The sequence below is a fragment of the Pongo pygmaeus genome, chromosome 22 (genome assembly GCF_028885625.2).
Source record: "Pongo pygmaeus isolate AG05252 chromosome 22, NHGRI_mPonPyg2-v2.0_pri, whole genome shotgun sequence".
Taxonomy (NCBI): Eukaryota; Metazoa; Chordata; class Mammalia; order Primates; family Hominidae; genus Pongo; species Pongo pygmaeus.
In genome coordinates, this window is record NC_072395.2 from 31,623,611 (window position 1) to 31,695,699 (window position 72,089).

Consider the following 72,089-nt stretch of genomic DNA (forward strand, 5'->3'; position numbering starts at 1 on the left):
TGTCCTAGAGTTTTCTTTAATCAACTTCTCTTTATCTTTTCTGTATCATATCTAGTACCACTTCACAATCCACATTTCAGGTTCTCTCTCTAATAACATCCCAAGAATTTCTCTAACACTGAGCTTTGTTTCATAATAGTTATCTATGTGACTATAATTCTTGAAGAAAGAGACTGCCTCATCTCTGATTCTACATTGCTTTATGCAGTTTGTGTTAATGGTATAAAGATAACAAATATTTATTAACTAAATGAGTACACTGTAAGCTGTATTTTGAAAAAAAATCATTTTTTTCAAAATAGAGTTAAATTACTGAGAAACAAAGTTGCTGATAATCTTTATGATCCTTATTTTCTTTTAATTATTTTGTCAAGTTTTGTCTCTTAATGCAGAGCTAATGAATACATGGAAATTCAACTCAAATCAAATTCAGATTTGAGATAATCAACAGTATGTTCTATTGCCAATTTTGCCCAAATAGTATATTATTCAGTTTCTCATAAATTGGCACCAAACTTACTTGTTACTTCACTTCCAAAAAATAATCTTAAACATCATATCAGGTAACTGTGGTTTGCTTATCCTTCATATTCATTAATTGGTCATGATTTCTTTTACCTCCTAAGAGATTAAACAGCTAAATCTTCTCTGCAATATTGTATATTTCTATAGTTCATTTCCAAATAATCAAATATCATCCTATTTCTTCAGTATCTATCAAAATGTCATCCCTGCTTTTAGATTTACTAACTCAAATTCATCATCCACATGATTTTTATTCTTATCTCTTTAAAGGAAATTTAATGCTGTATGATGTTTCCTTTATTGAGTTTGGTGTCCGGAGATCTATAGGACTCTGGTGAGAGAGTGTTGGAAGTGAAGATCGAAGGTTGACTTTTTCAGAAGGGCCTCAATGAGTCGGGATTCAAAACAAGAAGTGAGCTACTTCTTCATTGATAGGATGGTTGGAAGTAAAACAATATCTGAGAGCAGAAAGCCCTCTTCTATTTCTCTAGCTCAGTAGCGGTGAGAGCCTTTCATCTGTAGCCTCCCAGCGAAGGAGTCCCATGTACCTCTAAGATCCTGAGGGTTCTGGCTATGAAACATATGTAAACATTAAAATCGAAGTCTAGATTCACTGACATAATGAAATTGCAGCTTTTCTGATAGGCCTCAGGAAGAAGAGAGAGAAAAATAAGATGGAAAATTTGAAACACATGGCAAGGGAAAAAAGCTGCTGAAAGAGACAGATGGACACTTGATTTGTTTTAAGCATTTAGGAAGATGCATTCAGAAATTAGATTAAATGAGAGAAAATTCAGACCAACGTTAATGACTTAACAGGTTTAGGAAAATTTGGAGGAAAAGAATAGGAGCTTCAAAGGGAGCAAAGGGGACAGATGGAGGATCAGAAATAACAAAACAATTGATTGAAGAAAATTTGAACTAAATGAAGAACTGTGTTTTCATATTGAGAATACTCACTGGGTCAGTCCTAGGCTGCACTAATGAGAAAGAATTTCTAACTGGGCAAAGCCTGATAAAATTAATGATAATGATAAAGAAAAAAATTTTAACTGTATATGTAAGGATAAGTCATCAGTAAATAAATATATTTGCATTACCAGTAGTTATAAAATATCAGTTACTCAAGATATTATTTGCATCTCAGATGCAGAAAGGTATTTGAAGATATGCAATAATTCAAAAGTGTATTATATAAGTATCCCATCTATGTAATATCTATTATCTATCTATCTATCTATCTATCTATCTATCTATCTCTGCCCCCAGTTCCTGGCACAGATGGCACAGAACTTCAAAAACTCTTGTAGTTTCCTCAGTGTTATGTGTTTTAATGTTTGGTTTTAATATTTGTTCTCTGTACCAGTTCCTGACACAGAGCTCCTAAATCCCTTGGAATTTCCTGGGTGATAAGGGCATCTTTTGCTCAAATGAGATGACCCTTGGTGGGCTCCTGAATGGAGACCAGTCAACAAAAGACCAACCCATAATAATAAGCTCAGAGCTTTCAGCCACACTTCCCATTGTTTAGAGCGGGGAGATGGACCAGAAACGGAGTTAACAATCAGTCCTGCCTTCATGACAAAGCCTCTACAGAAATCCCTGAACTATGGGGGTTAGGAGAGCTTTGGGGTGAACGACCACATTCATGTGCCAGAAAAGTGGCATGCTCCAACTCCATAGAAACAGAAGCTCCTCCACTTGGAACCCTTTCAGACTTCACCCTATGTATTCCTTCATCTGGCTGTTCATCCATATCTTTTTTTATCTCCTTTATTAATAAACCAGTAAACATAAAGAAGTGTTTTCCTGAGTTCTGGGAGATGCTCTAGCAAATTATCCCCCAAAGGGGATTATGGGAACCCTGATTTATAGCCAATTAGGTAGAAGCACAAGTCACAACCTATGACTTGTGATTAACATCTGTAGTAGGGGCACTCTTGTGGGACTGAGCCCTTAGCCTATGAGATCTGTCGATATCTCTGGATTGATAGTGTCAGAATGGAATTTAATTAAAGGACATCCAGCTGGTGCTGGAGAATTACTAGGTCAGAGTTGGGGAACAACTCACCACATCTTGGTGACTAGAGGTGAATGAAATATTTTGTGTTGATTGCGTAAGAGTAGAGAAAATACTTTGGTTTTTCCTATCTCTATTATTACCTAAGTAAATAAAAAGGAATAGCACAAACCAAAACTGAAACCTCAAAATGTGGCAATGAAGAGAAGATGGAAGAATAGTATAAATATTGATATAAATAAATCGATAGATAGATAGATGTAGACAAATAAATTTTGTGTCTGTATTATATACATATTGTAGAATAAATTATTAGTGGTTAAGTGCATACTTTCTGGTCTGATTTGAGTATTATATAAGATTCACAGAAAGCACACATTGTTAGGATAATGCTAATAAAAACTACACTATTTCAGCCAAGATTCAAGGTAGGCAAAATTCAAGAAAATTTTGTATATTGATACCTGAATAACTTAAAGAAGGTAGATTGTTTGTAACTCAAAGGATAAATGCTTGAGGGAATCAATACTCCATTCTCCATGTGTTTATTTCACATTGCATCCCTGTATCAAAACATGTCATCTATCCCATAAATATCTACACCTACTATGTACCCACATTTTAAAAAGTGTATTAAACTTTTAGATGAAACAGCTGAATTTATAGTTTGATATGCTCCATTTATGGCAATTTTAGCATCCTCTTCAGTAAATGAATGTATTTCAGTTAAAGAAAGAATTTATTCTACATTAAAGCAGATAGGAAGTAGAGATTCAAGTAAGTTATTTCAGATACTGAGTAAATAAAAAACAGATACATACTATAAAATATGTGAACCTAGGAAAGTCAGATGAACAAAAACTTGAGAGTTATAGGAATACAATAGCTTATTTTAATAAATTATAACACACAATGATAAGATCACCCACTTTATAGTTACAAAGTCAGAAACTAGTACACCTGTATAGAAATAGAATACAGAAATGTTGATCTTAATAGGTGGCTTAAAAAATACATCAGCATAGGAATTATTATTCCTATTCTATTAGCACAAGAATTAGTATTTGAGTTATCAAAAATATGTTGGAGGCACTTATTGGCATTGTTGAATCCAATATGATTCCGCTCTGGAATACTGGGTGGAAAATTCATACATTTTTGAAAAAGATATATAATTAAAGATTTGTAGCATAAAATGTCATTAAAATTTTTAAGCTAAAAAATACAGGAAGGAAAAAATAAGGAAGGTAAAAAAAAGGAAGGAAAGAAAAAGAATAAGAAAGCAAGGACGCAACTGACCGATCAACAGAAAAAGACTCTCTTGTTATAAAGTCTAACACCCTATAATGTAATATTTGAAAAACAAGTTTTTTTTCAATTAAAAAGAAAGAAATCAATAACAAGCACCTTCAAAACAATGACATAGGGAGTAGGAAAAAATAATAAAAAGCAACATTGAAGATTATAAATCAACAAAAAGGGTAAAGAGAAACATCATATATTAATAAAATGTAGCAGTCATAAAAATTTTGTGATCATAATTATATTTGTGTGAAATATGATAACAGATAAATACATTGAAAAAAGTAGAAATAGAGAAAGATTTCAATATGACTTAACACTTAGATCTTACAAGAAAAACAATGGCAAATATTTATTGAGTAAAGCAATCAATACACATGATTTAAGAAATAATAGTTTCATAGAACAATAAATCTATATGCACCAGTTGTAAGCATATTTATGTTTTCATATGTCCATATAACATTTGTATTCTTCAGCTGTCATTCCTCCACTCAAAGCAACATTTTTAAAATAGATTGAAGATGGATTACTAGTTTATAAGATTACATTAGACAAAAAGTGTTTTATGTTTAAATTAGCTTCAAGAGTATTTGTACACATTTTATATCCTCTCCTGGAATTGCCCTATATGTATGTGTGTGTGCAAATACATAAAATATTATTTTATACATTCAATATATATTTAATGTATATTTTGTGCATATATATTGAATGTGTATATATAGCGTGTGTATATATATATAAATTACTTTCTTTTCTATTTTCATAATGGTTAAGACATCTAATTTCTTATCTCAGGCTATTTAGTCTCTCTCCTTATACTCATCCTCTTTCCCAGAATTTTTTAGCTCTTCTAACTACTACTCATGAGTTTTGAGATTTAAAAGCTAGTGAGTATGGATCAATGAAAATCTGTCATCTATTCCAGAAAATCAATTATAAATCATGCCAATAAAAACAGATTAACAATGCAAATTTTCTCTACTGTACAGAAAACATTCCTGTAACTTTACATTTAAATGCATATATAGTAAATTTTAGCATACTTCTAAGAAAATACACCATTACAACCAACTGAGGTATCCAGCACCATATTCAACAGATATTTTTCTTTTCTTTATTTTTCTTTGAAACAGAGCCTCCCTCTGGTGCCCAGGCTGTAGTGCAATAGCATGATCTTGGCTCACTACAACCTCCAACTCCTGGGTTCAAGCAATTCTCATGTCTCAGCCTCCCAAGTAGCTGAGATTACAGGCGTGCACCACCATGCCAGGCTAATTTTTTAAAAATATTTTTAGTAGAGATGGAGTTTCATCATGTAGGTCAGGCTGGTCTGGAAATCCTGACTTCAAATGGTCCGCCCACCTTGGCCTCTCAAATGCTAGGATTACAGGTGTGAGCCACCACACCTGACCTATTTTTCTTGAATTTCAGTTCCACAAATGATGGCATTACTCCTCAGGTACTGATTTACCTTGTGGTTATTCTGAACTGCATAATTCATGGTATTTTCTAGTTTATGTCAGAGACTAAAGAATATAGAGATAAGCTAGTGGATAGTAATATAGTTGAAGCTCTCATACTGCTTTTTCTTTATCTTCTTCTTCTTCCGAAGTGCCAGTGTCCTCAATTTATCCAAACCTGCCTGCAAAGTCTATATCCATTTGAAATTTTTTTCTTTCTGGAATTAGCTGGTATGAAAATAAAAACATAAATATTCAAATTAACCAATGTTTTATAAAGGAAAGTCCCGTGAGAGGTACAGATTAATGAGCAGAAGGCATTTCATTTATCGTCATTGATGAGGTCAGTCACATTCTCCTATGTCCAAATCTACTTTTTCTTCTTTCTTATAAAATTATTCTAAGAAAATTTATTTATTTTACTTTACCTGTCTTCATTAAAACCTCCATAATAGTGAGTGTCACATTGTCTTCTTCTCTTCCAGTTATTGCATTACTTATTACTTAGTAAAAAAAAAAAAAAAAAAAAAAAAAATTGAATCACCTAGCTTCTTTTTTTTTTTTTGAGACCGTCTCACCCTGTCACCCAGGCTGGAGTGTAGTGGTGTGATCTCAGCTAGCTGCAACCTCCACCTCCCAGGTTCAAGCGACTCTCCTGCCTCAGCTTCCCAAGTAGCTGGGACTACAGGCATCCACCATAACAGCTGGCTAATTTTTGTATTTTTAGTAAAGATGGGGTTTCACCATGTTGCCAGGCTGGTCTCGAACTCCTGACCTCAGATGGTCCACCTGCCTTGGCCTCCCAAAGTGCTGGGATTACAGGCGTGAGCCACTGCGTCCAGCCCTAACTTCTTTCATCTCAGGGCTGTAAGGAATGAAAATATCTGCCCATAGGTTGGAGGTTGCGTTTTGGTTAGCTACACCTCTCAGGGGACCCACAGAATCACCACCTGCTTTAGTGAATACTTGATATTTATCCCCCACAATGACCATCCTGACCTTTAGACTATGATACTGACCAACTCAATGATTCATGCCTTGCCCCCAAAATGTGAAGATCTACAATTTAAATAGTGATCTCTAGATTTTCTATTTAGGGCTTCTACCCACAATATTCTACCTCTAATAGGAAACTATTCACATCCTGAATACTGCCATTTGATGACACAAGAAATGGCTTGGTAAAAAAATCACACAGAGATGCAGAGACTTTTGAAAGGAAATCTTAGAATTCCCCTAAAATTTCCAACTCATGAAACAACAGATTTGTAATTATTTTTACCATTGCTTCTACCATAAAATGGAAACTCTTTTGGGTATAAAGAACCAGCCCAAAATGCAGACTTTTGAAATATGTTAAAATTTCCCAATCAACCAGAAGATTTTAGAATAGTGAATAATGCTATATTTTCAGTGCTTACTGAAACTGTACTTAAATTTGCATAAAATACATCTGAGTCAAACATTCACACATACTATTTTTTATTCATTGACTATATATGAAATCCAATATCACTAGTATAACCATCTCAAAAACGATACGTGTGGCATCTAAGTTTATCAAATACGACAAAATTTAGTCTCTTCTCTTTCTGGAATGAAAAAAAATTCATCTTATCATTTACCAGACTCAGCTTCTGAAGTGTTCATATATAAGGTCCCATTTTCTATAATATCTTGATTTTCCTAAATAATACAAATTTCTATATAACGGTTACTGCCAATAGGCTGTTTCCTAAAATGTTATTTCTCTACATATTTGGGAGAAATGTCAAATATTAATAACACAATATATAATTAATTGTATTTATAAGGCAATAAATTCCTTTTGATGTTCCAATTCTTCACAATTTTAGCTTTCAAATCTTTCATCCTGACCCTAAGACAATCATTAGGTAACTAATGTCAAGCTGAGTTTCATTCAGGTCTGTTTTCCATACTCAATGAAGAAATAAATGATGTTACAATAAGCTCAAATTCATTTATTCCTTCTATAATAATAACCTAGTGTGTATTCTACACTTTGTAAAACAAAATTATATAAAAATGAATGAATAGATAAATAGGTAAATACTATGAGCTCTGCCAGTGATAATTTTAAACAAGTTTAGAGGTAGTACATTTACATCACTAAAACATATTTTAAGAACTTAATCCAACATCTATTTAGACATCGAAAGTGAATATTTTATTAAGACTTTTTTCTCCTAAAAACAAAAGAGAGATTTCTTAGGATAGCCATCACAGGTCATACATCTTAATTAGAAGTTCCTGGATGAGCTGTGACTGTGTGTATATGTTTGTGCACTAAGGCAGGTCATGAAGCCATGTGTGTATGCCAGTATCCCCTTCTCTAGGGAGAGAGTTCTAGTTTATTTGGGACAGGGCCTTTTTATCACCTAATACCTTAGCACAACTATTTTCAGCACCCTCTTCACTTTCGTAAGAGTTGTGAGTTGGAAGATAAATTATAGAATCATCCTTCAAGGAGGGAACAAAATAAAGGTTAAGAGCATTGATGAAGTGAGCAGGGTAGACTTTCTAGAGAAATCAGTGGTGCAACAACTGTCATATAATAAAGCCAAGGAGCCATCAGACGAAATACCATTATATTCCACACTATTAAGAATGACAAAATGCTGTCAATCAATTTCTGATACATTATCCATTTTAATAAAGCAACCTAGTTTCAGAGACATTCAGTAGTGAAAAGAATGTCGGTCTTATAGTCAAATATAATGTAAAAATTTAGCTTAGAATGAATTACAATTTAAGTAATTAGAGTGAATATATTCTTGAAATGATTGAAAATGTGTATCTTAAGAGAAGTATATATCAAATTAACTCTTCAATAAGTATTCGTGTCCTCCTTTTACAGCTGGAATATGAGATTACATATAAAAGTGGCCGCAAATGTACAATTTGTGAATTTATAAATAAAACCTATTTGTTATGTTTAAATCTCAATGCATTGAGACATTACACAAATATTTGTGTTTTATGTTTTTTGTTCTACCTCTGAATCACTGTCTGTTTTCTGGACTGTATCAATTTAAAGTTAACAGTGGGATATCTTTGGATAATTAAAGGGGAATATCTCTGTCAAGCTAGCCCATACGTCTCACAGAGTGGTGCCCTCTGAATGCAACATTTTCTTCTGTCTCTCCTTTACTCATCATGAGGTCAAAGGATTGTTTTTCAGTGCACTAAGTGCAGTCAAATAGCCTTACAAGTAAACATCCTTTACAAGTCGAGCCTCTAGACAGACCATAACTTTTCTACTTCGTTGAACTCACCTGACAGGGCAAGAAAAATTGCTCTGAAGAGCTGTAGCCAGCAGCACTTTACATTCACGGCCAGACTTCCACTTCACTTCCCAGAAGCAATCAGACTTCTTCAATCAGATACCTTCTCCTTCTAGGGTCTTTTTTATTCTGAACTGTAAGAACAGAGTGAAATAGATATTTTGTGAACAGACATGCGTTGATAAGAAATAGATTACGGATGACATTAAGAATTATTGCAAAGTAAATAATAGTAACCAAAATGATACTTTAACTTATCTGAAAGATAATATAGGCTTAAATAAAATCAACTGAAAACAATGAGACTGCCTTTTTGTCTACATCAGTTTTTATATTCTAAGGTATAAAATAATTTTTATTTTCAATTTGCGAAATCACCCTTCTTTTAAACTTTATTCTGTCTATAATTTTCCAATTATAAAAACATGATCCTCATACAATATAGAATAAATACATGTCAAAGATTTATTGAACTCATTAACTAATGAGAGGACCAGTTAAATGAGAAGACTGATTCCAAGAACATTTGAGGAACAAGTGTTTTCATAGTCTATTAGGAAAGGCATTTAAGTGGAATATTAGAATAAGATCACTAGATTAAATGTAACACAGGTTCATATTCCAACTGGTATTAAAACCATAATCTTTGGGGATACCTTTCCTACTGGGCAGATATCTACAAGTAGACATGTAACTTCCCAGTGACTAGGCACCAATCAATTGGTACGCAAAGTAAAAAAAAAAAAAAATCCATTCTTCTAGAAAATTAAATAATCCTTGGATTATTACTGTAATAGGGCCTGTTGATAGTGCAGTGGCACTGAAAGGACTTAAATATATCCTCTTGCATTATTTCCTATATTTTGATCATATTTTTTCTTACAGTTCCTACTACTTGTAGGTGATCACCTGAATGCCATTCAAAAATCATACTTTGCCTTAATGGTGGAGGTGTTAAGATGTTTGAAGATGGTTTGTAAAGGAAAAGCATTCCTTTAATAAAATTTTAATATGTTTGCCAAAATCTTAAAAAAATTATGGGTTGCATCTGCCAATTATTTTCAAATTTCTAGAACACTGAGTTTTATTTCAGATGATATAATTTATATCTCAAAAGGAATAAAATGCCTCTCAAGTAATTATGAGATTATTTTGTCTAATCTTGAAAATGTCTTAATACACTGGAAAAGGGGACTGAATACTTCACTGACTAGGACTGATTGGCCATGTTAATGGATTATGAAATACATGAGAATTTATAATTTGAACTTCATGTTTTAAACTTCAACAGTGTACTAATCAATAAAACATATTCTAATGAGATGAAAAGTGTTTTTTATACATTATGTTTCTCTTGTAGTAGTTATATCTTTATAAAATTTACTTTTTTATAATATGTTATATTATAATTATAATAATATATAATATATAACATCATGAAAATATATACGGGCAATAAAATCCTAGTAATTGCTTTCTTTGTATTCCTACAAAAATTGTATTCTAATTAATGGATTTTTTTCTAGTAAAGTATTATGACAACAACTTTGTATTAAATAATAATGCTGCCACATTTATTTACAAAGTAGAGAGGTACTGTCTAAGTTTTAAAAAGTATGTAAGCATAATATATTATTAACTTATTAAAATTATATCCCCACATAAAAATATTTTTTGATATAGTATGTTTTCCAGTATCATTTTTAAACATTATTATTAGCCATGATTACTTCCATGGAAGTTATTTTGTTTTGCAAATCCTATGATAGTGCACTAATTTATGTGTGTGTGCATTCAGTATTTGATAATTCTAGAAGAAACAACTGAAAATAAGATTTAAAAATGTTATACTAATAAATAGAGTGATTCTATATAATCTCTTAATCTCTTTTTTACTTTTTTACTATTTTTTTTTTTTTTTTGAGACAGAGCTTTGCTCTGTTGCCCTGGCTGGAGTGCAGTGGTGCAATCTTGGCTCACTGTAACCTCCGTCTCCCGAGTTCAAGTGATTTTCCTGTCTCAGCCTCCCAAGTAGCTGGGACTACAGGTGCGTGCCACCATGCCTGGCTAATTTTTGTAATTTTGGTAGAGACAGGGTTTCACCATGTTGGCCAGGCTGGTCTCAAACTGCTGACCTCAACTGATCTGCCCACCTCGGCCTCCTAAAGTGCTGGGATTACAGGTATGAGCCACCATGCCAGGCTCTTTTCTCTTATTTATTTATCTTTTTACTTTTTTTAATGTTTGCTTCCATATACTTTCACATAGAGAATAAAAGAAATAAGTAATTAACTTAAGGCATCTCACAAAGAGGGAAATGTTAAAGTCAACATCTGATTTTGTTTTACTCAAGCTGGCAAGTAGAATCAAACAAATGCCACATTTAAGTCTTCAACATATATTGAGGTATATTTTCTATTTTCACTGCTTTTGAGAATTAGTGATTTGCATTAACTAAAATTGCTAGGATACAGTTTAATAAACAATAGTAACAATTTACTTAAGTGGGCAAAAGTCATTTCAGCTTAGAATATCAAAACAATATCATTTTGTTTTACACAATTGTTGCTTTGAAGGCCAACATAAGTTACATACATTTTGGAGTATGTAACAAGTTGCTAGAAAAAATAATCTATCTTTTCTTCCAAAGGCTATCCTTGATTTTCTTTAAATCAAATGAGGTTATAAAATATTTCTCTGTAACTTTATTTTTTATGTAAGAATTACACATTAAAATAATATTTCATGTTAAAATATCCCTTTGAGCTGTTTTTCCAACAATAATATCAATAAGTTAATAACCATAATAATGCTAATGACAAGAGTACATATTCTATGACAGTGATGGAGCTCCATGTGTTTTATAGATTGTTCTTTGGCTCACAATAATCTCTTAAGGCAGGTACCAGTGGCCACATTTTCAGAGAACAGAACAGAATATTGGGGGGGCGGGGAGTTAAATCATTTGCCAAAGTACCCAGTTGGGTAAGCAGTTTATCCAAAAACAAAACCTATGTTTGTCTAACTCTAAAACCTATGTTCCTTTTACTTAATCATAAGTACAAATTATAAGTCTAGACTCCTAATGTACTTTTTTATGATTCTAGTATATGCTATATCCGGGTAACCTAACCTCTTTAACGGACAATTCAGTCTCGTATGAGTGATATTTCCATTTATAGTTGGACTGAAGGTGAACTATCTTATAATTTGCCCTTGGTAGGAACTTTCAAAAATATTGTTTAATCAAGTTTATATCACTCTCCGGGAAACTCTTTAACTCATGACAAGCATAAGAATTTGGGAGTTGAGGCAGAGTTATCACAGTTTGTCCTTTACATGAGTTTTGAGTACTCTTTCATTGTTTTCCTCTAAAAGTAGCCTCAGATTGAAGTTTCCTGGTTTAATAAGAAAAATGATAGAACTAATAACAACTAACTTGACTTGTCTTAGTATCAGATCTTTCCAAATTATATTACATGTATGCAAATTAAGAGAGTATGATCCTAGGGCCGGGCACGGTGGCTCACGCCTGTAATCCCAGCACTTTGGGAGGCCGAGGCAGGTGGATCACAAGGTCAGGAGATCGAGACAATCCTGGTTAACATGGTGAAACCCCGTCTCTACTAAAAATACAAAAAATTAGCCGAGTGTGGTGGCAGGCGCCTGTAGTCCCAGTGTGAACCCGGGAGGTGGAGCTTGCAGTGAGCCGAGATTGTGCCACTGCACTCCAGCCTGGGCAACAGAGCGAGACTCCATCTCAAAATAAATAAATAAATAAATAAATAAATAAAAAATAAAAATAAAAAAAGAGTATGATCCTTTCTTCTTTTCATTCTCAGGAAAGCAGAACATAAACAGAAGTGATTTTTAAATAAAATATTATGCAGGGCAGAGAGAGATTTTTCCACATTAAAAAAAAAAAAAACAAAACAACGCTCGCATGTAGGCCAAAATGCACTTGCAGGTTTGTACATTTCCAATATGCACAACTTCTTACAAGCCAAATGATAAATTGCCCCAAAGATAAGGGAATTATTTGAACCCTCCTTGTCAAAATATGGCTGAGTTAGTGTTTTGAATCATGATTTACGCTGAAGATGTGAGGTGACCCTGTGGTATATATTTCATGCTCTAATTACTCCTGCCTCTGCCTTGTCAGTTAATATGATTGTTGAACTTAAAAGGGCCTCTTCACAATAAACCTATAATGAAGCCTGGACTGATGGAAGTGAGATTTGTAATATAACTTTGAAAAGTTTGACAGTAAAATGAATGTGATGTTCTCTCTAAAAAAGAGAAGTCAACTGAAAGTGAATTCAAAAGAAAAGTGGAGAAGAAAAATATGCAGAAGAAAATGGATTTAAATTTAAGTTTATAGTGCCTTGTAGAATGACTGGTACAATCAGATTTTAATAAATGTTTGAGTAATGGACAAATAAAGTCAGCACAATAATTAATAGGACTGATCCTTTCTCTGAGGGAAACTTCTACAACTTAGTAAGAGGGATAAGCATGCAAACTTACAATTGCCAAGCTCTGGATTTCTTCTCCAATACGATTCCCACTCTACTCATCACTTTTTCAATACTTTCGAAGACATTCTTGACCAAAGGTACAGGATAAGCTGAGGAGGTTACAAAAGTTTCAAACACCAAAGCACATCTGCTCTGTGATCATCCATAAAAATATAAGCTGACTCGTAACCTGCTACTTGTGACTTGCCTTCTCCAATTGAGTGTGTTAGTAGTGATGGATTCACTTCTAAGACTTTAGGAGGTTGTTTGCACGTCTTTCCCTTGCTTCTCTATGAGCTGCTGAAACCACGTCTAGGTTAGCCTGTTGAAGAGAGGTGAGAGACCAACTGTAGAGAAGCTGAGCCATCCAAAAGCAGCTGACAGCCAGTCTGTCTACATCACGTGACAGAGCAGGGCCACTTCCTTAGCCCAGAGATTACTGCAAATATAACACTGTCAGCCAGGACCCAAAGAACCATCCAACTGAACTGCAGACTTGTGAATTGTAATCAGTAGTATTGCTTCTCTTAGTTTGGGCTTCCAAGAAGCAAAGCCTAAGACTTGTTTTCCTGATCAAGTAAGTATTGAGGGAATTCTGTCACATAAAGAGAAGTAAAGGAAGCTGAATGGGGCTAACGAATAAAACTAAGCAGAGGTGTCCCTCAGCTGGGGACTACAGGCATTGTGATCCAAAGGGGAAGCTGAAACGCAAATGGCACCACAAAATGAATCCTGCAGTGAGGAAAGGGAGTGGCTATTTCCTGCCCTAGTGTAAGTCAGTTATTGGCAGACAGCTTTCCTCCAAGGGAAATGAGATTGGGAAAAGGGTACGGGGAGTAGTAGCCTTTAGGGCTGTTATAGAAGGCCCACCCCCTTTTGGCTAATCACCATAGAAAAGGCAGCTGTGAATGATCAGCTAAAATGCACAGCAGCTGGAGATTGGACACATCTACCACCAAAGGAAATTATGTTGAGGCACCAGCAGTATTCACTACATTGTTTTAAGCAACTAAGTTAAGCAGGGATAACTAATATAATAACCGTAATAGTTTCATCATTGTCTAGTCACTGCTGAAGTGAAAAATGTACATGTTTAACCATTTTATGATCGCTTAATATTAGAGGAAGGAGTTTAGATTGTTTTTACTATAGATATCAGGAAACTAACAGAAATCCATTTTGCAGAGGAATATGGTAAGACCAATTTATTTTCTGCAGGGACCCCTTTAGTGACTGACGTTTTAATAGATCCATTGGACTAGAAAGATTTAGATAACAGAGAGATCAATGAGAAGGATATAGCGATAGTTGAATTAGTGATTCAGAGACCTTGAATTAGTCTGCATTAAGTAGATCTCTAAGAAAAAATAATAAAGACACGGTGTCCTACTATTCTCAGATTGCTATAACAAAAAATCATGGCTGGTGGCTTAAACAAACTTATTTCTCATCGTTCTAGGGGCTGGGAAGTCCAATATCAAGGTGCTGGCTGATTTGGCTCCTGGTGAGGGCTCCCTTCCTAGCTAGCAGATGGCCTCCTTCTCACTGTGCTTTCACATGGTGGAGAGACAGCAATGTGTTGCTTTTCTTCTTATAAGGACCCTAATTCCATTATGAGAGTCCCACCCTCATTACCTCACGTATGCTAAATTCCCTCCTAAAATTATCTCCAAATATAGTCACATAGGGGGTTACAGCTTCAACATATGATTTTTTTTAAGGAAAGCACAATTCAGTCCATAGACCATGGTAACCAATTTGATACAAAAGGCTTGGAAGCAGAAAGTAGTGAAAAGAAATCAGAGTTTACATTTTCTGATTCCTTCTAGATATCAATATATTAATAATTAGGACGACTAAAGAAAAAGTTAATTTGAGGGAGAAAAATATGAAGACAGATTTGGAATTGCTGAATTTGGATGCTTTAGAATATTCAGGCAGCACTAAATTACAGGCATTTGAAATATGGTTGTTAAGCTTGGATGATTTAGAAATAATTAATATCTTAGAGCTTTAAAATGGAAACTTTTCACTTTAGGGTGATCATTTTGAAGTGGCAGGTACCAAGGATAGAGTTCTGAAATCTTAGGATGATGCAGTACAGGGAAAGGCAATAAATAATACTCTTCATTAGTGAAAAGTATTTTATACATGCTAAATTCTATGTAAATATTTCAAGTTGACTTTTTTTAAAAAACCTATTAGGCAAGTTCTAATATTTCCAAATTAAATGTGAAAAAATGATTGTAATCATTATTTATTAGACCAAATTTTCAGAGTTATTAATTGAATAAGCCATGATTTGAACACAAGCCATTTGACCCCAAAGCCTACCTTATTAATCTAGAAAAAATCCTTAAGGTATTTTTCTTTTGTTAACAGATGTGTTATCTACAATGTTATTCTTAATATCTGCTCACTGTCTCACCAAATGCGTGAATTCATAAATACTCACCCTGATGTTTGATCTTTTTACAATCTGGCAAATGGGCAATTGTTTTCTTTGTAAACTATCTTTGCAATAAATAATTTATTAGGATGTTTTTACTTACTGTACTTGTAAGAATTACTAAATTGAAAATTAATAAGATATGTACAACTTAAACAGTACATTAGATATTAATTTTAAGGCATTAATTTATGGGCTTATATTAAATAGCTTATAGACTGATACAACCTCTTTAAGTACTCATACATTTAGCCTTAAGACTAATTAAATAAATTAGAATTTTTCAAGTTAAAGAATTTTTATTTCTTTCAGAGTAAATAGACTAACAAAAACTCCCATGAGGATCTTTTTTGAATTATCAAAAGAGAATAAGGCTCACTGGTAAAAGAAATATAAAAGTATATATTTCATATTTTAAACCAAAATATAAAAGCTTAATCCTCTACATTTATTTCTAAATATAAACTATCACATTTCAAACTATTATCTTCATTTCAAACTATTATCTTTATTATACATAATTTAATAGATTATAATTACATAAATTCCTATTACTAATGAATATAATTATTATGCATTTTTCATTCTATTTGACTATTTAGTTTGTTCATATATATTTTATTTCACTAATATATTTTTTCATTTTTTCGTTATCATCTACAGAGGGCAATATATAGCTTTGCTATTCAAAAAGTATATTAAATCTAGATGTAAGCTTCCATGCTTCCTATAAGCATGGCTTAACATGTATCTCATTAACTGTACAATATCAAAAGGTGTCAAAAGACAAGACCTTTTTGTTGGACTTTTGCTTATCTTTTCAGTTACAAATATTTCTGAATGTGCTTTTTCTCATTCTCATGTATATAAGACAACCTGAATTGCTTTAGCTACGCCATGTGTAGTTAAACATTTTTTAAAGAAAAATACAGATATCTCCTGAAAGAATAATAATGTATCATAAGCTATAAACATAATGTGGATGGTGTGTGTGAATAGTTTTTAAAGTAGTAATTCTGACTGTGGAAGTTACTTTACTTGTGCCAGAGAAGAAATAGTCAGTTCTGCATTTTAATTGACTATTGCTTGTATGAGTTAAAAAACAAAATAAGACAAACAAAAGTTTGCAACAGCCTTAACAGAGAAGACCATTTCCTACCTGAGGTAAGATATCAGGGAACTTCCTGACATGAAAGAATAATACTTAACTGAGTCTCAAGTTAAAAAGAAGCTGACAGCGATAATGCAATATTGACTTCTACTTACCTAAATTGATTCCCACATTCATCTTAAAGGAAATGAAAGATAAATCCTCATTTGGAAGTAATGACATACTTGAAAAAAAGTAAATGCTTCAATTCAATATCTCCAGATATATATTTTACTTTCACTTCTGTAATATTTCACTCCATGAATTTCTGCAATGTTCTTCACTGGAGATTCTTTTAATCTCCAAAACTTCATATCCAATAAGATTCATTCTCCTGCTTCTCATTTCCTTCCAACTCATGGATTGACATCCTTGAGTAAAAACTTCCATTATTTAAGCTAATGTCATATGTCTATATCACCTTCCATTTAAAAAAATTGTTTAGGCACTTGTAATCCCAGCACTTTGGGAGGCCGAGGTGGGCAGATCACTACTAAAAATACATAATTAGCCGGGTGTGGTGGCGCGTGCCTGTAATTCCAGCTACTTGGGAGGCTGAGGCAGGAGAATTGCTTGAACCTGGGAGGTGGAGGTTGCAGTGAGCAGGGATCGCGCCATTGAACTCCAGCCTGGGCAACAAGAGAGAAACTCCATCACAAACAAACAAACAAACAAACAAAAAATTGTTTAACCCCTATTTACAGGTCACTTTTTTATCTTACCAAGAACTTTAGAACCTTCTCCATCCTAGCACCAACTATAATAATCAGAGATTTAAATGGCTGTTTTGTCTTTCATTAATATCCCACAATACTTCAAATATTTTATTTGTTATATGTGTATTAATATTTACTTTAAGTCTATTTATGTGTGAAATATGAAAAGAAAAGAGTTAAACAATATTTTGAACCTCTGTTTTAGGAAAATATGTGAAGAAATGAAAAAAACACTCATTAAGTAGACATGAGTACAAATTAGAGGGCATGAATGAGGGCATGGCTAAGCTTAAGATCTCTGGGAAAAGACCCACAGATAAGATAGTTTGCACTATTTACTTTTAATGTGATTATTGTTGGGGAAACCAGCCCTACACCACCTGGCGGGTACCCCAAGTTCAGCGGAGACAAAGGAATTAGAAAGAGAAAGAATAAGTGTTTAAAAGGTGGGTCCAGGGGACTGGAGCATTGGAGGCTCCCTCATGGCTGAGAGCTCTTCAGCTCCACCTAGTTTATTGGTTTACAAGCTCTTTGTTCTTAGGGCCGATGGGAGGGGTAGGAAAGGATGAGGAAAAGGAGTAATCAAGGAAGGAGAACTCATGATTCATTTAATAAGATGTATAGCAGTGGCGGTTTCTGTGAATTTCCTTGAGCAAAGGCGTGTGTCTAAACTCTTGTTCCCACAATTATTGATATGATTACATTTAAGTTTATTATCTTAATATTTATTTTATATTTGCCCAATCTGGCATTTTTTATGTTTTCTTTTCCATTTTTGTGCCTTCTCTTGTATTAATTATTTTATATAATTTTATCTCTTTTGTTGGCTTCTTAGCTATTATGCTTATTTTGATGATTGTTTTAGTATTTATAGGAAACATCTGTGATGTTTAATTCTGAATGTCAACTCGACTGGATTAAGAGATACCTAGATAGTGGTAATGCATTCTTTCTGTGTGTGTCTGTGAATTGGTGGGTTGAGTGGAGAATATCTGCCTTCAATATGGGCAGATGCCATACTGTTGGCTGGGGCTCAGAGAGAACAAAAAGGCAGAGGAAAAACAAACTTCCCCTCTCATTTCTGGAGCTGGGACACTTTTCTTCTGCTTTTGGACATCAGAAATCCAAGTTCTCTGGCCTTTGGACTTTGGGACTTGTACCAGCACCCTCCTGGGTTCCCTGGCCTTTGGCCTCAAACTGAAGGTTACACCATCAGCTTCCGTTGTTCAAAGGGCTTCAGACTTGGACAGCCACACTGCCAGCTTCCCCGATTCTTCAGCTTGTAGATGGCCTGTCATGGGACTTTTCTCAGTCTCCATAAATATGTGAGCCAATTCCCCAAGTGAATTGCCTGCTATCTATCTATCTGTCTGTCTATCTATCTATCTATCTATCTATCCAGTCTATCTACCTCCTATTAGTCTGTCTCTGGAGAACATTGACTAATGCAACATCTTTAATATATCGCAGTTTAATTTCAATTTATATCATACCACTTCATACATTACGTAAAACCTTACAGTGTTTCTTCCTTCTCAGTGTTTATGGCTAGTAATTTTTTACTGGGTGCCGGACACTAATTTTTATTTTGCTAAGTGGTGAATATTTTTTATATCCTTAAAAATATTTTTGAGTGTTGATCTGGGTAAAGTTAAGTTCAATATTGGAAAAATATTGATTCATTTGAGGATAGTTATCTTCTAATTAGTCTACCTGTTGCCCCATAAATGGCGTGATTTTCCACTCTGTGTGAGTTCTTGACACAGCTCTCTAATTCTTTCTGATAGTTACTTTTCTGGACTTGGGTAGATTACTCAGAAGTACTCCCTAACAACCACTCAGATGAAAACCTGTGAGGCCTCTCTGCAGATCTGTACAGCTGTCCTTTGAGTGAGCTGTCTCCTCTCCAGAACCCTGCTTTGTAAATTATAGCTTTCTTGTCCCTCCAAGATTCCCAGCTCCACTTCTTCAATTCAGGGAATCCACCAGGTTCCACATAAATTACCCTGCCTGGTGCTGTAGCCTAGAAACTCTCTCAGACATGAAGTTGGGCAAATTGCAAGTCTCACTTCATTTGTTTCTTTTCTCTTAGAGATCATTAAACTGTATTGCTTGATGTCCAACATCTTGAAACAATTATTTTGTATATCTTGTCTGATTTTATATTTGTTTAGGTGGAAGGATGAATCCAATTCCTGTTATATCATTTTGGCCACTAAAGAAAACTAACACAAGAACAGAAAACCAAACATCGCATGTTCTCACTCATAAGTGGGAGTTGAACAATGAGAACACTTGGCCCCCGGGAGGGTGGACATCACACACTGGGGCCTGTCGGGGGGTGGGGGGCTAGGGGAGGGATAGCATTAGGAGAAATACCTAATGTATATGACGGGTTGATGGGTGCAGCAAACCACCATGGCACGTGTATACCTATGTAACAAACTTGCACGTTCTGCACATGTACCCCAGAACTTAAAGTATAATAAAAGAAGGTACAACTTTTTTTTTTTAGCATTTCTTTTGTAAGCATGTGTTTTATATACTTTATGCTATGCAGACATTAGTCAATGTTTTTATCAACTTCCAGAAAATACATGAGGAGCGTGTACTTTTGAAGCTAAAATACATGGCTTCAATTATGTTTTGAAATGAAAGACTTTTGTTGTAAAATTGTTGAATTCTTTACCAAATGACTCGGGTTTTAAGACAGCTGTGATAATAACTAACATTACTAATGTGGTTATGATCTTCCTGTGTATTACAAACTATATTTCATGCTGGGTGATGAGACTTAGGGCTTACTGTGAGATGATTCTAGCTTCATAGCCCACATTGCTGGTTATTAGACTCCAGCTCATATGGCATCACTCTTTCTTATTCCTAGCAAGAACATGGACAAGTTTTCATTTTCAGTGTACCTTCCTCACCCTACAGAATGGTTGAGAGGTTATATCTTAGGCCTGTTAAAATCATGGTTGCTTTCGGCCAGGCCAGTGGCTCATGCCTGTAACCCCACCACCTTGGAAGGCTGAAGGGGGCGGATCACGAGGTCAGGAGATCGAGACCATCCTGGCTAACATGGTGAAACCCCATCTCTACTAAAAATGCAAAAAATTAGCCAGGCGTGGTGGCGGGCGCCTGTGGTCCCAGCTACTCGGGAGGATGAGGCAGGAGCGTGGCGTGAACCTGTGAGGCAGAGCTTGCAGTGAGCCAAGATCGCGCCACTGCACTCCAGCCTGGGTGACAGAGTGAAACTCCGTCTCAAAAAATAAAAACAAAACAAAAAAAGAAAAGAAATCATGGTTGCTTCAGAAAATGTCAACATTAAGATTACATCTACATAAAAACTTGGTTACAGCAGGACATACCTCCTCCAAATGGAAGTATGTTGTGATACCTCTTTCTTTGTGTAGCCATATCTGTGCAGATATATTTCTGTATATTTTTATATTAAAAAAGTAACAGATCTTAAATATGTCTCCTTGTATTTTCTTTACTTTACCATATTTTATGACACTTAAACATTTTACACTTAAGAATAACACAGATATAAAATTTGTAAAGAAATTAAAATATATCATTTTTAGTATCAATAGTTCAAATGCGAAAGTTAAAATGAAAAATTATCTTCCAGAATCTCCCTGAACTGTGAAAGAGATTTTCTAGAAAATAAATCTACTAGAGTTCTTGAAAAAAGCAAGTATGCAAACTACATGAGTCAAATTTGGAAAAATTTGATATTAAGTGAATGCAAATTAGCCTTGATGGACAAAAACCAATGAAAGATTATCCCGGATTGCTCTTCCCTTTACTAAAGCAGATGTTGACAGAAATATTGCAATCCCCACTATGTTGACAAGGTACAACCCACAAATGACATTACTATTTTCAACAGAGAAGAAGTTCACAGCTTAAAGCTTTTCACCAATAGTAATATTGTGCTCAATTTTAAAATATTTATATTTTATAGATAATGATTGAAAATTTTATGAATGAAATAATAATGAAATCTTCTACCAACACTCAAAAAGCAAACACAGTTTTGGCTGTGCTAACAAATTCAATGATAATATTAAAAACAGCTAACTCTTGATCATATTTCAGGCCATGTTCAAATTTCTTATGCATATAAACTTTATGCACATAATGCATTTAAGATACAACATATCAACCATTCTCTAGGGTGAGGAAGGTTTGCTGAATATGAATACTTGCCCATGTGCTTCTTAGAAATGAACAACAAAAATAAAACAATGAAGCTGCATGAGCTGGAGGTTAATATCCAGCAATTCAGAATATTAAGCTAAAGCCATCTCACAGTAAGCCCTAAGTTCCATCACCCAGCATGAAATATAGTTTGTAATACACAGGAAGATTATAATCACATTGGTAATGTTAGTTATTATTACAGCTATATTAAAACCTGAGTCATTCAATAAAGAACTCAACAATTTTACAACAAAGTTCTTTGTTTCAAAACATAATTGAAGCCATGTATCTTAGCTTCAAAGCACACTCTCCTCATGTATTTTCTGAAAGTAAAAAAAAAAAAAACCATTGACTAGTGTCTGCATAGTGTAAGTCTATAAAACACATGCTTACAAAAGAAATATCTAAAAATATTATCAAATAACCCTATGGAACAGGTATCATTATTATTATTGGAGTCAGACTCAATCAGAAATTTGATTTCCAAGCATCTCGTCAGATATTGGGCCTTTCTTTTTCATGGGAATCTATGTGAATGACCCCAGTGGTTCAGTCAGAAATTAATCTATTTGAATAGCTGATGGCTTTTAAGAGGAGTGATTTTTAATTTAACCGTGTGTAGTTTTCCATGTGACAAACCAAACATACAGATTACTTGCAAAAGGAGAAGAGTCATAGTTCTACCTTCTGAACAGAGTGACCTCATCTACTTCTGGTTCTGCAGAGCTGGAACTGAGGTTGAATGGTTCCAGCATCCTAATAGACATCTGGTTGTAGCTTCATCCAACCATCAGTGATCCAGGCCCAGGTATTTAGGGGAACCTCTGCTTCCTAATCATGTGCCCCTTTGAGTGGACAGCTTTGCTTCAGTATGTGGAGTGGGGCATAAACTCCCCATACAACCCCAGTGGATAGCATCCAATTATTCATGTAAAGCCAAAATGCCACTGGGGCAAAGCAGGTGTGGTCTTCAATACACTAATTCCATTTTGGAAGCTTTTACATCTTGTTAATCATGGAATACTAGTAGACTTAACACAAAATGGAAATTCAGGCTGGGAAGTCACATGGCCTTGCTGAGTCAGGCCTTCATTTTCAACAAGAGATTAGTGGCAAGCAAATAGCAGCTTCTAAAAGAAGGTGTACTTGGTAGCTGTGTTAGGGAAACCTCTAAGTCAAAAACTCCAAGGATCATCCTGGGGTGGAGGTTGCCTCCCTTTGCCAAAGGTTCTAGTCAACAAAATTATCAGTCACCAAGACTTGTTCTGTCTCCATATACAAAATGATGAACAAAGTGCTAGGCCTTCGTTTTGATGGAAGGGGTCTGAAAAGAGCAGTTTTTCTTAAACTGCTGGATGGATAACATGAATCTGCCCATGTAGTCCTCCAAAATTTATTTGGCCCATGAATTTTGTTGGGTTTTCTGTCATCACTGCCGATATAGGTATGTTACCATTACAGGCAGGACAGCTGATACTGCTGCTTCTAACTTACCAAATCCCATGGATGTCATCTATATAATAAAAGAATTAGTTATGAGATGGTGGAGGTCCTCATGCTGAATCCTGCCCCACCAACTGGTGGTAAATGAGAAGTAAGTCTGTTGCACTATTCTCTCTCTCTCTCTCTCTCTCTCGCACTTCTTCCTCAATCAGGTTGGCTCTATGATATTTATGGGATGAAGAAGTTCACACATACAACCCATCAATTCCTGTTATGTATTCAAGTGTAAAAGCAACAAAAAAGAGTGCATTGAATTGGCCCAAAGAGCCCCACGTACAAGGTCATGTTTGCTTTGTTCCCTTCCATTGTGAACCTTGCTTGAACTTAAGAGTAAAATCCAAGTGTCCTTTCGTTTTTCAAGTCTTGGGAATCTGTATCCACAGAGCCATAAAAATGTAATTACCTCTGTATTAGTCAGGATTCTCCAGAGGGACAGAACTAAGAGGATACACACACACACACACACACACACACACACACACACACACATATATGAGTTTATTAAGGAGTATTAACACACATGATCATGAGGTGAGGTCTCACAATAGGCCATCTGCAAGCTGAAGAACAAAGAAGCCAGTCTGAGTCCTAAAGCTGGAGAACTCGGAGTCTGATAAACATCAGGAGGGCAGGAAGCATCCAGCATTGGAGAAAGATGTAGATGTAGGCTGGAAGGCTAAGCCAGTCTAATCTTTCCATGTTCTTCTGCCTGTTTTTTCTGGCCATACTGGCAGCTGATTAGATAGATTGTGCACACCCAGATTGGGAGTGAGTCTGCCTTTCCCAGTCCACTGACTCAAATGTTAATCTTCTTTGGCAACACCCTCATAGACACACCCAGGAACAATATTTTGCATCCTTCAATCCAATCGAGTCAAAATTCAGTATTAAGCATCACACCCTCCATTCCCCAAAGTTCCCCAGAATATTTAGCCTTTTTCTTATTTTTCTTTTTTGTGTATCTATAGTTGGAATTTTATCCACCTATAAAAGTGAATGAAGTACTAATACATGCTACAATTTAGACACAAAAAATATGAACCTAGGTGAAAAAAAACAGACACAAAGGTCATGCATTGTGTGATCACATTTATATGGAACATTCAGAAGCTGGAAATGCAGAGACAGAAAGCAGGTTGATGTTTGTCAGGGGCTTGAGTGAGGAAGGAGTGGAGAGTGATTGCTCCATGGAACCTAGTTTCTTGTTGGCATGATGAGAGTCCTTTGGTCTAGATAGAGGTGGTTGTCGCAACACTGAAAATGTACTAAATGCCACTGAATTATGTATTTTAAAACAGGGATTTCCTAAGTCCCAGGCCATGGACCAGTACTAGTCTGTGGCCTGCTAGGAACTGGGTCACTCAGTAGGAGGTGAGGAAGGGGCCAGCAAGCATTACCACCTGAGCTCTGCCTGCTGTCATATCAGTGGCGGCATTAGATTCTCACAGAAGTGGAAACCCTATTGTGAACTGCACATGAGAGGGATCTAGGTTGCAAGCTCCTTATGAGAATCTAATGCCTGATGTTCTGTCACTGTCTCTCATCACCCCCAGATGGGACTGTCTAGTTGCAGGAAAACAAACTCAGGGTTCCCACTGATTCTACATGATGGTGAGTTGTATAATTATTTCATTATATTTTACAATGTAACAATAATATAAAGTGTATAATAAATGTAGTGTGATTGAATCATCTATCCCAAAACCACCCCCAATCGTGTCCATGGGAAAACTGTCTTCCATGAAACCAGTCTCTAGTGCCAAAAAGGTTGGGGATTGCTGCTTTAAAATGCTCAACTTTATGTTATCAGGATTTTACCTTAATAAAAGAAATTCAAGGAACAGAGACATGGTTCTATGCAGATTTCTTTTACCTTAAGAAGTTGCACCACAATCCAGTGCTTTTGATGTGAGGTGGAATTTCTAGTAGGTGAGAGATGTCCTAAGTACCATAGTTTTCAGACATTAAACTACACCTCTTACTTTTATCTTTTTAAAAAGAGTTCAACTTTTATTATAGAGTAAAGGTTACACATGTCTTTTTCTTAAAGCAGTTGAGTTGTGGGCAAATGGGGAACAAGAGATCAGGGAGCATGGAGCGGGGAGCACCTCCTCACCAATATGCCTGCCACATTTGTTTTTCACTTGTTGCAGAGAGATGACTCAAGCTTCTTTTATTTTCAGTTTAGCCCTCTACCAGCTTTTGATGCCTTTACTATCTATTATACCTCCTTCCTAGAAAAGTAAATAATAAGAAAAAGGCTCATTTATGTGACTTGGTACAATCATCCTACTCCTCAACATTACTAAAACTCAAGGTAGTGGGGGTGGACCTTACCTATACCCCACTACCTTTGGCCGCAACTGGGGCTCCAGGGAGTATTCTTATGTCTCATAACTTGGCCCACATAGGGCCCTTGTTCTTTCCTCTTTCAGAAAACTCTATCTCTGTCATAATTCCATCCTCTGATCATCTCAAAAATTGCCAAGGTTTGTCAACGGTCTAAGATTTTACTCTATTGGCAAGCTAACACATTTGGCTGTCACAATTTCATGGAAACTGGCAGAAGGCATGAGACTCCTGGGTCAGAGACAAAGAACTTTATTAATTATGGCACAGCAGCAGTATGAGCTCCAGATTTGCTTCAGTCCCTTTGTCCCACAAATCCCACGGGGAAGGTGCAGAGGTGGGTCCAGGCGAATACTGAAATCTATGGGTTTGTGTCATAGCTAAGGAACTCTGATCTTAGAAAACCCCCAATTTGATAAAAAAGACTGCAAGCAAAATTACTAAATCTTTGCCCAGTAGCAGACTTATCTTTGATGCCCTACTCAGAAATAATTCTACCTTTTTTTCTATCTTCTAAGGGATTTTTTCTTTAGAAACAAGATTTTGTCTTCCTAGACTTTTTGTTACAAAAACATCCTTGAAAAAATAGTCTTGAACAAAATCAGTCATAAGATGTAGAGAAACACCATGAAGAATTGTCCTCCAGAAAAATATTTTTCATTCCCTTTTCGTAATATATGCCTTCAAGAATGAGAAAGCAATATAGTAAAAATAACACTATACAATTATTGATTGCAGTAAAAAAGAAAATATTTTTTGTTAAGTCCATAAAACATGGGTCTTTGCTAAAATCTGTATTTTGATGTTATGCATTTATTTATACTTTAGGCATTTGTGTTCCCTATAGTTCTAATGTCATCTGTATCTTACTCTGTACTGATAAAAATAATAAGGAAATTTAAAGACACAAAAAGATTTATTGCATATCTGATAATGATAGTATTGTAGGTAAATATAAAAATACCAGTGTGAAAATGAAATATAAATATCTGATTATTTCATGAACATTATAATATATTATATGGGGGATATGTGGGAGATAAAAGAAAGATTTAGCATGAAAAAAGGAAGAAAAAATATCCGATATTTACTATATCTGTAAATCTCCAGAAGTTGGATAATTAGCAAAGATGAAAAAGTCTGATAAGTATATATGGAGAAAATGTTTTTTCTTTTTTTTTGTGTGTGTTTTTTTTTTTGAGATGGAGTCTTGCTCTGTCATCCAGGCTGGAGTGCAGTGGTGCGATCTTGGCTCACTGCAACATTTGCCTCCCAGGTTCAAGCAATCATTGTGCCTCAGCCTCCTAAGTAGCAGGGATTACAGGCATGCACCACCACACCTGGCTAATTTTTTGTAGAAAATATATTTTTCAAACAAGTCATGCCTTCTCCTTGCTCACTGCATAAAATAAGTAATGCTACTTGTGGAAATTATACTAAGAATGTGAACAGAATGCAGCCAGACAGAAAAAAGAAAGAAAAGGAAAGAGAGAAAGAAAGAGAGAGAGAGAGAGAAAGAAAGAAGAAAGAAAGAAAGAGAGACAAAGAAAAAAGAAAGAAAGAAAACAATATTGAAGAATCACATGGGGCATTGAAAAATTAAATGAAACATTTAAAATACGAACTGGCCTCTTTCTCCTCACTGTAAGAACCTATGGCATTCACTGGTGTTTTTGCTTTCAAAGCTACAAGAGACTCAAGCACCAAGGAAAACTCTATCACCTTTGATGTTCAAGATGTGAATATAGAGGTCTTTTAAATTTTGGCAACTTTGGTGCCTGCTTTATAATAAAATCTCAAAGGCTGATAAAGGAAACAAAAGTATATTTGGACTTTGTGCTTGACAAACTCCTGACTGAGAAAATATATTTTGTACTCTGCCTAAGATTGCTTGATATACTTATATGCTGAAGTCAGCCCCTTCCCCAATTCATCCTCAGAATCAAGCAATACTGTCAGCAAATTTTACCTCAGTGCCAAAAACATATCATGAAATGGAGGATTTATCATCTCTTCTTTTTTCCATCAAATAATGATCTTGACTTTGTTTTTGTACCCTTTTCTCTTTCTATATTCTAATAGAATGTGAAAGATTAAAGTGCCAGAAACAAAGATACTAGTAACTTTTCTTTTCCTGGAGTGGAGAGTGGGGATTAGCATGCCGGTGGGTTTTACTCATCTCATGTAACTCTGAATATAACTGTTAATCCTTGCCACTGATCTTTCTAAAACAGTATAAAGCATTTCAAACATTGTTTAATTATAGTGAGAATTCTACGTCTCAGCAGTAGTTCTTGAAGATAATTAAGCTAATTCAAAATGTAACTTAAAATAAACTTTAAATATCTTGGAAATATTAAAGAAAACATAATAATTCCTCCAGCTGCTCTAGGAAGGTAAAATAGTCAGTAGACAGTTAATATTTATTTAGAGCTTATTTTGTAACAGATAATGTTCTAATAGATACTGTTTGGCAATATAACAATGCACAAAGGCCAGGTTCTGCCTTAAGGAGTTAACATTTGGATAAATTAAGATAATATTTACAATAACATGTGACACTAAGTAGGTGTCAAACACCTGCTTTATAATTTTCCTGATATGTGGCAAATAATGAAAATTTAGTAACTAAATGTTACATTGTAAAATTAAATAAAGTCTTAGTATTATTGCACACAATCAATCTTAATTTTAAATAATGCAAAAGAATTTTAGGACACTGATTTACTTATGTTCTAAGAACAACTGGAGGTTTAGAAAAAGAAATTACATGTTTGACAGTATTATATACTGCAAAATTCATTTTCACCAACAGTGGCATCAAGTTAATGTATAAAGAAACAATAAACCACACAATAGCAATTATTTTTCACATTAATTGAAACATAAATGTGTGCTAATTGTAATCAGAAATTTCAACCTTGAGTCACTCTCCTTAAAACATCTTTATTGAGATATAATTTACATACCATAAGGCTTACTCATTTATAGCATATAATTCAATGATTATCAGCCTATTTACAGAATTGTGCAACTATCACCACAATCTAATTTTAGAATATTTTCATCACCCCAAAGAAAAACCCATACTCGTTAGCAGTGGTAAAAGAAAAACTTCAGCCAAACTGAATTTAAAGGCGTTTAATTGAACAACGAACAACTCATGAATTGGGCAGCCTTCTGAGCCAGGACAGGCTCAGAGACTCCAGCGCAGCCACGTGGTGGAAGATTTATGGACAGAAAAAGGAAAGTAATCTACAGAAAACAGAAGTGAGGTACAGAAACAGCTGAATTGGTTACAGCTTGGTGTTTGCCTTTTTGAACACAGTTTGAACAGTTGGATACATTTGATTGGCCAAAACTTGGTGATTGGCACAAGTGTAGGCTATGGTCTGTTTCTACCTCCACTTGTTATAGTTCACAATGTACAGAAAAATCTTTAGGCTAAACTTAAAATATGTAAGCAGGAAGCTTTAGGTTAAACTTGATTTAACAGCAGTCATCCCCATCCCCCCCATTTCCCCTAACTATGTAGGCAACCATTATGTCTCAATAGATTTACCTAATTAATATTTCACAGAAATTGAGTAAATACTATATATAGTCTTTTGTCACTGGTTTCTTTCACTTGTAAGTAATTCTTAAAACATCTAGGAGGTGCAAAGGTAACTAAAAGTGATGGCATGATTTAAATTTGAAAAAAAAAAAAGCCAATGAGTATTCAAAACTCATTCTGTAGTTAAGAGTAAAGATACGAGAATATGTCTTCAAGGTGCTGAAATTCAGGAATTGTCTAAATTTCTATAGACACCAGGAATGTGTTTTGTGTATCATGTCAAAAACACTGCCAAGATGAATTTTAGGTTTCTGCAATTCATATGCATGCAAGCAAAGTTCCTATGTAAGCAGAGTTGCTTGAGCTACTCAGCCCTCTCTCTCTCTCTCTCTCTCTCTCTCTGTTTTCTTGAGACAGAGTCTTGTTCTGTCGCCCAGGCTGGCATACAGTGGTGTGATCTCAGCTCACTACAACGTCCGCCTCCAAGGTTGAAGTGATTCTCATATCTCAGCCACCAGAGTAGTTGGGATTACAGGTGTGCACTGCCATGCCCAGCTAATTTTTGTATTTTTAGTAGAGATGGGGTTTCTACCCATTGGCCAGGCTGTTCTCCTGGCCTCATGTGATCCGTCAGCTTCAGCCTACCAAAGTACTGAGATTACAGGGGTGAGCCACCGTGCACAGCCCTCAGTTCTTTAATGATAGCTTCTTCTTGAGGTCCCACTTTCCAAAAAACACAGTTGAGCACAGCATCTATTACAATGCAGAAAACAAAATATAAATGCCATACAAATGTCTTAATTTTTCTAAAGCGCCTGTAGATTAACTTATTTAATTCCTCTTTACCATAAAAACTCAGCAAATCTAAGTTGAAGTAGCATAACATTATTAACTAATTTAATTTTTCAGTTAAAAATTGAGCATAGACTTAACTCTTCCAATCATACTTTTAATTCAGTATAAATTAAAAAAATGATTCAATAAGCTAAATTAATCACTAAAGGGATGGAAGAGACACAGGCTATTTATTCAACAGAAAATCAAATTATATACTATGTGCCAGGTGTTTGCTTGAAACTAAGATTATATTGGTGGACAAGATAAGAGTATTATTGTCTTAGAAATTTATAATCAAGAAGAACATAAGACTGAACAAGGGCTAGCAGTAGTTTCAGTTGTTTATCATAATAAGATAAGTAAGAAGTCCTATGTGAGTAAGTTAGTTTGGTAGGAGTGTTGAAAAGTTTCCAAAATCTACATACAGAACTATGCAGAACTGATCCTTGAACAATATGGATTTGAACTGCAAGAGTCCACTTTTACACAGATTTTCTTCAGCTCTGCCACTTCTGAAACAGAAAAACCCACCCCTTTTTCCTCCTCCTCAGCCTACTCAACGTAAAGACAATGAGGAAGAAAAGCTTTATGATAATCCACTTCCACTGAATGAATAGGAAATATATTTTACCCTCCTTAGGATTGTCTTGATAACATTTTCTTTTCTCTAGCTTACTTTATTGTAAGAATATAGTTTCTGGGAAGTCTGTAAGAAGTTCGTGGAAAACGCATATTATGACAAAAGTATGCATGGATTTCAAAACTGTATTTCATCAAAATAAACTCATATTAACTTGTTATAACATGTCTGAACAGGATCTAGTTTGAGACCACTAAAGATAAAACATCAATTGGAAAAAAGCCCCTAGCAGAGCAACATGTATTCTGCTAAGTTAAAGCAAGAACAATTATCCAATTTATGGAGAAATTGGGGTGGAAAATTGGAAAAATCATTCATGCTTTTTGAAAAGTTTATAGGAATAATGTGTCAAGAAATCAGCCATTTGCGAATGGATAACTCGCTTTAAGAAGGGATGAGATGATGTTGGAAATGAAGCTTATAGAAGCAGATTGTCTACATCAACTTACAATAAAAAAAAATCTTGTTCATGCCCTCATTGAAAAGGATGAATAATTAACAGCACAAACAATAGCCAACACCATAGACATCTCAATTGGCTCAGTTGACACAATTTTAGTGGAAAAATTAAAGGTAAGCAAAGTTTCCACTTGACTAGTGCCGAAACGGTTGCACCGAGATCAGCTGCAGACAAGAATAGAGTTTTCAATGAAAATTTTAAACAAATGGGATCAAGATCTTGAAGCGTCTCTTCAAAGAATTATAACAGAAGATGAAATGAGGCTTTTCCAGTCTGATCCTGGAGACAAAGCACTATCAAAGTAATGGTGGAAGTGGTCTAATCAGAGTAAAAACAAGCTGGTCAAGAGCAAAGGTCAAGACAAGAGTTTTTGGGGATGCTCAAGGCATTTTGCTTATTGATTTCCTGGACAGCCAAAGAACAACAGTGTCTGATTATTTTGAGAGTATTTAGAGAAAGTTAACCAAAGCTAGAGCAGAAAAATGCCCAGGAAAACTTTGCCGGAGATCCCTTCTTCAATATGACAATCTCCTGCTCATTCCTTTGATCAAACAAGGGCAATTTTGTGAGAGTTTCTATGGGAGGGAAAGCATTAGGCATTCACCTTTGTAACTTCTTTTAGTTTCATAATCTTAAAAATTATTTAAAAGGCACCCATTTTTCTTCAGTTAATAATGTACAAAAGAATGCATTGACATGCTTATATTCCCAATACCCTCAGTTTTTTATGGATGGACTAAATGGCTGGTATCAGTTACAAAAGTGTCTCAAACTTGATATGGCTTATGTTGAGAAATAAAGTTTATACTTTTTATTTTTATCTTTTAATTTCATTTTCCATAAACTTTTTGAAATCTCTTTATAATACGTATAACATATGAAATCTGTGTTAATTTTTCATGTTTTCTGTAAGGCTTCTGCTATTAGCAATTATGTTTTGGGGAAGTCAAAGTTGTACTCAGATTTTTGACTGTGAAGGGAGGTGGGGAGTTTAGTGCTGCATCCCCTGCATTGTTCAAGGGTCGACTGTATTGTAAAGGAGTTTCCCCTTTAAATTTTTTCCTGAAAAAAAAAAATATATATATATATATATAAAAACAATGGTAGAGCATGTATTACCTTTCTGCTGCCTAGAGTATCTCTGACATATGAGTAAATGGTTATAAGAAAGCTATACATCCCTTATTTCATTTGATAGTCACCAAAATTGATTTTAGGTGTGTTTGCTAATAAATAAAAGAAACGTGAGTTCCTTTATTACCTAAAGTTGAGATTGAACAAATGTGTTTTCCTCCATTCTCTCTTAAAATATGCATTTTAATGTTTTTATGTGATATGAAGACAAAGAGAATGGGAGAGAAGACCCTAACTGAAAGAACAAAACAGATTCATAAGTGTCTATTTAGCTTTTTAGAAAACAGAAAGAGGTCTGTTACCTGCTAATTCACATAGCAGAGCAGAGAAAAGCAAAAGTTAATTTCCTGAGTGAGAGAGGCCAACAAGAAGAAAGCAGGTTGTTACTTCGGAACTTAAAGACTCAGAGACTAGAGGAAGAATTCACCAGGGAATGCTGAAGACAAACAGAGCAGGATGGGGCCAAAAGCATTTAAGTAGAGGTGATTGGAAGTGTGAGTAAACAAGAGTTAGGTTCTTCCCCCCACACATTTAGTCTTGTTATTATACATTTCCTACACTGGAAGAGGGTTGCTGTAAAGGCTCATTTCTGAAAGAATGAATCATAGAAGCTCTGAAGTTGGGGACAGTTAGCCAACCAAGGGCAGAGTTTACGCACTATTTTTTTGCTTATGAATGAAAGTCTACAGGTTGTGTAGTAAAATATATTCCAGCCCACTTAGGTTCCTAAAAGCTAGCATCCACGTTTCTAAACCCAAAGGAAAGTTTAGAATACTGATATTTATAGAAAATGATTGGTTCAAGAGAAAAGATCTACAAACACAGGCGTCTATGGCTCTCCAACAAAAGACTTGATTTCCTATCCTATCACCACATAGTGAAGCTCACAAGTATTTAAAATACCTGTCTTTCTGGTTTTCAGTGCCTTGTTTTTAAATATAAACAGAGAACTAAGAATCATCACACATATCAGGAAACCTCTATCATAAAATGTGGTTGCTAAAACAAATAAAACAAACAAAAATAAAGAGAATTGGAAAATGCTTAGAGTTCAAAAAAGCCTAAAAAATTGCACTCTGTTTATATAAAAGAATGCACTAGAATGCATTACATCAGTAAAACAAAAATGGAAGGCTGTAAGTAAAAATAATCCTCCGAAATCATAGAACACCAGGAAAATTTTTAAATGATATATTTTGTTTATGATTTAAATGCTTTAGGGATTTGAGCAGGCCCCATTAGAGCTCTGAACCAATTGAACGATTGATACAAAAGAGTAGCACAGCTATGAAAAACAAATTTACCTTTATTACTGACAATGCTTATGTTGAAGAATGTGACATATACTGATGGGCATGTTGCCTTTGTAATGCCAAATGCTAACTGAGACAGAATTACTCTACTCATCACTGTAGCACTGACAAAAAGTAGGTTTCTCTGCCCAATGAGGCTGAGTCTTTTCAAAAAACATTTCCGGCGTGAAGGAAAAGAAGCATAGCAAAATCCATGCTCTCTTAAAGAAACTCACTGAGAAGAGCAAAGTAAAGGAAAGAGACTGATGAACTGGCCCAGTTTATTCTTCCAAATTACATGATATGACTTCTCCTGTCTTGGACAGGGGACATAGAGGAGCACAGAGTGCCCGAGAATAAGATGTTAGCGTGTATCTTTACACAGAAGAACATCACCAAATGTTCCTTTATGCATCCACCTGGGACCACAGGTGGACAGGGCGTATCATTTGGCAACAGACATTTAACATTTGACAGGGAAGTACATCTACTGCATTACTATTATGCCAAAAGTTTACTCCATGTTGCATCTCTCACTGCAAATTACGTCCAGCTACATTGACCAACATGTCCTTTATGAAGTTGTGCAAAACGAGCAAGTGACATCATAAAGATACTGCAATAATACACTGCTATCAACATAGAGATTCCACAGATTTGAATATAAACCTCCTCTCATTATAAATGTATATGGAAACATGAAGTTCAAAGATTAAATTCCCTGGCAAGTTAAGGTCCTAAGTTAGACACAACCCAAGGTATCAAAGATCAAAATCTAATTATTGTCTTGTGTTTTAAGAGACTGATGAAACTGAAGGCCTACATTAATCCTCCCCATCTCTTCTTCTGTGAATTCTCAGCTAGAATGTGATTGTTGGGTGCTGGTTCCTTCAGCAGCCGTGTCTTCCACAGTGTCACAGTGATTCTTTGAAGGCCTCAGGATTTAAATGGTCTCAACTTGCTCATTGTTTAGAACCCAAACAGCAAATTAGATTTAAAAAAAGTTAACATAGCATTAGCCCTACACACACCAGACTTAGAAAACAAGCCAGTATCAATGATTTAAGGTGTTTATTTCTTGGAGAAAAAATGCTCCCCAAAGTCAATACTTCTTGTTGTAAAACACCAAAGCAGAAATTTGATTTTATCTGAACAAAGGCAGTTTATGAGGAAAGTACTATTTTTTTAGCTTGCCAAGAGGCCAGGCTATGCCAGATGATGAATGTCCACTTAAAATAAAACTCAATTTCCCATCAAGAAGTCAAATTTTTCACTAATACAATTACTGTCGGCGGTATGTGTGGGAGTATCTTTTCACACTGTCTCCTCTCAAAGTGACATTTGTGATATTGCTGCTTTCTGCAAAATTTCAAAATTCATAGTGTGGACAGCTCCGATAAGAGGTTTTATTGCAGGAACTTTTGTTTTTCTTCCAGCACCCTCAAAATCTTTTAATCCCTTTTCTATTTGAGCCCATATTTATGGCTACCTCATTACTGTATTGATGGTGGGCTCTGTGTAGTGACATAACTTCCCTTATCTATTTTTATCTAGAGCATTCAGTTATGGGACACAGTGGCTGTTTTTTCTATGGAGTTGTTTAGGGTCTGTAAAAACTGCTTCCAAGGAAAGGTTTTCCTTTTCTCCTAACATTTGTTTCAGCTGCAGCATCAGCCCCAGAAAATTCTTGAAGCTGCCATTGATTCAAACCCTAACAGCCTAACAAGAACCAATTACCTTGCTCTGTGCCCCTCAATATAGCATCTTTATTCAGCTTCTGGGTAAAATAAATATTCTGAGTAAAATATCTTGCTGCCATTTTTTCTCCGGTAGTTGGACTGTTCTTCTAATGGTTTATTTTTCTCTTTCAGGAAAGTTCAGCTATATATTTATATTTCAAGTTAAACTGTTCCATCATTTGGTCAGTTTTCTCTAATTTCTAAATTTTTAAGCATTCATAGTTAAATTCTGTAAAACTGTTATTAAATCTGAATTTCTTTTTTTATTTTTTCATTTCCATTACGATTTCTTCTAACACTTTTCAATACTGATATTTGAGGCTGCCATAGAATTTACCAGGCAAACATATACTCTCCACTATCGATTCCTGAGTTGGATAATTGCATCTGATAAATATGCTCCAATCGATATCCAATATAGGACTGCAGTTGCTATATTTCTCGTTTTTTGATTCACCATTTTCATGCCTCCTATTTGCCTTAGGCTAAACATTTCACGGTTTAGAAATTTCAAGGAATTCTCAAGCTGACTCTAAATTCCAAACATTTCTCACGTACATATCATCAAGGTACAGACTTTTACTGTGTGTACCCTTCCACAATATTTGCATCACTTTAAGACTTGCCATTAACTAAATATTTCCCAATTCTTGCACATGTAGATGAGTTCAAAGTTTTTCAATAATTTATTTGTTGCAAGGGAAAATTAACCTGAGACCTAGCCTGACATAGTTGAAAATATTAAGGAGTTTAAATTCTTTGTAGAAAACTTTTGTGTTAAATTCAGAGAGAAACACTGAAAATAAAGGAAATGAGAAATATAACAATCATTAACTTAGGGAATTCCAGATTTATTCAAGAAAATAAATATAGTCATACATTGTTCAGCTATGCAAAATTATGAATAAAAATTCAGTTTTAGGTTTTTTTTCTCCACTTCAGCCTTATTTGCACTGATTAAACATTATAGGTCTGAGATCTATCTTGCCTCTAAAATTTTGAATTCAATGTTACACTTCTGATTCATAAGTCCTTTCATGGCTTCTCACTTCCTTTCTCCCACTTTACATAATTTCTGACTTCATTAAGACTCGAGTCCACTGACTTCTCCATTTTCTTTCAGTTAATTATTCCTTCATATCTTTTCATTATTTACCTCTCATCATAATTGACCTAGGATGCATAAGTTCAACAATTATCTTTACTTTTTCATGAACACCAACTTTTATCTATTGTCTTTCTTCCACTCTATATCAAAACAACTTCAACCACAAGATTCTAACTGCTCAGTATTCCTACTCTTACCCTGAGCTCCAGGACACTGCTGGAAAATGAAACAAAACAAAAACACATGAAACTGTGCACAGATATATTAATAAAAATCTAGGCCGGGCACGGTGGCTCACGCCTGTAATCCCAGCACTTTGGTAGGCCAAGGTGGGCGGATTGCCTGAGGTCAGGAGTTTGAGACCAGCCTGGCTAACATGGTGAAACCCCATCTCTACTGAAAATACAAAAAAATTAGCTGGGCATTGTGGTGCATGCCTGTAGTCCTAGCTACTCGAGAGGCTGAGGCAGGAGAATCGCTTCAACCTGGGAGGCGAGGGTTGCAGTGAGCTGAGATCTTACCATTGCACTCCAGCCTGGGCGACAGAGGGAGCCTCCATCAAAAAAAAAAAAAATGCACACACAAACACACACACACACACACACACATGTCCTATAATCATGTATGTCAAGGTTACCCAATATTCACATGAATTCCCAGTACTTTCCGTGTCCATCTCCTACTATAACTATTTCAGACCGTCAGTAGTCTGTCATCCATCCATTACCAACACAGTCAAAAACAATGAATTCAACCCCTTGTCACAATTCCTTTGCATCTACACATTCAATGCATTAATTTCTTGATTTAACCATTTGTGTATTATCTCAGGGAAAGACATAGTCCTTCTTTCAGATACCTATTGCCAAATTTGCCAATTCACCTGCCCTGTTCCCTACAATCTCTTCATTCCGTTCTGTGACAATAAATACAATGAATAGTGTGTCTGAGCTTCATTTTTTAAAACAAACAGGGTGGTGGTGGTGCTATTTATTCTCTTTGTTTTTAATGTAACTGATTGAATTGTAAGTTTTTTATTAAAATTTTTTTATTAAGATGTCATTCACATACTATAAAAGCCATTACGTTAAAGTATGCAATTCAGTGGTTTCTAGTACATTCATCAACTTGTGTAATCATTATTGCTATCTAATTTAAGAACAATGTTATCATCCCCCCAAAAAACTCAATACCCATTAGCAATCACTTCCCATTTCTTCAATCCCTTCCACTGGCAACCACTGATTTACTTTTTGTCTCTATGAATTTGCCAGTTCTGATTATCTCATATAACCAAAATCATACAACATATGGCCTCTTGTGTCTGACTTATTTTACTTTGTATGTTTTCAAGATTCACCCATGTTGCAGCATACATCAGTTCTTTCTTCATTCCTTTTTACAGCCAAGTAATACTCTATTCTATGAATATGCCACATTTTATTTATCCATTCATCAGTTGGACATTTCAGTTGTTTCCATTTTTTAGTTATCATGGAATAATGCTACCGTGAACATTCATGTACAAGTTCTGTGAAGCTATTTCTTCAATGCCTTAGGTATATACCTAGGAGTAGAATTGCTGGGTCAGATGGAGACTCTATATTTATCTTTTTAAGGAACTGCCAAATTGCTGTCTGCAGTGGCTGCACCATTTTACATTCCCACCAGCAACTTATGATGGTTCCAGTCTGCTCACATCTTCCCCAATACTTGTTTTTTCATTGTTAATTATAATTTTTAAATAATGTTAATTTTTAACAAGCAGCTTGCAAAATTGTTCACGATTAACAATCTGTCTAGAGGTGGGTACGAGTAAGCTCTAAAACATGCTACATACAGCTTACCAAAGAAAATCCCACCATCTTACTACGTAACAAAGGGCACTGTGATTGACTGGTGATGTCTGCCAAGCCCAAAGTTTGTAGGTCACTTTTCACCACCTTTTCCTCGAGTCTGGGTTAGGCTCTGCCAGGGGAGTTTGGATTTAGGGGACCCAAAAGGATTTGGGTTTAGCAGGTACTTCTTATTGAGCATCTCTCATAACTAGCCCAGCAGTCTCCATTCAGGGAAATGAACATCTCCTATACTTACGATCTGGAGTCCTTCATATCTTGCCTTCTATATATTTCATTCCTGCCATCATCTCTCTCTTTTACAATAATGATTTTCCTTCTCCACCAGATCACTCTCTGAAGACCACAAATGTGCTCTATACATTTCCATCTTAAAACAACCTGCTCCCCTGTAGTTCCTCTACTCCGTCCAGCCCCATCCTCCCTTGATGTTTTGTTCTTCTTCATTTCTCTGCTCCATTGCCTTGTCTATTTCTATGCCACTCTTGGCAAATGGAAGATTGCAAACAAAATTTAACAATTCGATCTCTCTGCCGATGCAACTCTACTGGAGCTGTTAATAGTATTGTATATGTAGTGACAATATATGCATAAATCCCAATACATTATTTTGAAATATAAATGTTAATACATAGAACTGATGATTCCTGTGGGATAATTATTTCTTAAAAATTAAGTCTTAAAAGGCAGAACAAGATGGCCAAATAGAAACCTCCAGTGATCATCCCCCTTGTAGGAACACCAAATTGAACAACTATCCACACAAAAAAGCACTTTCATAGGAGCCAAAAATTAGGTGAATGACCATGGTACATGGTTTTAACATCATATTAAATAATGGAACAGAGAAGAAGGTAGGAAAGATAGTCTTGAATTGCCTATACCATACCTTCCTTATCCCCCAGCAATGGAGATGTTCCAGGGATAGAGGATCTCAGAACTGCTGGCATGTGGAACTTCTCCTCTTTCCCACAGCTGATTCTGCAATCTGGACCTGAGTGATTCCCCAAGAGCCCCAGCTCCCTGGGTGCCTTGCCTGCCTGGAAGCATGTGCCTGCATACTACACCACCAGGCCAATTGCCCTGTACTCACCTCACCTGCTGGCCTGCCAGCCTGAGCAGGTGTGTGCATACACTGTGTATTAAGATATCTCATCTGCTCATACCATTCTCCATTTTTCCATCATACTTCATGTTATGAGCTGAATTGTCTTTGCTCCAAATTCATACGTTAAAGTTCTAATCTTCAATAGCCCAGAATGTGACTGTCTTTGGAAACTGGGCCTTTGAAAGGTGCATTCAGTTAAAATGAGGTCATATGGGAGGTTCCTATTCCAATCTGACTGGTTTTCTTATAAAAAGAGGGAATTGGGACACACAAAGATGAATAGATAAGGACAATGTGGTGTCTGTAGACAATGAAATACTATCTAGCCATAAGAAAAAATAAAATTATGTTATTCATGGCAACATGGATGATCTTGAACGGCATTATGTTAAGTGAAACAAGCTAGGTATAGAAAAATAAATGCTGCATATTCTCACTCATATATGGAAGCTAAAAAAGTTGCCTATAGAAGTAGAGAATACAATAATGCTCACTAGAGGTTGGAAAGAGTAAAGGGGAGAGACAGATAACCAAAGGTTAATGGATACAAAAGTACAGCGACATAGGAGGAACAAGTTCTAATGTTCCATAGCATGGCAGAGTGACTGTAGTTAACAATTTATGCTATATTTTCAAATAGCTGGAAGAAGAAACTCTGAATATTTCCAACACAAAGAAATGGTAAATGTTTGAGGTGATGGATATGCTAATTACTCTAATTTAATCTTACACACTGTATACAGTGCATCAAAATATCACACTGTACCCCATAAATATGTATAATAATTATGTGTTAATTAAAAATGTTGATAATGACCAAAAAAAGAAAGGATACCAGACATGCGTGTGCAGAGGAGAGACTATTTGAGGACATAGCAAGGAAGAAATCGATTAGCCAAGAAGAGAGGCCTCAGGAGAAACCAAACTTACCGCCAGCTTAGTCTCAGACTTACAGCCTCCAAAATTGAAAAAAAAAGAAAATGTATGTGGTTTTTGCCACCCAATCTGGATTGTTCGGTTATGGCAGCACTAGCAAACTGCACTGAACTTTGTAATGCACTTTACTTAAAAACTACATGTTCAAAGATAAAATTAAGAATTTCAAGACAGTGGAAGCACAGCAATAAACCAAGAGACCATTAAACCAAACCTTTTGTCAGCAGGGCCCTGTAAGACTGCACAGGTTGCATGCTCACGAAGCTAATTCTGACTCCACCAAAGCTATTCTTAGCAGACGAAAATACAGGTTTTCCATCTCTAACCTCAATGGACATTTTTATTTCTTATCTTAAATGGAATTCTAAAGGCCCAGTCCTTGGCCGTACCTTTGATTTTATATCTTCCTGCATGTTCTAAACTTGTCCTGTTGCAGCAATTTCCGTTTATCTGCTAATTAGATGAAAAGTATCTTTCTGCATATCCATGTGCACAATGGACATTTCAATGATATCTCAACATGCTTTAACCTAAAATCTTTGAAAAAGTGAATGTTAGCAGGGCATGGTCACTCATGCCCATAATCCTATAGCTTTGGGAGGCCAAGTTTCGAGGATTGCTTGAGGCCAGTAGTTTGAAATCAGCCTGGGAAGCATAGCATGACCACGTCTCTACGACGTAATTAAAAAAGAAATGAGCCAGACAAGGTTGCTCACACTGTATTCCCAGCTACACAGGAGGCCGAGGTGGTAGGATCACTCGAGCCCAGGAATTGAAGGATGTCAAGGTAGCAGTGAATTATGCATATGCCACTGTAGTCCAGCCTGGGTCACAGAGCAAGACTCTGTCTCAAAAAAAAAAAGTTATTATTCAAAATATAATATTTTGCTTCTGTTTGCATGAAAATGACTGATTTCTAAATTTTATTCTTAACTACATATTATAGAAGTAGACTGATTTACATACTTTACATGTATTATTCCACTTAGTTTTCACAACAACACTCTAAAGTCCACAAGGCTTTAGTCTCTGAGTTGTAACTTTTCTTTCTTGCAAATACTAAAATCTTATACAAAATGCTTGGCCGGGCGCGGCGGCTCACTCCTGTAATCCCAGCACTTTGGAAGGCCGAGGCAAGCGGATCACCTGAGGTCAGGAGTTTGAGACTAGCCTGACCAACATGGCGAAACCTCGTCTCTACTAAAAATACAAAAAAATTAGTCAGGTGTTGTGGCGCAGGCCTGTAGTCCCAGCTACTCCGGAGGCTGAGACAGGAGAATTGCTTGAACCTGGGAGGCGGAGGTTGCAGTGAGCCGAGATTGTGCCACTGCACTCCAGCCTGGGTGACCGAGCGAGACTTCGTCTCAAAAAAAAAAAAAAAAAAAAAAAAAAAAGCCCAACTGTCCAAGCCAGAAAACTAAGTCACCATCCTGGTTTCATTCTTCCACATCCAACCAGGCACCAAGTTCTATTTTCTACCTATTACATCCATCTTCAATCCAACCTTTTATCATTTCCACTTCTACTACTTACTGCTCTTCATCTTTTCTCATTTCAATTACTGCAAAAACCTAACTTGTCATCTTCAGTTTGAAAACTACTCCTAGGTTTACATTTATAAAATGCATATCAGATCTAAGTGAAACAAAAAGTTTCAGCATAGCATGCAAGGAATTTTATAATGCCTTCTGCTGACTTATCTAGCTTGATCTTTCACATCAGATTCTCAGGCTTCAACCTGACTTCATGCACCTGTCATGAACTTGGACCACTTTACCTCTGCATATGTTGTATCTTCCCTCATTTGGACCTCTGACTTCTACATCTCGCAGGTGACTGGTTAGTTTATATGTCACCTCCTCCAGGCAATTTTTCTTAATTATTCTCCCTCCCAAGCCAGAATTTCTGTCTGTTTTTTATTATCTATAACACATAGAGAATAGCAAGATGTTAACAGAAATTGTCTTTTAATCGTTTGCTTGTCTCTGACACCTTTAGGGAAATAACTTTTGTTTATTTACATGCATGACTCTAGATAGAATGTATCTAAATGTTGAAGTCATCAGATTTGAAAACAGAATGTGTGTGTTCAAATCTTAACTATGACACTTAATACCTGTGTATTAAAACAGGTCACATAATTTTAATGTCTTTTTACCTGAGTAACATGGGGAGAGACACTTCACAGGATTATTGTAGGTAGTAAATTACTTAGTACCTATAAAACACTTTAGAATAGTATCTTGAACAATCTAAGCTCCCTGTGATTTTTGACAAAGGAAAAACTTCTGCCGAATTAAATTTAAAGGAGTTTGAGCAATGTACGATTCGCGAATCGGTCAGCCCACAGAATCACAGCAGATTCATGGAGACTCCAGCACAGCCACGTGGCGGAAGAAGATTTATAGACAAAATAAGGGAAATGAGGTACAGAAATTGGCATTGAGGTATAGAAACAGCTGGAGTGGCTACAGTTGGCCTTCACCTTATTTGAATACGGATTGAACACTGAGCAGTCTATGAGTGGTTGAAATACAGCTGCTGGGATTGGCCAAAACTGTTATTGTTACAGGTCCATACTCCTAAGTTAGGTTTTCAATTTTGTCTGACTATTAAGCTAGGTTACAGTTCATCCACAATGGCTCAAATATCGAAGCATGGAGTCCTTCTTGGGCCATATTTAGATAGCTTTAACAATTTTTATACAGACATACCTTGGATATATTACTGGTTCGGATCACTGTTAATAAAGTGAATATTGTAAAAAGTGAATCACACATTTTTTTTGGTTTTCCAGTGCATATAAAAGTTACGTTTACACTATACAGCAGTCTATTAAGTATGTAATAGCATTATGTTTAAAGGAACAATGCACACGCCTTAATTTAGAAAGACCTTATTGCTGAAACTTACTAACATCTGAGGCTTCATTGAGTCACAATCTTTTAGCTGGTGGAAGATCTGTGTCAATGCAGATGGCTGCTGGCTGACCATGCGGTGGTTGCTGAAGATGGGAATGACTGTGGCAATTTATTAAAATAGGACAGCAATAAAGTTAGCTTCATTGATTCACTCTTCATTTTACAAAAGGTTTCTCTGTAGCATGCAGTGCTGTTTGATAGCATTTTACTCACGGTAGACCTTTTTCCAAATTGAAATCAGTCATCTAAATCCCTGTTGCTATTTTATCAACTAAATATATGTAATACTTGAAATCCTTTGTTGTCATTTCAAAAATGTTCATAGTGTATTCACCAGGAGTGGATTCCATCTCAAAAAATCGCTTTCTTTCCTCATTCATAAGAAGTAACTCTTCACCTGTTCAAGTTTTGTCATGAGATTCCAGCAATTTAGTCACTTCTTGAGGCTTCACTTTGAATCCTATTTTTCTTGCTATTTCCACCACGTCTGTGGTTTTTTCTCCCCTGAAGTCTTGAACTCTTCAAATTCAACCATGAAGTTTGGAATCAACTTCTTCCAAATTCCCATTAATATTGATATTTTGACCTCTTCCCATGAATTGTGAATGTCTTTAATAGCATCTAGAATGATAAATTATTTTCCAGAAGGTTTTCAATTTGCCCGGGTGTATTGGAAGAATCACTATCTATGGTGGCTATACCATTACAAAATATATATTTTTTAAAATATGATTTGAAAATTGAAATGACTTCTTGGTTCATGGACTACAGAATGGAGGTTGTATTAGCAGGCATAAAAACATTAATCTCCTTGTGCATCTCCATCAGAGCTCCCGAGTCCCCAGATTCATTGTCAATGAGCAGTAATATTTTGAAAACAATCTTTTTTCCAAAGCAGCTGTTCTCAACAGTGAGCTTAAAATATTCAGTTAAACATGCTGTAAGCAGACATGCTGTCATTCAGGATTTGTTGTTCAATTCTTAGAATAGAGCAGAGTAGATTTAGCATAATTTTTAATGGCCCAAGGATGTTTAGAGTGGTAAATGAGTGTTGGCTCCACCTAAAACTCCTCAGCTGCATTAGCCCCTAACAAGAGAATCAGTTTGTCCTTTCAAGCTTTGAAGCCAGGCGTTGACTTCTCTATAGCTGTGAAAGTCTTAGTCAGTATTTTCTTCCAGTAGGAAGGTGTTTTGTCTACATTGAAAGTCTGTCATTTAGTGTAGCCACCTTCATCAATGATCTTAACTAGATCTTCTGGATAACTTGCTGCAGCTTCTATATCAGCACTTGCTACATTACCTTATACTTTTATGTTATGGAGATGGCTTCTTTTCTTAAACCACCAGAATCAAACTCTACTAGCTTCAACTGTTTTTTTTTCTGCATCTTCCTTACCTCTCTCAGCCCTTATAGAATTGAAGAGAGTTAGGGCCTCAAGTAAATGTTGTGGCTGGTTTGATCTTTTATTAAGACCATTCAAACTTGCTCTATATCAGCAATAAGACTGTTTTAGTTTCTTATCACTTGTGTGATCACTGGAGTAGCAATTTAATTTCTTTCAAGAACTTTTCCATAACATTCACAACTTGGCTGTGTGGTGTAAGAGGATCTTGAATTTGACATGATTTTCTCAATATGCTCAGTCATTTTAAAACATTGATATAAACTTCCTTTTACTTGAATGTATAGAGGTTATTGCTGGATTCTTTTTTTTTTTTTGCTTTTCTTTTTTTTATTATTATTATTTGACCTAATTTCAATATTTTTGTGTCATAGTGAATAGGAAGGCCCAAGTGAAGAGAGATAGACAGGAGAACAGCAAGTCAGCTGAGCAATTAGAATACACACAGTATTTATCAATCAAGTTGGCCATCTTATATCGGAACAGTTCATGGTACCCCCAAACAATTATAATAGTAACATCAAAGATGACTGATCATAGATTACTATAAAAAACAAAATAATTATGAAGAAGTTTGAAATATTGTGAGAACTATGAAAATGTGACATGGAGACATAAGGTGAGCACATGCTGTTAGAGAAATGATGCCAGTAAACTTGGCTCAACACACGGCTGGCATAAACCTTCCATTTGTAAAATATGCAATATCTGTGAAGGACAATAAAGCAAACTACAGTAAAACAAGATGTGTGTGTTTGTGTGTGTGTGTGTGTGTGTGTAGACATACTATATATAGTGTACAATAGAAACTAGATACTTTATAAGCTCTTGTTAATTAAATGAATATCCCAAAACTCTCAAAGAAAATGACTAGTTTTTATCATAATATTACCTTTAAGTATAAGAACATAAAGTAAGTTGGCATAGTTAGACTGCTAGCAAAATACTGTATAGCTAAACAGAAATTGCAGGATAATTAAGATTATTCACTTAACTTTAGGGAGTAGAAAGCAAGACGTGTAAATATCCATGCTCAATTACAGGAAAATACGATTAGCAAGCAAAAGATAGTGTATACTCCCTAGGGAGATGTCTGTAGAATAAAATATTTTGTAGTAAATTCTTGATTAGCATATATGTTTGTTTTCTCTCCTAGATTAACTGTTTTCTTATTATGTTTTTACAAAAAAGGGGAGTCATATGTTCCAAGTCTATAAACAAATATATATTTAGAGAGAGAAAGATTATGGGAATTGCTTCATAAAATTATGGAGGCTGAGAAGTCTCATCATCTGACCTCTGTTCAAGTCCAAAGGACTCAGAACTAGAAGAACTACTGCTGTAAGTTCCAAAGTCCCAAGGCCCCTGAACTAAGATCTCCAGTGTATGAGAGCAGGAAAAGATGGATATCCCAATTTAAGGAGAGAGAAAGAGAAAATTTGCCCTTCTTGTTCTATTTAGATCCTCAAGGAATTGGAATGCCCAGCCACGTTGGTGAGTGTGGGTCTTCTTTATTCAGTCTACTGATTCAAATGTTAACAGATTCTGGAAATATTCTCACAGATACACACAGAAATAATGTTTTGCCAGCTCTCTGGGCAGCCCTTAGCCCAGTCAAGTTTACATGTAAGAATAATCAATGCAGCTTTTTATAATCATCTTAGTATCTAATCAAGGAAATGATATCAGCTATCTACTACCACAAAAATAATTTTAAAAATTGGCCCCAACATTTAGTATTGTCAAAAGATGGCTTATAAAAGATGACTTAGTGGCCCTCAGCTGAGACAGCTTGTCACTATCCAACCAGCCTTTAAATCCTTCCAAGAAGCAAGCCTGGCTTGTTCTCCTGAAAACTGAGTAGTTTTTCAAGAGATTGAGCAAAAGTGTACAAGGCCTCCTGCCACCTAGGTGTGAGATGTGCACACAACCTCTCCTGTCAAATTCTATTGGCCAAAGCAAGTGACAAAACCAATGCAGATTTAAGAGGTGGTGAAAAAAACCCCTAAAAATAGAAGTTGTTGAAAAGTCATATTTCAAAAGTCATTGGTATAAAGTATAGTGAAAAATTTGACATTTTTACAATCAAGCTTATCAAACAATATTATCCCAAAATATAACAATACACTCAGTTTGCACATTTTCTTACCTTTTGCAAAACAGGTAAGACAGTAGGACAAGGCAGGTGCTTTGTTTCAGTCACTCAGGATTTGGACAGTTTGGATATTTTCTGTATCACTATAATTGATAAATACTCAGATGATTCTATAGTTAAGTTAGAATGGAAATTTTGGGTATAGTAACAAATACTACTCTAATTTAAACTTACATATAAACAGTTTCCCTAAAGCAGTTAGAAGTGTGACCATAAAAGCGAAATGGTTTAAATACATGCATTTACATCTGTCCTAGAGTGATTAATGTAACTTTATTATAAAACTACTAACTTTGTTATTACATACACCCTTCCAAAGATACATTATACATTCCTATGTACACTCAAATATTATTTTTAAACTTCCATTCCAATCATTAAGTAGAAATACATTTAAGAATCATGATTTTTTTAGAGTAAGTCTACAGGTGGTACTTTTATATTATAGATAACATTTCCTATACCCTTTCCACATAAACACAAGACAGTATTCGATAGATTGAAAATTCCTGTAAACATTAAGCAGAGCTTTTGTACAGAAACTTGTAAAAACTCTACATAAATGTATTCAGAAATACATGCTATTAAAATATTTTATTGTATATTACAGTTTGGAAGTTTTCAGCTTAAATATTTTTATTTGATGATCAATAAGATCTAGTATTAAATGGTCTTATTTATTAACCATTAAGTTAAATACATGGAGAAATCCACTATGTCTTTTCCTCCAGCCTGTAAGTAACACAGGGTTGCATTTCTAATATTAACTAAGTTACATGTATTTCCCATTGAAAAGAGTGCTATCAAACTCATCCATGTTAAATCACTCTTATGTGGAAAAGGCTAACATATAAAGAAAGAAACTAGAAAATTTAAAAAAGGATAAAGAAAGAAGAAAAATGAACAGAATTTAACAGCAGTGCAATAGTAGTCTCTTCCTACCTTTCCTGGGCATCTTCCAATTTTATGGTTGTCTGATAAGCCTTCCAAAACACTTTGCTCATTTCCAGCACTGGACATTTACACTCAAGACTGCAGACTCGAGGAGTCACACACTCAGCATCTTTTAGCTGTATGTTGTCAAGTTCAGACTACTCAAAGTGGTATGTCTTTAAATTAGAATGTGTCAAGTGGTTCTAGTAACTGCACTGAAATATTTTAAGATCTAGTCATATTAATCACTAATAAGTCAGGAAACATGTTTTTATAATTTTCAGATCCCAATACACATGACTGATATGGTTTGCATCTGTGTCCCTCCCTAAACCTAATATCCAGTTGTAATACTCAGTGTTGGAGGTGGGGCCTGATGAGAGGTGATTAGATTATGGGGGTGGGTTTGTCGTGAATGGTTTAGTATCATCTTCTTGATGCTGTTCTCATGGTAGTGAGTTCTCATGAGATCTGGTTGTTTAAAAGTGTGTAGCAGCTCCCCTATCTTTCTCTTGCTCCTGCTCTAGCCATGTGAGATGCCTTGCTCTGTCTTTGCTTTCCACTATGATTGGTAGCTTCCTGTGGCCTCCCCCGGAAGCAGAAGACATTATGCTTCCTGTACAGCCTGCAGAAGCGTGAGCCAACTAAACTTCTTTTTTTTTTTTTAAATATAAATTACCCTGCCTCAGGTGTTTCTTGATAGTAGTGCAAGAACGGACTAATACATATGGCTTATGATAGACACAAAGTAGTTGCTTGGTAAGCATTTGTTGAATAAATGAATAGGTACATGAGAACTGGACCCCCTGTAAATTCAAATGAATGTGGTTTTCTATATGAAACTCCACTCACCTTGACAAACACATATAAAGAAGAATGTTAAAAAGAGTAGTCGTATATCCTCTCTGAGATTTTCTTTTTACACATCTGCTACTCAAATAATTTTCTCATTATAAGAAAGTGCTCTCGATGTATTCATTTCATATCATCCCACTAGTCATATTTTCCTGCCCTTAATTGTTTACGAGTCTGTCTTTAACTTTGTGGTCATAGTTCCTTGATGACAGGGATCTTTTTGATTTCTGAAGTGTTTACTACACTGCTGGGTGTGGAGTAGATGTTTAATAAAACTGTATGGATGGGAAATTGAAACACTCAAATTGCTGTTGCCTAAGCTTTTTTTCATGTATTCAACCCTAGGAGAAATCACTGTTTACAAAATTCTTTGATCCCTGGTTGTTGAATTAGTAGGTGCCAAAAGTCCTATTTTAGAATCCTCTTGAGCTATTTTGGCAAAAAACATATCAAGTATGTGTGTCATACATCTTAATCCAGTCATCAGTTACATAGAGGCCTGATCACCAAACTAAGACATAGACAAGCCCATTTGATTATTTTACTTCTCATTACCTTTAAAAATGAGCAAAGGATACATATCTGATGTGCATGGATCTTGTGTATCCTTGAATCTTGCAAAGTTTTATAGCTCCAGTGTCCACTCTGAATGAAAAAGCATTTTGGAAACCTGGCACCATAAAACATTCATCTGCCAGGATATGATGATATCTTGTCATGTCATTAAAAATTACTTTCTATTTGACATTTTCCCATTTAAATTCCTCATTTTGAGTGCCATCATCTTCTTTCCTTTTCCACAAAAATGTGCACGTTTTCAATGCTTGCACGATCTTTTTACGTCCTCTACCTTGAACTTTAGTCTTCTAGGTTAACAATCTAAGTGTGTGATGTTTGTGTCTGTCTTCATTTCTTGAGGATACAGTTCCCAAGAGTCTGCAATCTGTGCTTTGTTGCATGAGGGGTTTGATGTTTGCTGAGTGAATAAGAGGTTGAAACGTGTCTTGACTCATAGATCTTCATCCCAGGTACCCAATTCGATTTCAAATAAAATGGAAGCCTGCTCTGGAGATCCTGAGATTAGAGCATAACAGATCCATACCGGGACTGCTGCATACTAGATCAGTTAGTATACTTCTTTATGTATTATTTCTATCATTTAGATTGTTTAGATAAGAATACTTCCTTGTAGATTATTTCCATCCTTTAGATTGTTTAGATAAGAATCATTTTGTCAATCACCTTTATATTAATATATTTGTTGAAATAATTAATGCATAGGGAATAATTAAAGTAATCGTAAATGAAAGAAAATACTCATTGCAAAGTGCTCACATTTTCAGGAAGTGATGCTAAGAATTGAGTTAGGCCTCAATAACTACATAAAGAAAGAACGAATACAACAAAGATATACACACACACAAATAAGTATGAAAACTTTCCTAATAAAAGAGGCAGAGTACTTAATGTTACAAGTGAAATATTTAAAGACATTTTGTGCACATTGAAAACAAAAAGATAGTTTACCCAGGATTTTGGAACATTTTTCTATTGAACTTATAAAGCTTTCCTCCTGGCTACTGTTAATATTAAATTTGATAAAATCTTGAAGAGTTCTTTGGAGACTCATTTGATAGAAAGGAGAAAATGCATAGTTTCCAAATGTTCATACCACGTTTCTCTATGAATGATGAAATATAATTTCAAGCCTCTTTCCTAAGAACTGTGTTTTCAGCAAATGTATTATTTGAAGTACCATGAGTCAGTGTGAAGTTGCTTGAAAAGTAGTTGTTATCTAATAACCTCCTGTCAAAAACTCAGATAGAAATGTGCTTGTAGAGAAATAAAAAATATGGCAATTTTGATGATCTATTTTTTAACTTTAGAAGTTACTCTCTGCCTGTCTAATAAAACATTCTGCAACTAAGGCTATTTGGTATCACAAAGTTAATTACTTTAAAAGCACATACAAATTGAGGAAAAAGAAAAAAGTTTTGGTGTCATTCAATTCTGATTCTAATTATTAAAGAAGGTTCTAATGGAGACATTAAAAATCAGGAGCATACAAATCTACTTTTTAAGAAACAAAAGGGCAAGGCAGTGTCTCATGTATGCAATCCCAGCAGTTTGTGGGGCTGAGGAAGAAGGATCACTTGAGGCCAGGAGTTTGAGACCAGCCTGGACAACCTAGTGAAACTCCAACTCTACTAAAAATGCAAAAATCAGCCTGGCGTGATGGCACACACCTATAGTCCTAGCTACGTGGGAGTCTGAGGCACGAGAATTGCTTGAACCCGGGAGGTGAAGGCTGCAGTGAGCCAAGATCACACCACTTCACTCCAGTATGAGTGACAGAGCAAGATTCTGTCTTGAAAAAAGAAAAAGAAACACAATTTTTTTCACAAGCGCCATTAAAAAAAGTGATCAAGAAGTACTAGTTACTTTAAAAAAAAATTGTTGAAGGTAGAAGGTTCAGAAGAGTATTGAGATTCATAGAAACAAAATACGGAGTTAGTGACACTGAAAGCATAAACAAATATAAAAAAAAATCCTGAGCCAGAGACAAACTGGGCTTTCTAAGATTTTAAATGTTTAATATCTTCACTTATACATTTAAAATCTAAAATAATAAAATGTATTCACATGAGAATATATTACTTTAATAGTGTTTTATTTTCAAATATAATTTCATAGTCAGAATAATAGATGATAAAAATTATTTTGAGCACTTATTGTCAATATATAATGACGTCAAGATTGACTAGATCCCCCTTAATCCCATTTCTTTTACTTGGTCTAACAGGAAGATTTCACAGGAAATGTAAGAAGACTATATATCCCAATCTCTTTCGCAATGTTGTTGGATACTGATTAGTTCCAGCAACTGTGGATAAAGGTAAAGTTTCCTATAGTAATTCCAGTTAAATCTGTCCCTGACCTCCAAAATCTCCTAAAAATCATGAGCTCTCTCCTTCTCTCCAGTCCTCGGCTTTAAGGAGGGCCAGATTATTACACACAACTTATCACTTTGAGGGAGTTAGTACTTCGAGGGAAACTCTTCAGGAGAGACATCTAATGTAACCTGTTGACTAAGAAACAAATAGGCAAGGTGTTTATGCCAATATCTTAGGTGATTTGTTTCAGCAGCAGACAAGTGTTATCCTAATAGACAAGTGTTATCTTCACTATTTAGCAATCATGTTTACATGATGTGTCTCCTGGCATAAGATGAAATTACAAAAAACCTAGTATTGCCTCTAGATATTTTCTGTCAGACAGTAACCATGAGGCTATTTCATATTTCTTTTTTTCGATGTTTTTAATTTCTCTTAAGAGTATGTATTAAGAATAGTTGATTCTGCAGTCACAGGTAATCAGCTTTTAATCATAATTTCATTGTCAAAAGTGAAAAGAGGGGAATTTTCTTCTCTCCTTCCCTCCTTTTAACTAAGTGATTAAAAACTATCAGTGTCAAAATCTATTGGAAGTAACGCAGTCATCAGAATAATACTCTTAGTACATTCATTTCAGTGTCATATTTCTATCACTTTAAATTATAACTGAAAAGTCATCAGAAAATTTATATTGTGCCTCCAACTAACAGTTATGTGAACTTCATAAAGACTTCATTAGGCAACATCATTGCAAGAAGTATTGTAGGTATTAAGATACATTTTCCTCAGTGGCTGTGTTATGAGTAGATGTTAAATATAAAAATTTAAGTCCAATTCAATTGCACCATATCCCATAGCAATAATTTATTACATTTACAATGATTAGTCATGGGAGGTATTATCCATATAAATAACTCAGTTAGTTCTGCGTAATTTTTGTAAATAATGGAATATTATTTGAAATGCCAAGAGAATTGCACTTATAAAGTAATCAGAATAAACTTGTATTTTTAATTATTCATGCTTCACAAATAGTTTGTTATATCTTAACTTTTCCATCCTAGCACAAAGTGATTTCTCTCTGCTAATATCTACACACACACACACACACACACACACACACACACACATACATACACCCACAGTCTTTCAAATCATCTCATTTAATCTTAACAGTAAAGATTCAAGCTAGGTGTGGTTATGTTTTATAAAAAGGAAAAATGAGACACAGAGAATTAAAAGTCTTATACAACTGACTATCAGAACAAGATTTTAACTGAAGATGTCTGAGTCCTGAGCACTTCATCACTAAGCTAATGTTTTATCTTAAGATATCTTGTGTTTCCATTTGTAGCATCAGGAAACCTAAATTTTAGTAGGTGTTTCTCCAACTGTATGATATCAGATAACATATTTATGTTTTCATGACCCAATTTCCTCAAAGAAAGTGTTTGGATAGTTGTACAAGGGGTATCTGATTAATGAATGAATTGATTAATGAATTTTAATTTATAACTATTAATGTGTTTCTTTTTGACTAACAATCTATTTTCGAGACAAAATACATGTGGAGTCTCTACAGAGAAAGTAGAGAAGATCAAATTATACAAACGTGTATGTATATATAATCTACAAAAGTCTATAAGCAAAATTAATTATTACTGAATTTTACAAGTAAAAAATCAAGGTTAAATCAAGGATCACATATTCAGTAGGAAACAGAAATTTAGAAGTCTGAAGTGTAGTTAGAAGCTGAGAAATGTATTTCTAGAGTTCACATTCGTAACTATTACGCTATACTAGATCTTAAGTAAGACTACTTTTGTTAAATTTTTTTCTTTAGCGTGAATTTGCAGTTATTTAAGATAGTTAAAGGAACACCAATAGAGATAAAATGATCACTTTCATTAGTGAAAATATTGTAAGTGGAGAAATGAATTCTGATGCACAGCAGAAATGGACCGTCATTATGATGATGTTTTGAATCCCGAAATAGACATTTGTATTCACTTTGTCATAGGTAGCACTAGAGAATCTCAGACCTCTCCACATGGAAGCATGCCTGCTAAATCCCACGGTGTCGAGACACAGTGCACAGTGTGGAGTGCATACTTAACAAAGAACAACTGGTACCTAAAGGCAAAAAGAGAAGAGAAGGGCTGAGCTAACCATGCTTAATTTCTACCCCCAAATACGTTACATGGAGTGGAAAGGCCAAGATTGCAGTTCCAATAGCGATCACCTCACATTGATAGTAGAGGTAACCGAAAAGACTGATCCTCCCTACATTCCTTTATGGAATACAAGGAAGTAGAGGAAGACAGTCTGAAAATAACTGAAAAAAAATTACAATAAAAATTCCTGCTGGTATTTTAATAATGTTTGTTTAATTTTTGATATCATTATAGACTTACAGAGCATTGCAAAAATAGTATTAGGTTGGTGCAAAAGTAATTGCAGTTTTGCTATCACTTTCAGTGGCCAAAACTGCAATTACTTTTGCACAAACATAATACAAAGAATTCTGAATACTCTACACCCAGCTTCCCTTAATATTAAAATCTTAACTAATCATAATTCAATTGCCACAGCTAAAAAACTATCAATGTTACATATTATTAAATAACAGATTTCATTTGGGTTCTCTAATGTTTTCACTAATGTTCTTTTTTTTTTTTTTTTGAGACAGAGTCTCGCTCTGTCGCCCAGGCTGGAGTGCAGTGGCGTGATCTCGGCTCACTGCAAGCTCCATCTCTGGGATTCACGCCATTCTCCTGCCTCAGCCTCCCGAGTAGCTGTGACTACAGGCACCTGCCACCATGCCGGGGTAATTTTTTGTATTTTTTAGTAGAGACGGGGTTTCACCTTGTTAGCCAGGATGTCTTAATCTCCTGACCTCGTGATCTGTCCACCTCGGCCTCCCAAAGTGCTGGGATTACAGGTGTGAGCCACCGCGCCTGGCCACTAATGTCCTTTTATGGGTTCAAGATTTAGTTCAGGATCCCACTTAGCATCAAATTGTCATGGTTCTTTCATCTTTATTCTATCTGTTACAGTTCTTCAGTTTTTCCTTGACTGATAATGGGTACTCAAGTAGCATATAATAGATCATAATAGGTAAATCCTACAAATACCATATCCTAGGAAAACTAAAATAGATAATGCATTAAATGTAACTGGTATGCAATAGTAATTGGCATAATGCCAATTAGTATAATGCTCAAATAATGGTTAATATATCAATATTATTACATAAAAATATACATATAAACTTTAAATTTGCTGCAATCTAGTTTTTCTTCCAGCCTTTTCTCATCTCATCCATTACACACACTTCATCCTGTGTTGTTTTGGCAAATAATCCTGATGACTTTGTGTCTATTCATGTTCTTTGCTGCTCCAATTTTCTAATTATTACTGAGGCCATGACACCTAGATATCATTAGATGCAATATACAATGTCTTAATTTTAAAATTTACATTCTGTGGTAACTTATTGATTTGACTTGGCTGTGTCCCCACCCAAATCTCATCTTGAATTTAGTTCCCATAATCCCCACGTATCGCGGGAGGAACCCAGTGGGAGGTAGTTGAATCGTGGAGGTGATTACTTCCATACTGTTCTTGTGATAGTGAGTTCTCATGAGATCTGATGGTTTTACAAAGGGCTTTTCTCCCTCTTCATTCTGCACTTCTCTTTGCTGACACCATGTGAAAAAGGATGTGTTTGCTTCCCCTTCCACCATCATTATAAGTTTCCTGAGGCTGCCCCAGACATGCTGAACTGTGAGTCAATTAAACCTCTTTCTTTTATAAATTACCCAATCTCAGGTATGTCATCATGAGTAACATGAGAACAGGCTAATACATTTATTTTCACAGGTATGCCTTTTCTATGTAATTTCAGGATTGTTTTTGCTTCTTCTTATTTTGCGCAATTCTATAGTTTTTAAGATGTCTTTTCATTTTATTTGCTTATTTGTGCTTTGTTTTGTTCCAGATGTTTTTCTCTTGTCATGCTTGAACAAACTGAACTCTCTGCAAATTCAGAAGGATTTTGAATTTCCCATGATGCCAATTCTGTCTTTTAAATGATACTCATTTTCCTTTCCAAAATGTCATGTGTATAAGATGAGGACAGAAAGAACATTTTCCTGTTATAATCCTCTGACATTTTAGAGTTATTATTCTTTCAGAGTGGCTAACATTAATTACCCTAAAACACTCAGTATATATCATTAAGTCAAATGCATATTTTCTCTGCATACTAATAGGGTTTTCAAACTCTCAGGTTCTAGCTAGTATCTCTATTTTACTACTACTCACAAGCGGTAGCATAATTTCCTATCATTACTATATGGTATACATATATGAAGAGAAAGAAAAATAATGAGGAGGAGAAGGAAGAGAAAGCAGAAGGGGAAGGGGAAGGGAGGATTGAGGAAGAAGAAAGGAAATAGGGGAGAAGAACAGGAAGAGAAGAAAAACAAACAACTATTCCCCCACATGCTGTGATATTATAACTTGCTTTGTCTTTTGTCTCACACATAATAGTTTCGTGTGGTAGCACATCCTAAAATATAATATACTCAGCAAAACTTAGTCTCTCTAGTTCAATCAGCTTTTTGTTCCCCTGCTGTTTTGTCTCTGTGTATATCGAGAGGCATACAAGAAGCTTGTGGGATTAGAGGGAAAGGTCACTGTTCTGGTCTGGTAAGGAGTAGTACCCATTTCAATGAGGGAAGATTTTGCAATGTTGTGTATTGTGTTAATCATGTCATTGAGTAGGAGGCTAACAGTAGAGAAAGAGTGGCACAATGTCTTATATTTTTCCAAATAATTTCTGTTTCATAATTGATATTTGGAGTAAGGGTCAGTAGATGATCTATAAGGTGTCTGTGAATCAGACTTTGTGATAGAGATGGATAGTAGCTGATCAAAGGTTTGTTCATTGCTTTCACAATGTAGAGTTATTATATAAGTCAGTTGTAGGGCCAAAAGTGACAATTTCTAGCCCATCCTGTGTTTTCTGAGGTCCATGTGACTGCACAGAAATTTTGTACTGTATTTCCACCACTGGCTTCTAATAATCCTTTGGGTATTATCTGAGAGAGAAATAGAATTTTATCAATATTCAAAGGATTGTTTTCTTCTAAAATAATACAAGATCAGGAATAAAATATTTTCAGAACTATATGTCATAAAAATATTTTGTTTTCAGTATTATAAAATTTCCCCACACTAAGTAAACATTGAACTGGAGCAGATAAAAGCTGTGTAACCAAAAGGTCCAGTTACTTAGTTCTGTGGTAATAGTCTTGAGGCGATGGACGAGGAAAAGCTGACCACACTCTGCTAAGAGCTGGACAAATAACATCAGGTAATCTCCTTGAACCCTACTCTCATCGGTTTAGACCACCAATTCTCATGGTATTCTTTGACCATCATGTCTTGGCTTAAGAAAAACATGAATCTAATATTCTCATCCATTCCAAGTCACATCCATTTTGAGAAAGAGCAAGATCATGAGATTCTTTTGATTTGGGATGAGAAACAAGAGATTAGGATGAAGGTAATTGGTGCAAACATTATCTTTATCTCCCAAATTAATGAGCTTTGTGGTTTTTACTTCTTTTTTTAAACATACAGCATTAAAGTATATTTCATAATTAAACAGACTAAACAGGTTGGCAAGGAGTACATATAATTTAGTATATCATCAAAGCTCTCAATAATACAACATTCTGAAATCATTTTCTTAGAGTTAAAAATATATTCTCATGTTACTATACATATGAAGCAACAAAATTTAACATTTATACAAGTAACTTGAGATAAACTTTTTGTCTGTTCATTACAGATATACCAAACACAACAAAATAATATAAATAACCTAAATAATATAATTGATAGTGACAATGCATGCAGAGAGTATGTTTATATTTCAAATACAAAATATAATATTTTCAAACATTACTGAAAAATTTATACACATAAACATATACAACCATACACAAGCACACATACACAAAACAACAACACTACACTTGTAAACTAGGCTATAAAACAAACAGCAGTAACCCATGTAAAAATTGTAGGGTCCACCTATTGAAAAAAGTGCTAGTGATTTAAAGTAGATAGTTTTATATAAAGATCAAAAAATCAATAGTATCTCATGAGTATAGATATTGAGAACTATTGCATATGTCAAAGTATTTCCTATTGCAGTATTTACATATATGTTTACCTATATACATATGAATAAAACATGTATTGTAAATGTACATGTAAATATACAGAATTAGACAGTAATTTATTAGAATGGTAACCATTTTCTTTTTTCATTACGTCTAGATAACCCATTACAGTCTGATCAGTCTCTCCAGAAACAACAGAGAATGATTAGAATATAATAATAATTAATTAATTAATTAATTAAAAAAAGAAAAGAAAAACAGAAAAAAAAGAATCAATGTTTCTTTCCTATGCCTTTAATAACTGCATTTTTACAACCTATGTAAAATCCTTGTTCACATGATAAATGCTGGTAAATTAGCTTATGTGTTTTCCCGTACTCAAAATTTCTTTACAGTTCAAACACAAGGGGAAAAATGTTTTCTTATATAAAAAAACTAAGTAAAAAACAAGAACTAGTTAGAATGATTGAATACAATTACATGTATTCAGTCTCTCCCCATGAGAACATATAAAATATGCTTCATCAAGAAGCAAATTTTCAATATATGTGACTGATTTTATACAATTCTTAATGTTTGTTTGTTTTGAATACCTTTGAAGTTAAGGGCACAAAGAGGATTAGAGGAATAGATATTGTTTTGTATTTCACTAGAATATTCTCCAATTTTTTTAAAAAGCAAAAGCATGCTCATTATAATCAATCAATATATAGATATATAAAAAATTTGTACACTCTTACCACACAATTGTACTCACTGTTATATATACAATGATAGGAAGTCAGTATGTATCTCTTTTGTTTTTATAGAAATATATAAAGTCATATAGAGCTTTTTTGGTAATTTTGTTGTTTTGTTGTTAACATTTATTTCCATACCAATATATGTTATATAACTGCTCTGCAACTTGAATTTTTTGCTTCACTTGGAGACAATAACAGCACAATAAAAACGTATCATAATTAATCAAATAGCCACTATGGATGAGTACAAACATTGTTCATATTGCTTAACTAAAGCAAATATTTCAGTAGTAAACATTCATATATCCTTATTACTGATTTTTTATTTCTGTGGGATAGTTCACTGGATAAAATATTCAAGTAAAAGGAAAATCATTTTATAAATATTCTCAATGCGTAAGTAGCTTGAGATCTTTGAGAGAGACTGTTGGAAAATAAAATTGGCAAGTCCAAATCTTGTAGGAGATTATAGTCCAAAGTAAAGAATTTGCTTTATCCTAGGTGCACAAAAAATTCTCTGGGAGGTTTTAGGCAATGAGGTGACAAGAATAAATGTCTTTACCAAGATCCTCATGGTGGTTATAAAAAGAAGTCCCCCAAAAGTTAATAATCCCCTCACAATTATGGTGAACATTTTATATTGAACTGAACACTTTTAATGATCTCTTACACCTATTGCAGCCTATCTATTAGTACATCAATGTCAGTATTCCACTCACCTTATTTTGTTACCTAATTGATTCTTTTTATTAGAATTTCAGGTTCTTGTATCACCGAACCATTGCATGGTGCAGGATATGGTGTGATGCTTAGTAAACATCAGCTTGGTAAATGTTCATCTGTGGACACCTAGAAAATCAAACAGGACTGTGATGTCAAATAGTTAGAAAGTTAATTGAACTTCAATATTGACTAAGTAAAATTTGGTGGGGATATAAGACCTTTTTGAGTAGCTAACATTTTATTTAAGATTCTTGTGACCAGATGAGACATATTTGGGAAGATGGAGAATAAGGCTTTTGGCTTAGAGAAGACCTAGTACAATAGATTAAGGAGGTAACAAGCCTGGCATAGAAAAAAAATGCACATTTGTCCTAACCACAAATGCTGTGTGGTGGTTTAACAAAAGCAGAATTACTTTCTCTCCAGGTCTCTTCTTCCAATCTCAGTAAATAGCACAAAAATGTAGTTAAGTGATCAAACCAAAATTATAAGATTCCTTCTTCTTCTTTTTTTTTTTTTTTCATTCTTTCAGCTCCCACACAAATAGATAGTATTAACTCACTCATTTCTCTGTGACGCAATTGTTAGCACAGTAGTACAAACCATCACCTTCTCTCATTTGGACTGCTCAACATTCCCACCTGAGGGCTTCCTGCTGCTGTCATTGTCCCTTCAATTCAATCTGTCCCCTGCCCTGGCTTTCTTGTTGCCTGAAAAATCTAACCCTATTGGCTCTTATATGAGGTGGAATTTGTTTCTCTTGTCTGTAACTTGACTTTTAATTTGTCATTAGCTTAAAATGTCTTTTTTAACATAGTTTTATTTAATTTCAAGTAGTCAAATCCATCAATCATTTTACTTATGGTTTTTAAATATTTACATCTTATTTGAGGTAGGCATTCCACATCCCAGGATTTAAAAAAAAAAAAAGATTAGCCTCTTAAAATTTTTAACCTTTTATGGCTTACGTTTTAAAAACAATTTTGTTGAGGTATAATTTTAATACTATAAAATTCATCTATTCTATTTATATAATTCAGTGATTTTTATTAAACTTACAGTTTTGCCACTGTTACCACAATTCAGTATTAGAGTATTTCCATCATTTCAAAAGTTCCCTGAGAAGGAATTTTAGTCAATCTCAGTTTCTACCCCCAAATCCCACTAGTTTGTGTTCAGTCAGTGTGAATTTTTCTTTTAGAGACATTTCATATAAATGGAGTCATAAAACATATAACATTTGTGTCTAACATAATGTTTCTGTGCTCTAAATCAGTAGATCATTTGTTTAGATTACTGAATAGAATTCGCTGTGTGTACAAACTGCATTTTGTTTATCAATTACTAGCTGATAGATAATTTGGATTCCTTTTACTTATTGGCCATTATGAACAACGTTGCTATGAACAGTTGCATACAAGTGTTTTTCATTTTCTTGGTTAGATGCCTAAGAGCAGAACAAGTGGGTCATATGGCAAGTTTATGTTTAACTTGCATTGGAACGATCACCGCTCACTGCAACCTCGGCCTCCTGGGCTCAGGACATCCTCCCAAGTAGCTGGGATTACAGGCGTGCACCGCCATGCCCAGCTAATTTTTGTATTTTTTGTAGAGACAGGGTTTTTTCATGTTTCCCAGGCTGGTCTCGAACTCCTGATATCAAGCAATCCGCCCGCCTCGCCCTTCCAAACTTTTGGGATCACGGGTGTGACCCACCCTGCCTTGCGTTTAGCTTCTTTAGAAACTGCCAAACCATTTTCCAAAGTGTGTGTATCACTTTACATTCCCACTTGCCAGTGTATGAGGATTCCACTTCCTCCACATTGTTGCATAAACTTCTTTTCTCTTTTTGATAAAAGCTGTTCTAGTAAGTGTGAGGTAATATCTCACTATGGTTTTATTTTTCATTTCCTTAATAACTGATGATGTTAAGTATATTTTCATGTGCTATTTAGATATTTTTATATATTATTTGATGAAATGTCTAATTAAATATGTCATCCATTTTAATTGGATATTTGTTTCCTCCTATTGCATTATATGAGTTCTTTTTAATATTCTGAATATAAGCCCTTTCTTGAGATGTGATTTTCAGATATTTTCTCTTGCTCTGTGGTTTGCCTTTTAATTTTATTAGTCATGTCATTTGAAACACACAGGTTTTAATATTGAAAAAGTCTCAATTATCTTGTTATGTGTTGTGTTTTTGTTTTATCGTTTCTGTTTTTGGCATCGTATCTAAGGGACTCTTTGCCTGACAGAATGTCTCAAATATTTTCTTTTGTGTTTTCTTCTAGGAGTTTTAGAGTTTCAGATTTTGCAGATCTGATTTCAGATCTAAGATCTACTATTCACTTGGAATATCTTTTTGTGTATAATGTGAGGTAAGAACACATTTTTTTGTTTTTGCATGTGGACATTCAGCTGTTCAAGCACCATTTGATGGAAAGACTAATTTTCCACATTGATTTGCTTTAATATCTATGTCAAACATCAATTGACAATGCACGTAAAAATTTCTTTCTGAATTTTTGATTCTGTTATATTGATCTATATGTGCACTTTTAACTCAGTAACATATTGTCTTGATTTTTGTAGTTTTATAGTAAAATTTGAAATTTGGAGGTGTAACTTCAAACTTCATTTCTTTTTCAAAATATTTTTGTCAATTATGAGTCCTCTGCATTTCTGTGTAAATTTTAGGATAAGATTGTAAGTTTCCACAATAATCTGTGGTGGCAATGTGATAGAGTTTGTGGGGAATTTATTATTCAATGTGAAGAATATTGCCATTTTAACAATATTGATTATTTCAATTCATATATATGAAATAGGTCTACATTTATTTAGATTTTCTTTTATTTATCTTATTAGTATGTTATAATTTTCAATGTTAAAGACTTGTATTTTTTGATTAGTATATTCCTAAGTGTTTTATGTTTGGAAATCTATTTTGAATTGAATTATTTATTTAATTTCAAGTTCATTGCTAGTATATAAAGTTTCTTTTTTAAACTGAATATATTTTTCTTGTATAAATATTTACATAGAAGTCAGTGTGATATAGGAATAAACAGAGTTTCTAGTGAGGCAGATAAACTATGTCATTATTATTTATGAAACATTAATGAAGTTATAGTTACAGTATTTGGGCCTTTTATAGTATGTCCATTAGGATATAAGAAAAATCTCTATCTTACAATGGTTCAATAACTACTTCGTGGAATACTTTATTAAATATTTTGCCTTCTCTTTAATCAGCAGTTAAGTGTTATTAAAAGTATTTTCTATGTGTTCTTATACTAAAAATGTCTTAAGTATTTTCAATTCCTATAATAAATGTTCATAACTTGTATATTTATATCATTCCAAATTACTTAAGGTAAATTCTGTTTTTAATAATAAATATGTAGATATTATAAATTAATATAGTATATAAATATATAAAAGTATATCTATATCTAAATTATATAAACATACATGTATGTATATACACACATCATATATGAACAAGACCTCAGAAATTGAGAGTGGATATAAATTCTGATGAAAAAACCCTCCGTTGAACTGAACACAAAAGCATACACAGGGAGAGAGCAAGACAAACTCATAATGTCAGTGTCATCACAGAGAGTAAAATAATATTAGTTTTAATTAGTCTGGAATAAAGAGAGGTATTTTGTGTAATTGGCATTTAGGCATTGAGTATTCATAAGGCAATGAGTATTCATTCTTATAAAGTTCTTTATAAGATTCTGCACTTATTATTCTTGTTCACCTTTATTACTATAGAGGTGAAAAGGGTGTCATGCTCTTCTTCACCCATCATAAGGGTCACAGCCGACAGTCCTATCAAAAAAGACAAACTAATACGAGCAAAGTGTAACAAGTTTATTTTATCAAAGCCTTCAGAAATGAAGACCCAAAGACCTAGAAAAAAATCTCTAAAATATTTTTACACTTAGGTTTGATGAAGAATGAACAGCAACGTGGCAATGTGATTGGACAAAAGGGTATGATCTAATGGCAGTAGACTGAAGGGGGAACTCCAGCAATTCCTCTCTGTCCAGATTTTTTTTGGACTCTCTATGTAGCATTCCTTCCTCCTTAATATGGGGTAGGACTCCTCTGGAATTAGGGTATTCAAGAGAGAAGAGAGAGAGAGTGTGGCCTTTCTTGGTCTTACGGCTTGATTTTGGGGAGAACGGTTCTAGTTTCTATGACCTGTTCATATGGTCTGGCTCTGTGCCCCAACCAAATGTCAGTTAAAATTGTAATTCCCCTGTGTCAAGAGAGAGGGACCTGTAATCCCCATGTGTCCATGGAGAGAATTGATTGGATTATGGGGTGGTTTCCCCCATGCTGTTCTCATATAGTGAGTGAGATTCACGGGGTCTAAGGGTTCTAAAACTGAAACTGGAAACCATCATTCTCAGCAAACTATCACAAGGACAAAAAACCAAACACCGCATGTTCTCACTCATAGGTGGGAATTGAACAATGAGAACACATGGACACAGGAAGGGGAACATCACACACTGGGGACTGTTGTGGGGTGGGGGAAGGGGGGAGGGATAGCATTAGGAGATATACCTAATGATAAATGACGAGTTAATGGGTACAGCACACCAATATGGCACATGTATGTATATGTAACAAACCTGCACATTGTGTACATGTACCCTAAAACTAAAAGTATAATAATAATAAAATTAAAAAAAATAAAGTTCTACTACAATAAAAAAACAAAAACAAAAACAAAAACAAAAAACAACGTAGTTTTTCCTGTGCTCTCATTTCTCTTCTTTCCTGCCACCTTGTGAAGTAGGTGTCTGCTTCCCTTTCACCTTCAGCCATGATTGTAAGTTTCCTGAGGCCTCCCCAGCCATGCTGAACTATGAGTCAATTAAACCTCTTTTCTTTATAAATTACCCAGTCTGGGGTATTCTTTGCAGCCCTGTGAAAATGGACTAATACACCTGTCTTGGGGAAGAGGAATTCTGCTATGACATGGTTTTGGGGAGATATAGGGATGACAAACATGAAGATGAGAGAAGGTCAAAAAGATCTTGCTTCTGAGGTTCTTCCAATCTCTTTCAGTTCAATGTACTCAGCATGTCAAAGTGACATACTTTGGGGTATCGTGTTCTGAGCCCCAACATTGCTTGTGTACGTTAACAAATAAATGATTGATAAATAATGAATAATAAGATTACGTTTTAAATAAATTTACTCATTGGATAAAACATAACTAACCATGTGAATTTCTCTGTGTTTCCCTCATGCCTTATTTTGTTAATGCAGGAATTGGCCATGAATAAATTTGTTGTGGTGGTAGAAATAAAACATCAGTAGATTGTAGCTTTCTAGAACTTTGTGCATTAAACTAATTTCTACAACCTCTAAATTTAACTAGTTATTTTAGCTGGACAGAAAATCCAAATGAAATTGACATGACATTTGAATGTAAATAAGGGGAAAAGCATTTGTTAATTTTTGCATTTTTAGACATAGAAAAGACAATGATTACTCTTTTTACTCGAAGTGGAAATATCCTACAGTTTTATGAAATTTTTCACATCTCTATAATTGTTAATATTAGTTAATTTTACTTACACATAATCAACTCTTTCGTTTAGGTAAGAATTCTCAATAGAAACATTTATTTCATTAGCACATTTTTTCCCAAAAATTTTACCAGAGCGAATTTCAAAGGTTAATATCTGGTATTAAACAAACAAACAAAGAAACAAACAGTAGCTGTCTTGACACAGTTTTGTCCATTACAGAGGGAGCCACGAAACAATATTTTGACCTATTTACAACTATAATACCCTTGAGAATACATCAGCAAAAAAGAATCAAGTGCCCTGTTTTCTCTGGAATTTGAGCCTGGTGGAGCTCATGCATCTGTACTCATCCTCTCATGCTAAGGGAGTAATTACAAGAGTTCAAGCCAAATCCATAAATCATGATGTGGTGAGAACTCTGGTTTCCTTTGATGTCTTCCTTAAGTGAATGCAATCTCAGTGGCAGTTGATATCCCCTAAACTGTTCTTGCAAATGGTTATTACATTTGAACTTAGAAGCAATTTGTATTCTCTGATGGGCTTTTGTCTTTGAAATGTCCTTCCCCTTATAATCCAAATGGAATGTCAATGTTGAACCTTTTGTTCAGTTACATTCAGGAAAAGAAACAAATATGATTGTATACTTTATAGTGCTAAGGCGGTGCATTTCAAGAATACTTGCACACACAGAAACACACATCGCATATTTTTGAACAGGTAGATTCTACATAAATCAGTTTTAGATTTTTTTTTCAGTGTCGCCTTTTGCTCAGTTTGCTGTCCAATATTAACTTTTTCTGCATCTGGACTTTTTGTATATCCACTTACTTCGCATATTTCTTTTTCATGTCTCTAAGAGTATAGTTCTGAACAAAAACTAAAAAAAAAAAAATCAGAGAAAATTAATTTCTGATATATAGTGAGTTAGATAGTTTAGTTAGAGATAGTGAGTTAGAGATAGTTTAGTTAGAGGCATGATAGCTTATGTGAACTCTAAAGTAAAGCACACTTTTGCTCAAAACCCAGCCCTACTACTGAGTAGATGCTTGAGCCTACCATTCAAAATCGCAATACATGTAAACTATTATTATTTATGTATTAAATGATTAATTAGACATTTGTTTTAAAAAAAATTCTGGGCAGAACAATGTAAGGTTTGGTTAATCAGAAGGGATAAAATAACTACATGTTGAAGATGATTTGCATGTATCATTCACCATTCCTGACAAGCAAATCACCTGGCAGAAATATTTTCATAAGAAAATCCTTTCCTCCTTTTGATGAAGTATTAAATATGTATTTTTAATGTATTCTACTTAAGTGATGTAAACATTTTGCTAAAATAAGCTTAAAAAGTACACCAGTAATCTCCTGCTCTTTTAAAGCTCAAATAGTCATATTGAGGTAAAAATAAATATATAGTATTAAACAGTGTGCTTCAATATTTCCCACAGTTAGATGACATAAAAATATGTTATGGACCACATTTCTTAACCATAAGTCACACCTACCTTATGCTGTGCTCCTTTTCCTTAAACTCTCCCTGTGAATTTGTGCTTCATCACTAAGGCTAAAGAAAAGTTTAAAAGTGATAACTTCTCTGAGATATTTGTGCCTTAAGTACAGAAACACAACAGATAAAATCATCGTTAAAAGCAATGAAACAATAATGACAAAATCATAATTATAGGAACATATTCTTTTGAAAAATATTTCCTGGGCACCATATTATGATGCTTTTTGTACATTGTCTTTTTCAACCAATAGCCAATAAGTTGTCTAATGACCACCACAGACAGGTCAGAAAAAGGAAAGGCAGATATGTTAAATAATTTGCTGGCACTCATATAGGAAATGATGGCAAACCTGGGACATAAATTCATGCTTGCTTTGTTACAGGTGTGTGAATTGATACTTAATATGGTTCCTGACACTTAAAATCTATTAATTTCTTGTCCATCTTCAGTAATACATGGAAGCCCAAAATACAGATGCTTAATCTGTTACTGGTATTATTAGGAGGTAGCTACCTAAGTAAATATTCAGGTAGGACAGGGCAACCTAGGTATTTAGGAGGAAGAAAGAAGACCGACAAAAAATAGAGTAAAGAATAAGCAAGCAGTTAAGATGTAGAGGTGGCAATAAGGTAGGAAGAAGGAAACAGATTTCAAGTACTATATATAAATTCTTAAAACATGTACAATTTACACAATTTACCATTGAGTCCTATTTTATACACAAGAATGAATTGCAAAGCCACCAAAGATTTATTGACCCTACCAGTGGATTATATATTAAAATCACTTCTAGTTGAGTCTTGGGTGATCAAAAATAAGACCCTGTCTCCAAAATTTAGGTGAAATTTTATAGGATTGCTTCAATATTATTCCTGTTTGCTGAAAAGGTAATACTACCGAAAAAAATAAAATCATGGAACTGTACTAAAATTATGATAAAAATTCAAATAATAACTTTGAATGCTTCATCCATTGGTTATAACTTACTATAGGCAAAACATCTGTCATGCTGTGAAAAGTGCTGATGAAGTTTATTAAATTAGGAAGGCAATAAGAATAATTATTTAAAAAATAGAATTACATAAAAACATTCAAAATCATTTTGCTTGTATAAAACAACTGGTGATTAACCACACATCAGCAATTATTTGCTAAGCAATGATTACCTGCATCTCTATAAAAATTAATTCTTCTCCAAAATGCTTAAAATATTCCTACAGAGAAATTATCATCAGCATATACTAGACATTTTCTAAATTGAAAATTGCCTAGAAAATTGTGATCTCTTTTTAATTACTTTTTATTACTGATAAGTTTTTAATACATCAGGATGAAAAAGAGGACCAGCAAGGCAGCCACCCCAGGGTGTTATGATCTTTGTCTCTTCTGGCAGCATTCATCTCATTCATGTTTTATACAATACTGATTGGTTCCATGGAACATGCTTAGGAAAACCATAAACTATAATGCCCTAAAGGCTTGATTTGTTTGACTTGTTGATTTGCTCTACAAATAAAATTGTTAAACACCGACATGGTATTTGGTAAGAGATTGTAATTATATATGTCTTGGAAATAAGGACTTTTAGATTGGGATTCATTCATTCCCAAGTGGATATTGGCTATGCAGCTTCCGTACTTTAAAAGAAATTTGAAGCCTGTATATCCTTAGTGCAGCTTACTCTAGACACATTAGAAGAAACAATTCATTTACAATGTTATATATATTTTGTAGTATTCAGTATTAATAATAAACTAAAGGGCCCGATGAAGCCGTACTCTACTAGGAATCATGCATATCTTAAGAGAAGTGTTGAAAATTAAACTCTCCATAGTATTATTAAGAAACACTTATAGCCAAGAGAAAAAATAAAAGTAAAAAGATGATTACTACCCTCAACTCTGCAACTTCTTACTATGTCATAGTGAGTAAATCATGTAAATATTCAGAAGTTACTTTATATTTCATAATATGTGGATTAAAATACCTATTCACCTTAATTATGGCTGACTTTTCTTAACCCACAGAATTTCTACTTAGGCAATTTATGTGAAAGGATGAATTTATTTGTTAAATAAATGTTTTACAATGTGCTGGAGAGATAAAGATGAATAAGACCAAATCCTGCCCTCAAAGAGTTTCTTAAAGGTACCCTTAAGACTCATAGAATTTAATGAAAAAAGAAAAAGAGTCAATTACTATGTCATGTGTTTAAAGGAGCAATGCAGATCATGGAAAGATTTGAGGGAGCATAAGAGAAGTACCTAAACATTGGCCTCAATTATATACCTAGGGAATGATGACTCAGAAATACACCACTTAAGCCTAGCTCTTGTTTATTTCCTGAACCGAAAACCTGAATATCCAACTTCTTCCTATATCTGTTCTGTTCAATTTCTCACAGGCATCTCAAATGAACGGGTCTATAATTGAGCTAATCTATCCTCCCAACAACTACACTTACTGGCTCCTCTATTTTTTTCTTGTCACTGTAAATAGAATTCACATTCAGGCAGGTATTCAATTTCTTGTGTAGTTATCCAACTCCTTCCAGAGCCCATCTTTATTTGACCTTCTCAATTTAGCCACACTGGACTTCCTTTAGCCCTCTAATGTGTTCTTCCTCACCACACTTCTCACTCTCATTCCATGCCCTCCTAGGGTAAAGGTTTCATTTACTATAACGGGGCATACTGGAGTGGTGTCAGAGTTTGAAAGGGTTTAATAAAGACAAAGTAGAAGCTGTCAATGAAGAAGGAGAGGTTACAAGTACTACTTACAGAAAGAAAAGTCTGTGTTTAGAAAAATTAAAGGGAAACATTAGTCTTGTAATACTAGGAGGCTATAACATGCTTTTTCGGATGATATCACGGAAGTTAGAAATGGAGAACAGCACTTTAAGTGCAATTCTCTTCCTTCTAGTCTTCACATTTAAATAAGTCAAAAACTGATAGAGTCTTTCTCTTTAATGTTTCCCTATCAATTCCTTTGTTTTCACTCTCAGAGTAGCTATCATGGTTCCAACCTTTTACCATTTTTTTTCCTTAAAAAAAAAATCTCTCTCTCTCTATCTCTCTTTCTTTCTCTCTCTGTCTCTGTCTCTGTCTCTGTCTCTGTGTGTGTGTGTGTGTGTGTGTGTCTGTGTGCATGTGAAAACACTTCTTCACTTTTGCTTTCTACAAGTTGCTCTGGGTTACTTTGTGTCTTCCTTGTCCCTGAATCTGCCATCTCTTCGCGGACCTGGTTTCTTGGTTAGAGAGTGGTATTTGATACCAAGATCTGTGGTACTAGATATGCCCATTGCTGTGATGGTGCCACTGCTTATAGTACTACTGAGCAGACATCAGATGAATATATGTGTGTATATTAACCATGTATATACAAATATCTACAAATGTGTCTATATGTAATTATCTGTATCCGTATTAAGGTGAGCATGAGTTAATAGCAATGCATCCAATTCTGATCCATTGCTACAAGGATCTTTCTAGCCTTGTCCCCTTATTTATTTGTAGCTTCCTCTCCAACTGTGAGAAATATGGCTCCCACCACCCATCATTCATTTAACTAATGTCTAGTAGTATCAGAATTGTTAAACAGTATGTCCATAGGAAACAACATTATCAACGTGAATACAGTACTTACATAAAATTTTTTGAACTTTTAATCTTCAAAATTTCACTCATTTTCAAAGATCAGTAAAATTGTTTTATAGATTTGTAATATAGCTAGTTTTTTTAACACGTTTTGCATTCTCTCCTCCCATCTTCTGAACTCTTGATTTTTTTAAATTTTAGAACATTAGGCTTATTATTTTCCCTGTAAAGTTCTGTGAATTTTGATAAATGAATAGCATCATGTTTCCACCATCATATTATTTACAGAAGAGTTTCACCTTCCTGAAAATTCCTCTGTGTTTCACCTATTCAGCTCTCCTTTTCTCCCTCCCAGAGCCTTGACAACCACTGGTTTCTTTATTGTCTACAATGTTCCCTTTTTCAGAATATCCTATCATTGGAATCACAAAGTATATAGCTTCTTCAGATTGTCTTCTTTCACTTAGCAATATGCATTTAAGATTTATTCTGTTTTTATAGCTTGATATCTCATTTATTTTTGTCACTGAATAATATTCTACGTATAGATATATCAAGTGTGTTCAGTCATTCACCTCTTGAAGAGTATCTTTGTTTCTTCCAGTTTTTGGTGAGAATAAAGTGCTAGAAACATTCATGCATAGGTGTTTTGTGAACATATTTTATTATTTATTTATTTATTTATTTATTTATTTATTTATTTTTTTAAAGATGGAGTTTCGCTCTTCTTGCCCAGGCATTCATCAATGGCAACGGCACGATCTCGGCTCACTGCAACCTCCACTTCCCGGGTTCAAGTGATTCTGTTGCCTCAGCCTCCTGAGTAGCTGGGATTACAGGCATGCACCACCACGCCCGGCTAATTTTGCATTTTTAGTAGAGACAGGGTGTCTCCATGTCGGTCAAGCTGGTCTCAAACTCCTGACCTCAAGTGATGCGCCTGCCTCGGCCTCTCAAGTGCTGGGATTACAGGTGTGAGCCACCGTGCCCGGCCTGTGAACATGTTTTCAATTCAGTTCGTTGAACACCTAGATACACAATCGCTGGGTCATATAAGGAGGCCATGTTTCAAAGCTGTATAAAACACAGCAAAATTGTCTTCTAAAATGGCTGTACCATTCTTTATTTCCAAATGCAATGAGTGTTGTTTTTGCTCTGTACCCTTTCCAGTGTTTGCTATGGTCAGTTTTTTATTTTGTTGTTGTTGTTATTATTATTATTTTCCCCAATCTAGTAGGTTTTTAGCGATATCTCATTTCTGTTTTAATTTGCAATTTTTGTGATGCCAAATGATAATGAACCTCTTTTCATATGCTTATTTTCCATCTGTGTGTCTTATTTGGTGAGGTGTCATTTCAGAACCTTTGCCCATTTTTTAATTGTGTTGTTTGTTTTCTTATTGTTGAGTTTTAACAGTTCTTTGTATACTTTTGGATACAAAACCTTTATCAGATATATGGTTTTCAAGTATTTCTCTCAGTCTATGGCTTGTCCTCTTGTTATGTTTATGGTACCACCTCAAGACTGTGAGGCCCAAGGAGTTTCTTGCTTTCATGGCAATCCACACTCAGCCCCCAGCAATTCATCAAAATTACCATTAAGTTTTCCTACCAGTTTATAGCTCCAATAGTTTCTGTTTTAGGTATGTTGCCTTCTCTAAAATAAAGTTGTCTGAGGTCAGATTGATGTTACCTTTTTTTTTTTTTGTCATTAACCCCTATAGCATGTGAACTCTCATGTTTATACATATATTTCTTGGTTAACCAAACATTGAGTCTTTCCTGATGGACCCAACTCAAGAGATTCCCATTCCTGCACTTATAGTAATATCTCATAAAGTATTTACAGTTTCTAAAAATATAAGTATTAGAATGTAAACCAAAACATGAAATAAATATTCACAAGTCCATACCGATATACCGTTATAAATAAATAATTCACTAAACAAACATAGAAAAATACAAATCTCCCATAAAAAAAGAATTCCAGACAAATTGTATAGATATTCCCCCAACAAGGATGTGGCCTATAACCCCCCATTCCTTAAGAGTGGATGACACATAAATGAATTCCTTCCAAAGACTATAGTATGCAATGGGGCTGGGGGCCAGAAAAACTTTACAGTAGAAGAACCTGATAAACTCTACTTCAACGAGTTGTCCAAGACTAATATCATGCTGGGAGTATGATAGTGTGTTCTCTAATACGATGTGATACAAGTGGTACTTCTTTGTTTCTGTGGTTTTCCTCCAAAGAACACATAACCTCAGTCTAATCACGAGAAAATAATCAGACAAATTCTAACTGGGAGGCATTCTCTAAAATGTCCGACCAATACTCTCAAACTGTCAATATCCTGATACACAAGAAAACTCTGATAAACAATCATAGTCAAGAGGAGC